This window comes from Eleutherodactylus coqui, chromosome 2 (assembly GCF_035609145.1).
Source record: "Eleutherodactylus coqui strain aEleCoq1 chromosome 2, aEleCoq1.hap1, whole genome shotgun sequence".
NCBI lineage: Eukaryota > Metazoa > Chordata > Amphibia > Anura > Eleutherodactylidae > Eleutherodactylus > Eleutherodactylus coqui.
In genome coordinates, this window is record NC_089838.1 from 337,750,282 (window position 1) to 337,822,370 (window position 72,089).

The window sequence follows — 72,089 nt, forward strand, 5'->3', positions numbered from 1 at the left end:
GGAAAAAGGACTCCAGCTCTTCTTCCAGCTTTCCATCTTGGAGACTTTTTCTCCATCTAAGGGCGCCCACCCACTGGCGATTTTTTTTCCTTTGCGTTTTGCGTTTTTTCTCAAGGGCAATTAGTATTGAATGTACTCCTGTCCACTGGCGTTTTTTTTTTCGGTCCGTTGCAATTTTTAACATAGGAACTGTCAGTTGCATATGTGTCCTTATTTTTCTCTTAATGCACCCATGAATGTCAATGGAAATTAACGGAAAAGGCGCGAAAATGCCGCGAAAAAGCCGCAGAAAACACTGCGTTTTTCACGCACGAAAATCGCAAACGCCAGTGGGTGGGCGCCCTTACTGTACATAAGAAATAATAATGCAGGGTTATTAAAAAAGAGCAAATATGGGGATGTAATTACAAACAAACTACAAAAGACAGGTACAGAATCTGCACACCACTGAAAAGACGAAGGTTCAACATTTTTATGACATACTAGTAAATTCTATTTTCTGCCACACCACATGACTGTTGCTTGTTGTGTACAGTTGGTAATTCAATCCCCAAATCTGCTCCTTCATATTGAATAACCATGGTATTTACCATAATTGAAGGACACTTCCAGACATTTATCTGCAACTCATTTTGTATCCGTGGCTTTTCCTTGCGACTTTGGTAAGAAATAGAAAAGCCAAACAATGGCTGTGTGACCACCTCAGCAATGCTACACCTGCCTAGTAACATGAGTACTTACTTCAGCATATTCCAGGTTGTGTATGGTCTCCATAGGTGCGGTCTCTGTGTTAGCGTAACATAACGTATAATGTTACATTCACCTCTGATCTTATCTTCTTAGACCAGATGTATTACCCGAAAACATTGCGGTATAAAAGAGTGCAGCCAGAAAGTAAGCAGATAGTGCAGAACAGCATATCAAGCAGTTAGGACATTCCCAAATAAGAGCTTTATAGCTTCAATTCTAGAAGCTCCGATAGCTAATAAGTCCAAAGAGAGATCCTCCACCATCCCCTGAGCTCCTGGGTAGTATGTGTCTATGGAGATACAATCTCCTGTGGATTTATATCTATTGTTTTTTAATTAGTAACATCAGATTCCATTTCTGTGCAGCTACCGAAATATGAAAAGCAAAATAAGTCAGTATATATTGCAGGGGTGCACTGCAGAGAGTGGCCTTTAGGGGGCAACTGACAGTCAGTCTGGTGCCTGAGACAAGGGGAAAACACCCACAGGTGTGGTCAGTAAGGAGGATAAAGGTGTTTGTTCCAGCTGCAGTTAGAGGTGAAGTGGGCTGCAAGCTAGACAGGTCCAGTGAGAGGGACCTGGGTTGTGAACCAGACAGGTCCAATGAGAGGGACCTGGGCTGTGGGAGCTCAAAAACGCAGGTGAAAATGCAGACAGCCTCTAGAAGTATGGAGGAATTGCTGAGGCAATTAATACAGGAGAAGGTGCAGCAACAGGAGACCATGGCTTAGCAGCAGAAAGCCCATGTAGAGGCTATGCAAGTGCAGCTGGAGCGAAAGGCAACTCCTAATGAAGCAGTTGGCTGCACTGACAGAGTCAGTCAGAGCTAAAGAGAAAATAGCACCTCCAAGCCAAAGGGAGACTTTTTAAGGAGAATGAGCACCTCGTAAGAGAAACTGAAGCTGATCACAGGGCGTTATGGGGGAAAAAAACCCATAGGTGTGAACAAGGCTTTAAAAAGTTGAAGACACAGTCAGCAAAGAGAAATTCTGAATGGGAAGTTCAGATAAATCAGCTCAAAGAAAAGCTGGAAATGGAGAAAGCTGCTTGCAGCAAAGCAGAGAAGCAAGCGGAGGTATTCAGAAGCATACTGGACTTTAAGAAAGCCCAAGAAGCTCGTCAGGAGCAGGTGCTGACCCAGCTACAGATAAGCAGGGATGAAGAAATAGAACTATATGAAGCTCAGATCCAGAACCTTAAGCAGACTCATGCGCTAGCTAAGAGCGAACTGTCCAAATGGTTAGAGCAAGCAGAAAAGATGAATGAAACCTTGGAAGAGGTCAAACAGTCTGTGGAAGTCAAGTGTACTGAGCTTATCCATAAGCTGAAGGTTCTTTTGCAAGCTAAGCAAGAGTCTGACTGCAAGAGAAATACAGTAGAGATGCAGCTTCAAGAGCTACAAATAAAAGTAACTGAAGGTGACAGTGTGCAGACAGCGTTGTCTGAGCAGCTGAGCATGCTACAGGTGGAGTAGGAAGCTCAGAGTGAAGTGTCCCAGAAGTTACTGAAGAGACGCAGCAGAGGCTTGGTCTCATTGCAGAGCTGAAGACTATGCAAGATGAGAAAAATGTGTTCCTCAAGCAGGTAGAGGAAGATGTAGAAGCTAAGAGAAACTCATCAGAGCAGATTGCAACACTTCAGGCTGAGGTGGTGGATCTGAAAGATAGACTGGAGAAGAGTGCTGTGTGTTTGGGTTCTGTGGAAGAGCAGAAAATAGAAATACAAGGAGAATTAGAAACTACAAGGCAGCAGTGTGAAGAGAAAACAGCCGCCTATGATAAATTTGAGTAGGTTAAAGTAAGTCTACAGCAAGAGTTAGAAGATGTCTTGGGCTGTGGGATCCCAAGACAGATCCAGGGGGAGACCTGGATTGGGAGCAAGAGGTCTGGAGAGAGACGTGGACGCTGAAAGAAACTGTGCATGTGCCTCAGGAAGATTGTGGTGAAGCCTTCCTGAGTTAAAACAGTGAATCCTGAAGACAACTGTATGAAGCTGCCCTGGAGTGGGTGAGAACCACAGTTGGACTGTTTATTGAACCTAATGAAAGAGGACATTTAAGTTGATTTACTTGCATAAAGTGCTGTGCTGTAGCAAGCTGATATTGCTCAGAAGTTGAAAATAAATAGCAATTTGGAGTTTAACCCATTGGTGTCTACCTGTGATGTGAGCGAATGATCCCCGGGTTGCTACAATATATTTGAATGCTATATACATATATGATTGGATGCTATATGCAACAGTTTTTGTTACACAGTTTCAATAAATGAGGCATCTTATATATAAAACGCAAAATCTGTTTGTTTGTATCGTATACAAATCCATAGTTCTGGTCCAATTTGATTGAAATTTTGCATGAACGTTCTTTAGCACCAGGAGACGAATACTGGCATAATTAAAAATTAAAAACAACTTGTTTATTCAATTCTAAGTGTAAAAGTCAATGACCCCCTATGTTATGTACCAAATCTAATTCTCTAACTTCCCAGTGTCATGCTACTTGAAATTTGGCATGACCTTTGTTTAGGAAAATTAAAGGGGTCAAAACTTGATTATTCAATTTTAAGTTAAAAAATATAGCACCGTGCAAAACATGGGTATATAACCTAGTATTGTATAATCTATGGTAAAATAAGATGCTTTGAATGCATCCAAAAAACGGAAACCCATCAAACAAGTTCAACTGATAATAAAGAAAGTAAAAATTACTGCAAGCTATTGAGCTAACGATGGCCAACAACTTACGAATGAGCAGGAAAGAGCCAGGACATCAGTGGCGGCAGAGACTGCAAAACAGCATGAGCTGCAGATTTTAAAAAAAGAGTCAGTGCATCAAGGGCATCAGAAACCACGAAACAACATGAGGCCTGATTTCAAGTATTATAGGAAAGAGCCGCTTCACCACGAGCTACAGAGATCTTAAAACATTATGAGGCCAGAATTACAAAACACAGGGAAAGAGCTAACTTATCACAGGCTGAAGAGACCCCAGAACTGCATCATGCCTAAATTTAAAAAGTCAGTACATAAAGGGTAGCAAGGCTTTCCAATTTGTTTCTGGATGGTTTTCAATCTGATCCTCACAAGGACTGCAATCAGCATTTGAATGTTGTTATTGGACAAATGGACCAAACATGTTTTTACTGCCAAGCTAAGTAATTTAAAATGCAGCCTCCCAAAATGTGCAATAGGAGAGAAAAGCTGGGTGATGACAGGTATATAAGCTAGTTTACAAATAATAAAAGCTACATTTTTTTGGTCTACTATTTATTACTGTCAGAAGCCAGAACTTATTTAGTCTATGACACTGTGTAAGTATCCTGTTAGATAGGCGAACTGCCTCTGGTAATGAGCGCCAATTGATAAATACCATTTCATAGGCATATTTAGATGGGCTGATGATCGATTGGGTGAACAACAGTTTGCATGAATATGCCCTTTTAGATGTGTCCAATGATTGCCCCATGTAAAAAAACCTTAACAGAGGCGTTGTTAGTTTCTTAATAAATATGTGATTTCGGACCAGAGCACATGACCAGACCAACCTCTGTCAAACCTATACATGTTGTATGTCACTAGTATATTGTTACTATCTATACACATCACATATTATGCCATCTTCCAGTTAATGCTCTGATTAACATCAGTGACTAGAGCAATGAAATAAGAACATCTTAAAAATTCCAGTACAGCAGGGACTATAGAGAGGCTACAAACTGGCCCCATATCTGAAAATTCCACAAAACCTCCAAGAGTGCCAAATCGTAAGCTGCTACAGACTGAGCATCCACAGGCTGGCCATTCAATCAAAGCAATACAGACAAAACTACAAGTTCAAGGAGAGCAGACTATGCTCAGAGCGCCATCAGGAGGCCATCAAAGGTGAGGCCCAACTCCTGCTGCAATGCCCCAGATACTCAACTTTAGGAAACTCTAATCTCTTCCCAAATTTCAGCTTCGTAGAGAAGGAAGAGAAATTCCAAATCCTGCTGAGGAAAAGGAAGACACACTGGCCATAGTAGCACAATATGTCAGTGCCTGCCACAGTCTGAAAGGAGAGTGATATGTTATGGACTCCTCTACCTCCGACCTCAGATGACCAGATAACCCTCAATGACTATTCTCTACTTCCTCTGGTAAAACTAATGTTTATTTAGTCCTATCGATGAAGCTTCGTGAATTATCATTTCAATGTTACTGTTTAAATAATGTGGTCAATGGTGGATCCACATTTAAAAGTTGACAAAACAGGCATCATCCTGCATAGAATCATAGAATGGTAGAGTTGGAAGAGACCTCCAGGGTCATCAGATCCAACCCACTGCTCAGTGCAGGATCACTAAATCACCCCAGACAGATATTTGTCCTGCCTCTGTTTGAACACTTCCATTGAAGGAGAACTCACAACCTCATGTGGTAACCTGTTCCACTCATTGATCACCTTCACTGTCAGAATTTTTTTTCTAATATCCAATTTGTGTTTCCTCCCTTGCAGTTTCATCCCATTGCTTCTAGTCTTTCCTTGTGCAAATGAGAATAGGGCTGACCCCTTTGCACGGTCACAACCCTTTAGATAGTTGTAGACAGCTATTAAGTCTCCTCTCAGCCTTCTTTTTTGCAAGCTAAACATTCCCAGAACATTTAACCATTCCTCATAGGACATGATTTGCAGACCGCTCACCATCTTGGTAACTCTTCTCTGAACTTGCTCCAGTTGTCTATGTCTTTTTTAAAGTGGGGTGCCCAGAACTGGACACAATATCCCAGATAAGGTCTGACTAAGGAAGAGTAGAAGGGGATAATTACCTCATGTAATCTAGACTCTATGCTTCTCTTAATACATCCATGAATTGTGTTTCCCTTTTTGGCTGCTGCATCACATTGTTCACTCATGTTCAGTCTATGATCTATTAGTATACCCAAGTCTTTTTCACATGTGCTGCTGCTTAGCCCAATTCCTCCCATTCTGTATGTGCTTTCTTCATTTTTCTTGCCCAGATGTAGGACTTTGCATTTCTCCTGGTTAAATACCATTCTATTAGTCTCTGCCCACTGTGCAAGCTTTTCTAGATCTTTTTACATACTCTCTCTCTCTTTCCTAGTGTTAGCTATCTCTCCTAGCTTTGTGTCATTGGCAAATTTGATCAGTTTTCTATCAACTTCCTCCTCCAGATCATTTATAAAAATGTTGACCAACACTGGACCTAGGACAGAGCCTTGTGGTACCCCACTTGGGGAGTTTTTCTATTTGGATGTGCAGCCATTTATGACCCCTCTTTGAGTACGATCACTCAGCCAGCTGTGAATCCACTTAACAGTTGCCTTGTCAATCCCATATTTGGTCATTTTTTCAATAAGTATGGTATGAGATACTTTGTCAAATGCTTTACTAAAGTCAAGATATACTATATCCACCGCATTTCCTCATCAACCTAATCAGTGATACTATCATAGAATGAAATTAGATTAGACTGGCCTGACTTGGTTGTTACAAATCCATGCTGGCTCTGGTTAATTATTTTGTTTTCATCCAAGTACTTGCATACATGCTGTTTAATAATTTGTTCAAAGATCATTCCCGGTATAGAAGTCAGGCTCACAGGCCTGCAGTTTCCTAGAACCACCTTCTTCCCTTTTTTAAAGATAGGGACAACATTTGTCCTTTTCCAATTTTTTGGGGACTTCTCCTGTTCTCCAGGAATTTTCAAAGATTATGACGAGTAGTTCAGCAATTACTTCTGCTGCTTCTTTTAGTATCCTGGGATGTAATTAATCTGGACACGGAGACTTGAATTCATTTAAGTTAGCTAAGTGTTCCCTCACCATCTCTCTGCTTATAGATAGCCTGCATTCTTTTATCCCCCCAATAGCACAGGGAAGATCAGCTGATGTTCCATCAGATACAAAATTGGAAGTTAAAAGTTCAGCCTTCTCAACATCATTCTTAACTAGAGATGAGCGAGCACCAAAATGCTCGGGTGCTCGTTACTCGAGACGAATTTTTCGCGATGCTCGAGGGTTCGTTTCGAGTAACGAACCCCATTGAAGTCAATGGGCGACTCGAGCATTTTTGTATATCGCCGATGCTCGCTAAGGTTTTCATTTGTGAAAATCGGGGCAATTCAAGAAAATGATGGGAACGACACAGAAACGGATAGGGCAGGCGAGGGGCTACATGTTGGGCTGCATCTCAAGTTCCCAGGTCCCACTATTAAGCCACAATAGCGGCAAGAGTGGCCCCCCCCTCCCAACAATTTTTACTTCTGAAAAGCCCTCATTAGCAATGCATACCTTAGCTAAGCACCACACTACCTCCAACAAAGCACAATCACTGCCTGCATGACACTCCGCTGCCACTTCTCCTGGGTTACATGCTGCCAAACCCCCCCCCCCCCAACGACCCAGTGTCCACAGCGCACACCAAACTGTCCCTGCCCAGCCTTCAGCTGCACTCATGCCACGCCACCCTCATGTCTATTTATAAGTGCGTCTGCCACAGGAAAAGCAGGCATACACTGCAGAGGGTTGGCACGGCTAGGCAGCGACCCTCTTTAAAAGGGGCGGGGTGATAGCCCACAATGCTGTACAGAAGCAATGAGAAATCCAATCCTGTGCCACCTCCATCTGGAGCTGCACACGTGGGCATAGCAATGGGGAACCTATGTGCCACAAACTATTCATTCTGTCAAGGTGTCTGCATGCCCCAGTCAGACCGCGTTTTTTTATATATAGTCACAGGCAGGTACAACTCCGCAATGGGAATTCCGTGTGCACCCACAGCATGGGTGGCTCCCTGGAACCCACCGGCGGTACATAAATATATCCCATTGCAGTGCCCATCACAGCTGATGTAATGTCGTGCTTAATGCAGGTGGGCTTCGGCCCACACTGCATGCCCCAGTCAGACTGGGGTTCTTTAGAAGTGGAAACAGATGCATTTACAACTCCCTGTGGACCCACAGCATGGGTGGGTGCCAGGAAGCCACCGGCGGTACATAACAATATCCCATTGCATTGCCCATCACAGCTGAGGTAGTAATGTCATGTTTAATGCAGGTGGGCTTCGGCCCACACTGCATGCCCCAGTCAGACTGGGGTTCTTTAGAAGTGGAAACAGATGCATTTACAACTCCCTGTGGACCCACAGCATGGGTGGCTCCCTGGAACCCACCGGCGGTACATAAAAATATCCCATTGCATTGCCCATCACAGCTGAGGTAGTATTGTCATGTTTAATGCAGGTGGGCTTCGGCCCACACTGCATTCCCCAGTCAGACTGGGGTTCTTTAGAAGTGGAAACAGATGCATTTACAACTCCCTGTGGACCCACAGCATGGGTGGGTGCCAGGAAGCCACCGGTGGTACATAAATATATCCCATTGCATTGCCCAACACAGCTGAGGTAGTAATGTCATGTTTAATGCAGGTGGGCTTCGGCCCACACTTCATGCCCCAGTCAGACTGGGGTTCTTTAGAAGTGGAAACAGATGCATTTACAACTCCCTGTGGACCCACAGCATGGGTGGCTCCCTGGAACCCACCGGCGGTACATAAATATATCCCATTGCAGTGCCCATCACAGCTGATGTTATGTCAGCTGTAATGCAGGTGGGCTAAAAATTTATTGGATTACACTGTAGGCGAGGGCCCACAAAAATTGGTGTACCAACAGTACTAATGTACCTGAGAAAATTTTCCCATGCCCAACCGAGAGGGCAGGTGAAACCCATTAATGGCTTTGGTTAATGTGGCTTAATTGGTAACTAGGCCTGGAGGCAGCCCAGTTAAAATAAAAATTGGTTGAGGTGAAAGTTTCAACGCTTTAATGAGCATTGAAACGTATAAAAATTGTTTACAAAAATTATATGACTAAGCCTTGTGGGCCTAAGAAAAATTGCACGTTCGGCGTGATTACGTGAGGTTTCACGAGGAGGAGCAGGAGGAGGAGGATGAATATTATACACAGATTGATGAAGCAAAAAGGTCCCCGTTTTGGATGGTGATAGAGAACGATGCTTCCATCCGCAGGTGCAGCCTACGTATTGCTTAGGTATCGCTGCTGTCCGCTGGTGGAGAAGAGAAGTCTGGGGAAATCCAGGCTTTGTTCATCTTGATGAGTGTAAGCCTGTCGGCACTGTCGGTTGACAGGTGGGTACACTTATCCGTGATGATTCCCCGAGCCACACTAAACACACTCTCTGACAAGACGCTAGCCGCAGGACAAGCAAGCACCTCCAGGGCATACAGCGCGAGTTCAGGCCATGTGTCTAGCTTCAACACCCAGTAGTTGTAGGGGGCAGAGGCGTCACCGAGGACGGTGCTGCAATCGGCTACGTACTCCCTCACCATCCTTTTACAGTGCTCCCGCCAACTCAGCCTTGACTGGGGACCGGTGAAACAGTCTTGCTGGGGAGCCATAAGGCTGTCAAAGGCCTTAGAGAGTGTTCCCCTGCCTGCGCTGTACATGCTGCCTGATCTCTGCGCCTCCCCTGCTACCTGGGCCGCGGAAATGCGCCTTCGGCCACTAGCGCTGTCGGATGGGAAGTTTACCATCAGTTTGTCCACCAGCGCCCTGTGGTATAGCATCATTCTCGAACCCCTTTCCTCTTCGGGAATGAGAGTGCAAAGGCTCTCCTTATACCGTGGATCGAGCAGTGTGTACACCCAGTAATCCGTAGTGGCCAGAATGCGTGCAACGCGAGGGTCACGAGAAAGGCATCCTAACATGAAGTCAGCCATGTGTGCCAGAGTACCTGTACGTAACACATGGCTGTCCTCACTCGGAAAATCACTTTCAGGATCCTCCTCCTCCTCCTCCTCTGGCCATACACGCTGAAAGGATGACAGGCAAGCTGCATCTGTACCCTCAGCAGTGGGCCAAGCTGTCTCTTCCCCCTCCTCCTCATGCTCCTCCCCCTCCTTCTCCTCCTCCTCCTCTGGCCATACACGCTGAAAGGATGACAGGCAAGCAGCATCTGTCCCCTCAGCAGTGGGCCAAGCTGTCTCTTCCCCCTCCTCCTCATGCTCCTCCCCCTCCTCCTCAACGCGCTGAGATATAGACATGAGGTTGCTCTGACTATCCAGCGACATACTGTCTTCCCCCGCCTCCGTTTCTGATTCCAAAGCGTCTGCCTTTATGCTTTGCAGGGAACTTCTCAAGAGGCATAGCAGAGGAATAGTGACGCTAATGATTGCAGCATCCCCGCTCACCATCTGGGTAGACTCCTCAAATTTTCCAAGGACCTGGCAGATGGCTGCCAACCAGGCCCACTCTTCTGTAAATAATTGAGGAGGCTGACTCCCACTGCGCCGCGCAAGTTGGAGTTGGTATTCCACTATAGCTCTACGCTGCTCATAGAGTCTGGCCAACATGTGGAGCGTAGAGTTCCACTGTGTGGGCACGTCGCACAGCAGTCGGTGCACTGGCAGATTAAACCGATGTTGCAGGGTCCGCAGGGTGGCAGCGTGCGTGTGGAATTTGCGGAAATGTGCGCAGAGCTGGCGCACCTTTCCGAGCAGGTATGACAAGTGGGGGTAGCTTTTCAGAAAGCGCTGAACCACCAAATTAAAGACATGGGCCAGGCATGGCACGTGCGTGAGGCTGCCGAGCTGCAGAGCCGCCACCAGCTTACGGCCGTTGTCACACACGACCATGCCCGGTTGGAGGCTCAGCGGCGCAAGCCAGCGGTCGGTCTGCTCTGTCAGACCCTGCAGCAGTTCGTGGGCCGTGTGGCTCTTCTCTCCTAAGCTGAGTAGTTTCAGCACGGCCTGCTGACGCTTGCCCACCGCTGTGCTGCCACGCCGCATGACACCGACTGCTGGCGACGTGCTGCTGCTGCTGACACATCTTGATTGCGAGACAGAGGTTGCGTAGGAGGAGGAGGAGGGTGGTTTAGTGGAGGAAGCATACACCCCCGCAGATACCACCACCGAGCTGGGGCACGCAATTCGGGGGGTGGGTAGGACGTGAGCGGTCCCAGGCTCTGACTCTGTCCCAGCCTCCACTAAATTCACCCAATGTGCCGTCAGGGAGATATAGTGGCCCTGCCCAACTGTGCTTGTCCACATGTCTGTTGTTAAGTGGACCTTGGCAGTAACCGCGTTGGTGAGGGCGCGTACAATGTTGCGGGAGACGTGGTCGTGCAGGCCTGGGACGGCACATCGGGAAAAGTAGTGGCGACTGGGAACCGAGTAGCGCGGGGCCGCCGCCGCCATCATGCTTTTGAAAGCCTCCGTTTCCACAAGCCTATACGGCAGCATCTCTAGGCTGATCAATTTTGCAATGTGCACGTTTAACGCTTGAGCGTGCGGGTGCGTGGCGTCGTACTTGCGCTTGCGCTCAAACTGTGGCGCTAGCGACGTCTGGACGCTACGCTGAGAGACATTGCTGGATGGGGCCGAGGACAGCAGAGGTGAGGGTGTGGGTGCAGGCCAGGAGACAGTACTGCCTGTGTCCTCAGAGGGGGGTTGGATCTCAGTGGCAGGTTGGGGCACAGGGGGAGAGGCAGTGGTGCAAACCGGAGGCGGTGAACGGGCATCGTCCCACCTTGTGGGTTGCTTGGCCATCATATGCCTGTGCATGCTGGTGGTGGTGCCTCCCGGGCTGATCTTGGCGCGACAAAGGTTGCACACCACTGTTCGTTGGTCGTCAGGCGTCTCTGTGAAAAACTGCCACACCGTAGAGCACCTTGACTTCTGCAGGGTGGCATGGCGCGAGGGGGCGCTTTGGGAACCAGTTGGTGGATTATTCGGTCTGGCCCTGCCTCTACCCCTGGCCACCGCACTGGCTCGGCCTGTGCCCACACCCTGACTTGGGCCTCCGCGTCCTCGCCCGCGTCCACGTCCTATAGGCCTACCCCTACCCCTCAGCATGGTGTATTAGCAGTAGTGCAGAAACAGAACGCTGTAATTAAATGTGCCGCTTATTGGCCTGTGGTTGGAGGCTGACTTCGTTAACGGAACCCCAGGAAATAATTTGGCGCACGCCTGCTGTAACACTTAGCTGGCTGCGTATTTATTTGGAGAAATACTACCCCCAGCAGACACGGACCCAGAACACTGAGCAGAGTGACAGGCAGGCCAAATAGATTTTTTCCAAATATTTTTTTCTAAAGGACCACTGCGTATATTCAATCTATAATATATGTCTTCTGGCCCTGCCTACACAATTCTATCCCTGGAGTATTACTGCAGGGTGCAATGCTCTGCACGGCCGATATACCAAAAAAAAAAAAATGTGCAACACTGCTAAAAGCAGCCTCCACACTACTGCACACGGTTAGATGTGGCCCTAAAAAGGACCGTTGGGGTTCTTGAAGCCTACACTAACTCCTAACACTCTCCCTACAGCAGCCCCAACACGATACCACTGTCCCTCAGCTATCTCACAACGCATCTGAGGCGAGCCGCGGGAGGGGCCGATTTTTATACTCGGGTGACACCTGATCTCGCCAGCCACTCACTGCAGGGGGTGGTATAGGGCTTGAACGTCGCAGGGGGAAGTTGTAATGCCTTCCCTGTCTTTCAATTGGCCAGAAAAGCGCGCTAACGTCTCAGAGAGGAAAGTGAAAGTAACCCGAACATCGCGTGGTACTCGTTACGAGTAACGAGCATCTCGAACACGCTAATACTCGAACGAGTATCAAGCTCGGACGAGTACGTTCGCTCATCTCTATTCTTAACCAATTCACAATTTTCATCTTGTAAGCATCCAGTAGCATCTTTGACTTTTGTTTTGCTTTTCACATAACCCCCACCCTCTTCCCCGTCCCCAAATCCTTTTTCATCACTCTTGGCCTGGGTTGCAAGCCTCAATTCATTATTAGCTTTAGCTTTTCTGACACTTGCCCTACAGTTTCTGCAGACCACATTATATTCTTCTTTAGATATTCACGCTCTTTACATTTGATAACCATATTTTTCCTCGTTTTTACCATGTGTGCATGTTCTGTGTTTATCCATCCTGGTCTCTTTAAATGCTTCCCATTCTTCCTTCTTTTAGGGATTGTTAACAATTGTGCTTTGAGAAACTCATTTCACAATATTTCCCAGTTTTCTTTGACATTTCTGTCCTTAAGAACATCCAGCCATTGGATTCTTTCTGCCCTCATTCTGAGTTCATTGAAATCTGCCTTTCTGAAATCCAACCTTGAGGTCTGAGTTTTCTCAGGTCTTCTTCCCCTTTTTATCAAGAATTCAAGCATATCATAATCACTGCCTCCTAAGATCCCAGCCACCCTTACTTCCTCAACTATTCCCTCCCTGTTGGTAACAATTAGGTCCAAGAAAGCAGATCCCCTTGTTTTCTTTTGGAAGATAAAGTTATCAGCAAGAGCGGATAAGAATTTGTTGGATCCATTACTTTTACCTGAGAGAGATTCCCAACAAATGTCTGGATCAGTAAAATCCCCCATAATCACTGTCATGCTTTTTTGAGAGCTTGGCTATCTGATGTAGAAAGAGTTCCTCCATATCTTCTGCTTGTCCAGGCAGCCTATAGTAAATGCCCACAATGGTGTCCTTTATGTTGTTCTCTCCTTGTATTCTTACCCAAACAGTTTCTACAGAACTCCCAGCTCTGAAGCTTGAATCTCTGTGAAGATTAATATTTTCCTAACATACAACTAGAGAATGTTGATATCTAAGCAATCACTAGGATATTTGTGTTTGGGATGATATTTGTGTTTGTTGCAACTGCAGTGACTATATCTGGACACAATAAGAAGGGGAGCTCTATGTAAAAGGAGGGGCGTAAGAGGAAAATAAATTACTGTGGATAAATGGAATGGCTTTTAATATATTTTGGTCCAGAACTGACAATTTCCTGATCACTGAAGGGAAGCTGCAGACTGCTGGCTGAGAGCAGTATTGCTGTCCTGCTCTGCACTATGGGGTTTGAGGACCCTACTGAAGGACCTGCGGTAATGTAACTGATGGCAGGGTCTTGTCTACAGGAGAGAGAGCCTGCTGGTTGCTTGGATTCAGGGGGATTTTCTGGAGGCTGAAAGCAAAGGCTGAGAGATGTCCCTGAGCTTCAGTAGAGGAGAGAAAAGCAGAGATTCCCCCCGAGACAAACTAACAAGAAGCTTTACATGCTGGTCATGTAAATATAAAATGTTAACCTTTATTTCTATATCACCAAATAGATTCCACAGCACTTTACAAATCAGAGGGCACGTATAGAGCCAAGTCAGACATTACATCTATATATATAAAGACGAAAGCGCTCACTAACTGACTGACTGACTCACTGACTGACTCACTGACTGACTGACTGACTCACTCACTGACTCACTGACTGACTGACTGACTCACTGACTCACTCACTGACTGACTGACTCGCCCAAAGTTCTCCAACTTCCCAATGTTGTAGAAACATGAAATTTGGCGCAAGCATAGATTATCTCCAAAATAGGAAAAGAAATTGGGTCCCAACTCGATTATTCAATTCTAGCGCAAAAGAATTGGCGTCGAAATTTAACGTAGATAATGTAAATCACTCACTTCCCAATGTCATAGAAACGGGAAATTTGGCACGAGCATTGATTATGTCATAAATAGGAAAAGCTAATGGGTCCCTTCTCGATTATTCAATTCTATGCGCAAAAGAATTAGCGTCCAAATTTTACGTACGGAATCTAATTTTCTCACTTTCCGGTGTCATAGAAACAGGAAATTTGGCACGAGCATTGATTATGTCATAAATAGGAAAAGTTCATAGGTCCCAACTCGATTATTCAAATCTAGCTCAAAAGAATTGGCGTCAAAATTTTACCTGCGGAATGTAATTTTTTCACTTGCCGGTGAAAAGAATTAGTGTCCAAATTTTATGTACGTTATCTAATTCTCTCACTTCCTGATGTCATTTTATATAAAGAAACGTCGCATGGTTACCTCCACGTGGTGTTTCCTGGGTAACGCAGAGAACTATGCAAAATGGTGAACATTAGAGATGAGCGAACACCAAAATGTTCGGGTGTTCGTTATTCGGAACGAACTTCCCGCGATGCTCGAGGGTTCGTTTCGAACAACGAACCCCATTGAAGTCAATGGGCGACCAGAGCATTTTTGTATTTCGCCGATGCTCGCTAAGGTTTTCATGTGTGAAAATCTGGGCAATTCAAGAAAGTGATGGGAATGACACAGAAACGGATAGGGCAGGCGAGGGGCTACATGTTGGGCTGCATCTCAAGTTCACAGGTCCCACTATTAAGCCACAATACCGGCAAGAGTGCCCCCCCCCCCTCCCAACAACTTTTACTTCTGAAAAGCCCTCATTAGCATGGCATACCTTTGCTAAGCACCACACTACCTCCAACAAAGCACAATCACTGCCTGCATGACACTCCACTGACACTTCTCCTGGGTTACATGCTGCCCAACCGCACCCCCTCCCCCCCACAGCGCACACCAAAGTGTCCCTGGGCAGCCTTCAGCTGCCCTCATGCCACACCACACTCATGTCTATTTAGAATTGCGTCTGCCATGACGAGGGACCGCAGGCACACACTGCAGAGGTTGGCACGGCTAGGCAGCGACCCTCTTTAAAAGTGGCGGAGCGATAGCCCACAATGCTGTACAGAAGCAATGAGAAATAGAATCCTGTGCCACCGCCATCAGGAGCTGCACACGTGGGCATAGCAATGGGGAACCTATGTGCCACACACTATTCATTCTGTCAAGGTGTCTGCATGCCCCAGTCAGACCGGGCTTTTTAATTCATAGACACAGGCAGGTACAACTCCCTATTGTGAAGTCCCTGTCGACCCACAGCATGGGTGGCTCCCTGGAACCCACCGGCGGTACACAGAAATATCCCATTGCATTGCCCAACACAGCTGAGGTAGTAATGTCGTGCTTAATGCAGGTGGGCTTCGGCCCACACTGCATGCCCCAGTCTGACTGGGGTTCTTTATAAGTGTACAGATGTAGTAAAAACTCCGTGTGCACCTACAGCATGGGTGGGTGCCAGGAAGCCACCGGCGGTACATAGAAATATCCCATTGCATTGCCCAACACAGCTGAGGTAGTAATGTTGTGCTTAACCCTTTCCAATCCAATTTGTATATGGTTTTCCTAGGGGGCTTACTCTTTTTCTGCCGTTATACAACGGCGCTATATGCTGGCTAAAGCCAGTACTGCATGAGCTGACACGTAGGATAGGCTCCGACAGCAGAGAGGCTGGCAATATACAGTAAGAGAACCCCGACGGACGTCTACCAACAACGGAGCTGTACAGCCTTAAACCCTAATGTCTTCACAGGTCACACAGTGGACTGGAAAGGGTTAATGCAGGTGGGTTTCGGCCCACACTGCATGCCCCAATCAGACTGGGTTTCTTTATAAGTGGAAACAGATGCATTTATAATTCCCTGTGGACCCACAGCATGGGTGGGTGCCAGGAAGCCACCGGCGGTACATAGAAATATCCCATTGCATTGCCCAACACAGCTGAGGTAGTAATGTCGTGCGTAATACAGGTGGGCTTCGGCCCACACTGCATGCCCCAGTCTGACCGGGGTTCTTTACAAGTGGACACATGTAGGTTAAACTCCCTGTGGACCCACTGCCTGGGTGGGTGCCAGGAAGCCACCGGCGGTACATAGAAATATCCCATTGCATTGCCCAACACAGCTGAGGTAGTAATGTCGTGCGTAATACAGGTGGGCTTCGGCCCACACTGCATGCCCCAGTCAGACTGGGGTTCTTTAGAAGTGGACACATGTATTAAAAACTCCGTGTGCACCTACAGCATGGGTGGCTCCCTGGAACCCACCGGCGGTACATAAATATATCCCATTGCAGTGCCCAACACAGCTGAGGTAACGTCAGCTGTAATGCAGGTGGGCTAAAAATTAATTTGATTACACTGTAGGCGAGGGCCCACAAAAATTGCTGTATCAACAGTACTAATGTACATCCCAAAAATTGGCCATGGCCAGCCAAGAGGGCAGGTGAAACCCATTAACCGCTTTGGTTAATGTGGCTTAAGTGGTAACTAGGCCTGGAGGCAGCCCAGTGTAACGAAAAATTGGTTCAAGTTAAAGTTCCAACGCTTTTAAGCGCATTGAAACTTATAAAAATTGTTCAGAAAAATTATTTGAGTGAGCCTTGTGGCCCTAAGAAAAATTGCCCGTTCAGCGTGATTACGTGAGGTTTCAGGAGGAGGAGCAGGAGGAGGAGGAGGAATATTAGACACAGATTGATGAAGCAGAAATGTCCCCGTTTTGGATGGTGAGAGAGAACGTAGCTTCCATCCGCGGGTGCAGCCTACGTATTGCTTACGTATCGCTGCTGTCCGCTGGTGGAGAACAGAAGTCTGGCGAAATCCAGCCTTTGTTCATCTTGATGAGTGTTAGCCTGTCGGCACTGTCGGTTGACAAGCGGCTACGCTTATCTGTGATGATTCCCCCAGCCGCACTAAACACCCTCTCCGACAAGACGCTAGCCGCAGGACAAGCAAGCACCTCCAGGGCATACAGCGCTAGTTCAGGCCACGTGTCCAGCTTCGACACCCAGTAGTTGTAGGGGGCAGAGGCGTCACCAAGGATGGTCGTGCGATCCGCTACGTACTCCCTCACCATCCTTTTGCAGTGCTCCCGCCGACTCAGCCGTGACTGGAGAGCGGTGACACAGTCTTGGTGGGGAGCCATAAAGCTGGCCAGGCCCTTAAAGACTGTTGCACTGCCTGGGATGTACATGCTGCTCGATCTACGCACATCCCCTGCTACCTTGCCCTCGGTACTGCGCCTTCTGCCACTAGCGCTGTCGGCTGGGAATTTTACCATCAGCTTGTCCGCAAGGGTCCTGTGGTATAGCAACACTCTCGAACCCCTTTCCTCTTCGGGAATCAGAGTGGGCAGGTTCTCCTTATACCGTGGATCGAGCAGTGTGTACACCCAGTAATCCGTCGTGGCCAGAATGCGTGCAACGCGAGGGTCACGAGAAAGGCATCCTAACATGAAGTCAGCCATGTGTGCCAGGGTACCTGTACGCAACACATGGCTGTCGTCACTAGGAAGATCACTTTCAGGATCCTCCTCCTCCTCCTCCTCCTCCTCCTCCTCCTCAGGCCATACACGCTGAAAGGATGACAGGCAATCAGCCGGTGTACCGTCAGCAGCGGGCCAAGCTGTCTCTTCCCCCTCCTCCTCCTCCTCCTCATGCTCCTCCTCCTCCTCCTGTACGCGCTGAGAAATAGACAGGAGGGTGCCCTGACTATCCAGCGGCATACTGTCTTCCCCCGCCCCCGTTTCCGAGCGCAAAGCAGCTGCCTTTATGGTTTGCAGGGAATTTCTCAAGATGCATAGCAGAGGAATGGTGACGCTAATGATTGTAGCATCGCCGCTCACCACCTGGGTAGACTCCTCAAAATTACCAAGGACATGGCAGATGTCTGCCAACCAGGCCCACTCTTCTGAACGGAATTGAGGAGGCTGACTCCCACTGCGCCGCCCATGTTGGAGTTGGTATTCGACTATAGCTCTACGTTGTTCATAGAGCCTGGCCAACATGTGGAGCGTAGAGTTCCACCGTGTGGGCACGTCGCACAGCAGTCGGTGCACTGGCAGCTTAAAGTGATGTTGCAGGGTGCGCAGGGTGGCAGCGTCCGTGTGGGACTTGCGAAAATGTGCACAGAGCCGGCGCGCCTTTACGAGCAGGTCTGACAAGCGTGGGTAGCTTTTCAGAAAGCGCTGAACCACCAAATTAAAGACATGGGCCAGGCATGGCACGTGCGTGAGGCTGCCGAGCTGCAGAGCCACCACCAGCTTACGGCCGTTGTCACACACGACCATGCCCGGTTGGAGGCTCAGCGGCGCAAGCCAGCGGTCGGTCTGCTGTGTCAGACCCTGCAGCAGTTCGTGGGCCGTGTGCCTCTTATCGCCTAAGCTGAGTAGTTTCAGCACGGCCTGCTGACGCTTGCCCACCGCTGTGCTGCCACACCGCGCGACACTGACTGCTGGCGACATGCTGCTGCTAACACATCTTGATTGTGAGACAGAGGAGGAGGAGGAGGAGGAGGGTGCTTTAGTGGAGGAAGCATACACCTCCGCAGATACCACCACCGAGCTGGGGCCCGCAATTCTGGGGGTGGGTAGGACGTGAGCGGTCCCAGGCTCTGACTCTGTCCCAGCCTCCACTAAATTCACCCAATGTGCCGTCAGGGAGATGTAGTGGCCCTGCCCGCCTGTGCTTGTCCACGTGTCCGTAGTTAAGTGGACCGTGGCAGTAACCGCGTTGGTGAGAGGCGCGTACAATGTTGCGGGAGACGTGGTCGTGCAGGGCTGGGACGGCACATCGGGAAAAGTAGTGGCGACTGGGAACTGAGTAGCGCGGGGCCGCCGCCTCCATGATACTTTTGAAGGACTCCGTTTCCACAACCCTATACGGCAGCATCTCAAGGCTGATGAATTTTGCTATGCGGACGGTTAACGTTTGAGCGTGCGGGTGCGTGGCGGCGTACTTGCGCTTGCGCTCCAACAGTGGCGCAAGCGACGGCTGGACGGTGCGCTGAACTACACTGCTGGATGGGGCCGAGGACAGCGGAGGTGAGGGTGTGGGTGCAGGCCAGGAGACGGTAGTGCCTGTGTCCTGAGAGGGGGGTTGCATCTCAGTGGCAGGTTGGGGCACAGGGGGAGAGGCAGGGGTGCAAACCGGAGGCGCTGAACGGCCTTCGTCCAACCTTGCGGGGTGCTTGGCCATCATATGTCTGCGCATGGTGGTGGTGGTGAGGCTGTTGGTGTTGGCTCCCCGGCTGAGCTTTGCGCGACAAAGGTTGCACACCACTGTTCGTCGGTCGTCAGGCGTCTCTGTGAAAAACTGCCAGACCTTAGAGCACCTCGGCCTCTGCAGGGTGGCATGGCGCGAGGGGGCGCTTTGGGAAACACTTGGTGGATTATTCGGTCTGGCCCTGCCTCTACCCCTGGCCACCGCACTGCCTCTTGCAACCTGCCCTGCTGATGCCCTTGACTCCCCCTCTGAAGACCTGTCCTCCTGAGTAAGCGTTGCACACCAGGTGGGGTCAGTCACCTCATCGTCCTGCTGCTCTTCCTCCGAATCCTCTGTGCGCTGCTCCCTCGGACTTACTGCCCTTACTACTACCTCACTGCAAGACAACTGTGTCTGATCGTCATCGTCCTCCTCACCCACAGAAAGTTGTTGAGACAGTTGGCGGAAGTCCCCAGCCTCTTCCCCCGGACCCCGGGAACTTTCGAATGGTTGGGCATCAGTGACGATAAACTCCTCTGGTGGGAGAGGAACCGCTGCTGCCCAATCTAAGCAGGGGCCCGAGAACAGTTCCTGGGAGTGCTCCCGCTCCTGAGCAGGTGTTATTGTAGTGGAGTGAGGAGGCTGGGAGGAAGGAGTAGCAGCAGACAGAGGATTCGGATTGGCAGCAGTGGACGGCGCAGAACTGCGGGTAGACGATAGGTTGCTCGAAGCACTTTCTGCCATCCAGGACAGGACCTGCTCACACTGCTCATTTTCTAATAACCGTCTCCCGCGTGGACCCATTAATTGGGCGATGAATGTGGGGACGCCAGAAACGTGGCTCTCTCCTAATCGCGCAGCAGTCGGCTGCGACACACCTGGATCAGGAGCTTGGCCTGTGCCCACACCCTGACTTGGCCCTCCGCGTCCTCGGCCGCGTCCACGTCCTCTAGGCCTACCCCTACCCCTCAGCATGCTGTATTACCAGTGATTTGATTTCACAGGCAGGAAATAAATTGGCGCAAGACTGCAGGCCAAATATAATTTTTTCCCTTTTTTGAAAACGAAAGGCCCCACTGCCTCTAGTGAATGAATAATCTAAGTTTAATAACTGTGCTGTGTCCCTGCTAATGTGTCACAGAACGTGAGGGTAGCAGAGTTATTAACTGTGGCAGAGCAGGTATTTTTTTTCCCAATTAAGGAAAGCAAATGGCGAAGCCAGGAGTAAAACGTAGCTGGGTGCGTATGATTTTTAAAGGTGTCACACGCAGCCGACACGTGTCCACCGCCCTTAGGACGGACAGAGGCCGGACAAATAGAATTATTTTCTGTTTTTTGGCACCAAAAGGCAGCACTGCGTATATTCTATGAACATGAGAAGTTTAATAACTGTGCTGTGTCCCTGCTAATGTGTCACAGAACGTGAGGGTAGCAGAGTTATTAACTGTGGCAGAGCAGGTATTTTTTTCCCCAATTAAGGAAAGCAAATGGCGAAGCCAGGAGTAAAACGTAGCTGGGTGCGTATGATTTTTAAAGGTGTCACACGCAGCCGACACGTGTCCACCGCCCTTAGGACGGACAGAGGCCGGACAAATAGAATTATTTTCCGTTTTTTGGCACCAAAAGGCAGCACTGCGTATATTCTATGAACATGAGAAGTTTAATAACTGTGCTGTTTTCCTGCTAATGTGTCACAGAACGTGAGGGTAGCAGAGTTATTAACTGTGGCAGAGCAGGTATTTTTTTTCCCAATTAAGGAAAGCAAATGGCGAAGCCAGGAGTAAAACGTAGCTGGGTGCGTATGATTTTTAAAGGTGTCACACGCAGCCGACACGTGTCCACCGCCCTTAGGACGGACAGAGGCAGGACAAATAGAATTATTTTCACTTGTTTTACAAGCAAAAGGCAGCACTGCGTATATTCTATGAATAATAACTGTGTTGTCGCCCTGCCTATACAATTCTTTCCCTGCAGTATCAATGGAGGGTGCAATGCTCTGCAGAAGCGATTTTGAGAAGCAAAAAAAAATGCAGCACAGCTAACAGCAGCCTGGACAGTACTGCACACGGATAAATATGGCCCTAGAAAGGACCGTTGAGGTTCTTGAAGGCTACACTCACTCCTAACACTCTCCCTGCCTATGCAGCACTTCTGTCCCTAATGCCAGGTGCAACGGTCTGCAGAGGCGATTTTGAGAAAAAAAAAATTGCCACTGCTAACAGCAGCCAACACACAGCTATCAGTGGCCCTAATAAGGACCTTTGGGGGGTCTTGAAGCCTACACTAACTACCAATTCTTTCCCTACAGCAGCTCCGGTACAAACAGCACTGTCCCTCATCTAACTCACAAGGCATGTGTGGCGAGCCGCGGGAGGGGCCGACTTTTATGTTTGGGTGACACCTGATCTTCCCAGCCACTCACAGCAGGGGGGTGGTATAGGGCTTGAACGTCACAGGGGGAAGTTGTAATGCCTTCCCTGTCTTTCAATTGGCCAGAAAAGCGCGCTAACGTCTCAGGGAAGGAAGTGAAAATAACCAGAACACCGCATGGTGTTCGTTACGAATAACGAACATCCCGAACACCCTAATATTCGCACGAATATCAAGCTCGGAAGAACACGTTCGCTCATCTCTAGTGAACATATGTTTTTCCTCAGTATCTCTAAAGTAACCACGACTTCATAAGATTTTCCGTGTGAACACCAGATAAACACCAGTACCAAATTAACTCGGGCGAAGCCGGGTATAGCAGCTAGTATATATATAAAGCTGAAAGCCCTCACTGACTCACTCACTGACTGACTGACTCGCCAAAAGTTCTCCAACTTCCCGATGTCGTAGAAACATGAAATTTGGCACAAGCATAGATTATCTTCAAAATAGGAGAAGTAATTGGGTCCCAACTCGATTATTCAATTCTAGCGCAAAAGAATTGGCGTCGAAATTTTACGTATATAATCTAAATCTGTCACTTCCCAATGTCATAGAAACGGGAAATTTGGCACGAGCATTGATTATGACATAAATAGGAAAAGCTAATGGGTCCCAGCTCGATTATTCAATTCTATGCGCTAAAGAATTGGCGTCAAAATTTTACGTACGGAATCTAATTCTCTCACTTCCCGGTGTTATAGAAACTCGAAATTTGGCAGGAGCATTGATTATGTCATAAATAGGAAAAGCTAATGGGTCCCAACTCGATTATTCAATTCTATGCGCAAAAGAATTAGCGTCCAAATTTTACGTACGGAATCTAATTTTCTCACATTCCGGTGTCATAGAAACAGGAAATTTGGCACGAGCATTGATTATGTCATAAATAGGAAAAGTTCATAGGTCCCAACTCGATTATTCAAATCTGGCGCAAAATAATTGGCGTCGAAATTTTACGTGCGGAATGTAATTTTTTCACTTGCCGGTGTCATAGAAACGGGAAATTTGGCACGAGACTTGATTATGTCATAAATAGGAAAAGCTAATGGGTCCTAACTTGATTATTCAATTCTATGCGCAAAAGAATTAGCGTACAAATTTTACGTACGGAATCTAATTTTCTCACTTTCCGGTGTCATAGAAACGTGAAATTTGGCACGAGCATTGATTATGTCATAAATAGGAAAAGCTAATGGGTCCCAACTCGATTATTCAATTCTAGCGCAAAAGACTTGGCGTCGAAATTATACGTGCGGAATGTAATTTCTTCACTTTCCGGTGTCATAGAAACGGGAAATTTGGCAGGAGCATTGATTATTTCATAAATAGGAAAAGCTAATGGGTCCCAACTCGATTATTTAATTCTATGCGCAAAAGAATTAGCGTCCAAATTTTACGTGTGGAATGTAATTTTCTCACTTTCCGGTGTCATAGAAACAGGAAATTTAGCACGAGCATTAATTATGTCATAAATAGGAAAAGCTAATGGGTCCCAACTCGATTATTCAATTCTAGCGCAAAAGAATTGGCGTCAAAATTTTACGTGCGGAATGTAATTTTTTCACTTTCCGGTGTCATAGAAACGGGAAATTTGGCACGAGCATTGATTATGTCATAAATAGGAAACGCTTATGGGTCCCAACTCGATTATTTAATTCTATGTGCAAAAGAATTAGCATCCAAATTTTACGTGTGGAATGTAATTTTCTCACTTTTCGGTGTCATAGAAACGGGAAATTTGGCACGAGCATTGATTATGTCATAAATAGGGAGAGCTAATGGGTCCCAACTCGATTATTCAATTCTAAGCGCAAAAGAATTAGTGTCCAAATTTTATGTACGTAATCAAATTCTCTCACTTCCTGAAGTCATTTTATATAAAGGAAACGTTGCATGGTTGCCCCCCCGTGGAATTTCCCGGGTAACGCAGAGAACTATGCAAAATGGTGAACATATGTTTTTCCTCAGTATCTCTAAAGTAACCACGACTTCATAAGATTTTCCGTGTGAACACCAGATAAACACCAGTACCAAATTAACTCGGGCGAAGCCGGGTATATCAGCTAGTACAGTATAAAACCAAACTGAGTTGAAAAATGTGGGTAAGGGCCTTGCCCAGAAGAGCTTACACTCTATGTGATAATAGTGGTGACACATAAGTTACAAATGCTTGCTCTGTAGAATGTCTTATATAAGTTGGTTAGTGAAAGTTAGTTGCATAAAGGTGCATAAGCCGGTCACAGAGCAGTATTTATATACAGTGTGTAGCCATAGGGGTCGCAGAGGTCAGTTGCAATCCTAAGCCAGGGGGTCCACAGACCCCCCTCACCACTCTCATGTTTTCTTAAGAGACCCTGTTCTCTCTAAGGTGCTACCTGCGGGGTTGGGCAGGGTAAGATGGCAATTCCAAGTGGGGCTCTACTCGCAGAGTCAGGTAGGGTAAGATAGTGTTTTGTCATGACGCCAGTCCGTATACAGGTAGGGACCCCTCCCGGACAAAAAAAAATAATTATAAAAATGGGAGAAATAAATCAAAATGGGGTAGTAGTCCTTTTCCCTGATTGTATAGTGTGGTACCTCAGTGCAGATGTTGGATTGGTGGTTTTGAGTCAGGAGTCTGGTTTGAAGGTGTAACCAGATGAATATTTTATTGGAGGGAGAGTTCTTACATAAGGGCACAGAATACAAATTATCTTACTTTTGTTAAAGATACAGACATGAATCTATTTTACTTCTCTTCAGAATGACTATCGACACTGAATTGGCTTTTCTGACTTTGTCTGAACGTGAATTTAGGTAACTCTTTATTTCCTTGACTTTACTTTCTGACATCTGTAACTTAGTCTTTGGCCCAGCTTTTTTCTCTCTTTCAATGGTGCTCATCGTTCACTGCTGTATTCCTATAACTCCTTGTTCTCTTTCTTTCACTATGACATGGGAGGGATGTTAGTACTCACACTTTTCTCTCCCCACCACACAGGCTCTTCTGTTTTTGCTTCTACGCTCTTTCCTCTCTTCTCCTCCTCAACTTCACTCAATTCTCTCTCTCTCTAGCTCCACCCTCTCTCTCCTTTATACTATAACACTAGCCCAGCCCGGAGAGGGGAAACATTACCCAATCTAAGACCCTCTATTTTCCTGCTACCTGACAACCACTCCCCTGTGCTGTTAGTAGGTGACATAAAACCCTAAGGAAATGGGAAAACTGTCAGTGATAACTTTATCAGTAGTGAAAGTAAAACACAAACATAACGATGTCGCAAACAATCATAACCATGATAACATAACCACAGAAGTGCTGTGATACCTAACTCTGGGGTACTACTCGATCAGCGTGAACACTGATCATGACTAATGCCTCTTTTAGTTCTGACAGTGGTTCCGAATGCCCCGCCCATGATGCAATGGTGACATTCAATTGCCTATGAGGCCTGTACCATGACTTGAACAAATGCCTGTTGAATTGCTGTATAACGTAATACTATGGAATACATTATACTGCATGAACAATCAAACCATCTCAAGTTTAAGTCCCTAGTGGGCACTAAAAAAAATACAAAATGGGTATTCTGTTTTATAAAAGTAGTACAAAAATATATAAAATTGGTATCGTCATAATTGTACTGACCCCTCAGAATACATTGTTGTTATTTTTGCTGCAATGTGTACACTGTAAAAACAAAACCCGCCCAAAGATGGCAGGATTGATTTTTTTTTTGTCCATTTACTCCTCTTTTTGGGTACAAATAATGTATTGTATAACCTTTTTTTTTGGTGGAGCATTAACAGAGCTCTATAAGGGCTTGTGCTTTGCAGGATGAGCTCTAATCTGCATTTATCACATTTTTAGGGACATACAACATTTTGATCAATTTTTTCTTCAATTAACAAAATCTACAATTCTGACTTTCTTTTCATGGCATTCATTGTGCGGTATAAATAATATGTTCAATTATTTCTGCAGGTCAGTATGAATATGTTGATACCAAACTTAGGGCTACCACCCACTTGCGTTTTTTTAACGCGATTGTCAATGGGACTTTCTAATGTTAAAAACGAATCGCACAAAAATCCCAAGCCCAACCTTGCTATGCCTTTTTAACATTAAAAAGTCCCATCGACAATCACTTTTAAAAAATGCTGCGATATCGCAGCGTTAAAAAAACGCAAGTGGGTGGTAGCCCTTAGGGTGCCCACCCACTAGCGTTTTTTTACTGCGAAATTCGCAGCATTTTTTTTTTTCTGCAGGGGTCTTTGGGCTATGGGACATGCAAAGCTAAAATCGCGATTGCGCAAAATCGCGATTTTTACATTACAAGTCCCATAGACCCCCTGCAGAAAAAAAAAACCTGCGAATTTCGCAGTGAAAAAAAACGCCAGTGGGTGGGCGCCCTTATACAGATTTTTTTCATTATTTTTTTCATTTTTTTAACCTTCTTTTAAAAAATTCTCTTTTTTAATTGCTGTATTCAAACCCCCCTAACATTTTTCTTTTTTCATCAGTGGTGCTGTGTGTTTTTTTGTTTTATTGTGTTAATGGTACCATTTGTTGATCCATACAACTTTTTGATCGCATTCCATTCAGTTTTTTGTAACTGTAGTGGCGCGGAGTTAACAAGGCCCCTCCATAATGTACGAATGCATTTGTCTTGTGCCTATGTGTTGTCAGTGTCTTTCATGTTGCATGAATGTAATTTGTATTGTACTTCTACAACACTGAAGGGGTTAACTGTCAGGTACGTGAGATGTCTGGAAAATGCTTCATACATGTGAATGCAAGGTGTTTGCAAGAGGTCTTCTGTTCTGGTCATGCAAGTGAGAGGAGTGTTTGTGGAGCTGTAAGTGAGCCACACAGACACCATCAGTTATGTGTGAGCCGGAATAGAAGAGGCTGAAAGGTATCCTCAGCCTTCTCTGGACCGCCTTTACCCATAAGATGCCAGTGGTGCCCTGAGCCACTGATGAATGGAGAGAGTGGAGTGCCTGCCAAATGTGAGTGTTGACCGGTAGAGAGCTATTGAGAGTAAAAGGACTTTGTACCGAGAACAGAACCGCACAGATAACTGGGACTGTAGATTCTTCTGTCAACCTGTGATTTCCTCCCATTTGCACCACTTCGTGATTTCTGCACCATTTTCCTGCTGGCGTGAGTTCTTACTTGTAGAAAAGTATTTACAGTCCAATCACAAGTAAAAGAGCACTGCGGACCGTTCCCGTCTTTCCTGTTTAAGAGTTCCCTGTGAATGCGGACCATTTATTTCATCATCCGGATTCACCACAGAGGAAGGAACAGTTGTATCACCCGTGACAAAATACTGTTAAAGGTAAACCACGCATGGGTTACCCCCTTTGCAAGAGCACCCCTTTGTAACTTGGATGATTCTCGTGCTACCCTCAGGGTGGGAGAAGGTAGAGCCCTGTGACAAGACCCAAACTCTACCCAGCTGGCTCCTAGGCTGTGAGCCCGCTCCTTGCACGCTGTGCCACATTTTTTGTATTCCTATTTCACACTTGCAGCTTGAGAAATAAATTAATTAATTGGATCATTATGAATGCGGCAATACCAAATTTGGGGTGTTTTGTTTTGTGTTTTTCTTTTTACATTCTAAAGGGGAAGAGGTGACTTTTTGGCTGTATTTTTTACCAATTGTTTTTTTACCACAGACTGCAAGTCCTATTCTTGTGCGAGACTCACACAAAAATAGGTTGGAGTCCAGTAAAAAAATAGCCCATATACACTAACCAATTGATAACAACGTGTTCTCTGCATCTTGTAATGCATAGGGCTCGAGCGTTATTCTTGGCTGTGTAAGCAGGGTCTTAGCAGCATTTGTTATGTTATTAGCTGGTTAGACGTTCCTTAGTGTGTGGATGGATAACACTACTGCGCTTGCATGGGTATTTGCACATGCAAAATCTACTCACGCGAAACACAGAAAATAAAACCCATTGATTTAAATGCGTTTGTCCCCATGAGCGCGTTTTGCAGAAGTAATTCATGTGTGGAAAAAGTCGGACCTGGTCTATCTTCCTGCGTTTTGTTCAGCAAAAACCCCAATAGAAGTCTATGGGAGGTGCACAGGGGGAAGCGTGAAACACTGGGCAAAACATGGGCAAAAGAACACATCAGGTTAATTAGACTTTTATTCCACGTTAAGCGTGTATCGCGTACATGTGTGAACTGGCCCTGTGTGCACAAATAGTACAGGACTATGTGCAGACTGTGCAAATCTACCTCTTCAAACATCGTTAATGCACAAACACGCTCCTGTGAGTGTTTTTTATGTATGCCTATTTGAGATGAGCAAACCTACTCAGCCACGCCCCTTTTTCGCCCGAGCGCCGCGATTTTCGAGTACTTCCGTACTCGGGCGAAAAGATTCGGGGGGCGCCGTGGGTGAGTGGGGGGTTGCAGCGGGGAGTGGGGGGGAGAGGGAGGGAGGGCTCCCTCCTGTTCCCCGCTGCTACCCCCCTGCTCCACCATGCCTCCCCCTGCCCCCCGGCGCCCCCCGAATCTTTTCACCCGAGTACGGAAGTACTTGAAAATCGCGGTGCTCGATCGAGCATCCCTAATGCCTATGTGAACCTGCCCTAACAGCAGAAACTTTTTTCAAATTCATAACTTGCGCTAATTGTTGAAGATGCTTCACAGCAGATTTTACTCTTTTCAATGTAATCAATGAAATCTGCAACAAAATCAATAACATAGAAAGAGAACTATCAAATAGACGAAAAAAATCACAGAAAGCAGCCAAATGCTTCCTAATATACTGATACAAGAGGGTCGGCATATACACCACCAATCCCTCAATATGCAGACGCCAGACTGCTAAAGAGAGGAGCAAACGGGTGCAATTAGATTTAGAAAATATGTCTGAGGGCTCCTACAGACAACCACCTGCACAAATACCATCACCGCAACTGGGAGTATTGCCAGCATAAACGCAGTAAAAGTCTTCTTTAGTGTGGCTCTTCAGACTCCGCGCTACTGCTTTTGTAAAAAAAAAAACATATTGGTGCTTTGTAATTTTTAGGCGATGCATTTTTAACATTAGAAAGTCCCGTTGACAATTGCGTCGCGATATCACGTGAAACAAACGCTCAAGAAAAACGCAAGTGTGCCCGAGCCCTTAGGTGCCTCTACACAGGCGTTTGCATTTTTGGGTGGGCAAAAAACGCAGCAATAGGGCAAATGTGTGTCTGCTTTGTAAAGTGCATCGTTGTGCCTTTTTTTTTACCCAAATCGAACAAATGATGGCTTCATATGGAAGCATAAGTGCATAAAAAGCCAAAAAAAGCTGAAAGATAGAACATGCCACGATTTTTTGCTATCACAACATCGCAACAGAGATCCCAGATGTAAATGAAATCATTGATAGACTTTGGTTTCATAAATCTGCTTTTTTACTCATTCTCACATAGAGGAAAAAACTCGGCGTTTTAGCACCTGCAACCTTAGGCTTCTTTCACATGGGTGACAGCGATATCACCGTGAGTTTGGGCCTTGTCATGGTGGCACTACCGTCTCCCACCAAGAGGGCAACTAGGGACACGTCCAAGGGGCCAAGAGCACGCTATTAAAGGGGGTTAACCTTGAGCGGTTTACCTTGGTTGCTTTGTCACAGGTGACGCCACCTTTCCATACTCCGCGGCGACCTCTTGTTGTCAGAATAAAAGTCCTCATGCATGGTTAGAGTTTATAGGCAGAACTGGGAACAGAATATACTGGAATATAACTTGTAATACAGTCCAACACAGTCCACAATTTACATCTACTGGCAGGGTACTCAGTGTAGGTGAACACATGGTGTGACAGGGAGGAAACACGGGAAGATAAAGTGAGTTGCACAGGCCAAGTTATCTGTGTTTCTCTGTTCCCGGAAACCATCTGACAAACACTCACTGACTCTCTTCCATATTCAGCCCTGCACAGACTGAAGGTGTCTGTGTGTAGGCCAGCTCCTCTCCAAGTCTATCTCAAAAATCTCTAACTCATGCACCTTGCAACCGCATGCATAAAACAAGGTCACGTGACATACAAATAGATACTTTTCCAGACATAACCCAGACTATAACCCATTCAGTGCTGCAGCTATGCAATACACATTATATTCACTCACATGGAACACATTGACAATATACAAAAACACAGGATTACATAAATCATTCAGAAACATCCGGAAGCTTCCACACATCAACTTCAGTACACTACACTACAAAGTCACGTCACTTTGTAACACTCTTTTGTTGGGATTTTCAGATGGGGGCGAGTGCCTTGAGATATAACCCATACCCCAAAAATATGCCCTATTTGCCTTAAAAAAAAACAAAAAACATCACCTACCAGGTGCTATCCACTCAGGCGCACTTCTTCTCCGCAGTTTCAGCTGCGTACTTCCTTGTAGTTTTCAGGCAGCGCTTTCATGTGAGAGGTCCAAAACCCCGCCTCCAGGAAGTGCTGACTTTGATTGCCTCTCAAGCGCTGTCGCTCATCCAATCACTGCAGCGCTCGATGAGCTAATCACAGCTATGGCAAAAAAAGGCCTTTCCACTACTTCATGTGCAAATACACCTCGGTGTGGCGGATGTATTTGCGCAAAAGTTCATCTGTCAAAGCCCTTAGGGATTGTTCCTTCAGTACATCACTATTATTTTACTACATCATATACATTATGTTTGGAGCAAAGAATAATGTAGTACACTGCACTGTTCTATACTCCAAAAATAATGGAAACTAAATGAAATCTTGTAAAATGGTCACCAAAGTTGTGTCTGTTTCACAAATTACTGTATTTGGCTCCTTTAACGAAATCCCAGTTTTTATGCATGCAAACACGTGTGGAAACATGCTCATGTGAGTCCAACTGTTGGGTTGTGCTCCTAGGACCTGTGGTTCTGTGGGTTTCCGGGAGCATGCTTTCATGGGTGTGGGATGTTTGGGTTGGCTGGGTGTGGAGTTCTGCATGGGGATGTGGGTCCCGCTGGCTTGATGGTACCAGTTTCCTCATTTCCCTCCCGGAGTCCTTGTGTTTGCAATTATGCATGTTTTTTTGTGGGTTTGGGCAGCAACGTGTTTTGCGTGTCTGTGCGGGTGGCCAGACGTGGTCTGATCAGTCCTTTTCAGAGTGTATTGGTGTGAGCAGCGATGTGTTCTATATGTCTGTGCAGGTGGCTGGACATGTGGTGTGAACAGCCTTGATCCATGTGGAATACATTCTCTTGTGTGTTGGTGTGTACTGTGTCCTGTTCTGCTTGGATTGTTTTTCATTTATGGCTAGCAAAGTACTTAGGTTCCAGGGTGCGGTCGTCCCTATTAGGATGATCACCCCGTTCGCAGGCAGAACTCATGAGGGACTTACAAGTCACCGAAAACCATTGTTGAGTGCTCGTCGGCTCAAGCATATTGGCCAAAATATGACCCAATACCACGTGTCATAACAATTTCATCTATTTATGCATGCAGGTATGTTAGGCAAGTATTTGTTCGGTGTTTATCAGTCATTGTGCCATGTCTGCTCGTGAGTCCCGTTCGCAGTTCACCTTGTGTTGGTGTTTAGCGTGTGTGCAGTTGCGTGAGTATTTCAGGGTTATGGTTCAAGCGTGTCCTATTTGGACGTGACAACAACCTTAGGACTTAAAACAGACAAATGTGTTTTTCTCCTATTATGAGACGAGACAAAAAGGAATCACTAATTTCATTTGATTTCAGTGGTTTCATTTTTACTATCGGGATTCTTGCCTGTTAATTGTACAGGCGAGAAAAGATAGTACTTGCCCTATCTTTCCTGCATGTAGTATTAACTGCATGCGGGAAAGATAGGACAGGATCTATCTCCCTGCTATATTTTTTCAAACTCCTGCGCTATGGCACGGTATTTGAACACTCGTCAAAAACCTTGTTAATGTGCAACTATGCTCGATGCCGGTGAGCATAGCTGCACATACAGACACCCGAAGCTGCCTTTAGGGTACCTCCTGCGTAGCAGAAAAATACATACCAAAACTGCAACAAAAACCCTGGCAAAATCTGCACTATTGTGGTACATTTTGACTTGGTTTTTGCTGCAGATCTGAAGATATTTCATTTAAAACATTTAAAGAAATTAAGTCTGTTGCAGATCCACAGCAAACTTTGCACCAATGTTGTGGATTTTCCTTCACAGTATAGGCAATTTAAAACTCAATTTTTTTCAAAATATTAAAATCTAGGGCTTAGGACTAGAGACGAGCGAGCGTACTAGGATAAGCACTACTCGCTCGAGTAATTGGCTTTATCCGAGTATCGCTGTGCTCGGGGCTAAAGATTCTGGTGCCGCTGCGGCTGACAGGTGAGTCGCAGCGGGGAGCAGGGGAGAGCGGGCGGGAGAGAAGGAGAGAAAGATCTTACCTCCGTTCCTCCCCGCTCTCCCCTGCAGCTCCCCGCTCCGTGCCGGCACCTGAATCTTTAGCCCCGAGCACAGCGGTACTCGGATAAAGCCAATTTCTCGAGCGAGTAGTGCTTATCCGAGTACGCTCGCTCATCTCTACTTAGGACTGACACAAAAGTAACACCAGCAGTCCACCATCAGGGCGGCTGGCTTTGCTATTCATTTTTTATTTTCATGTCTATGGCTTTGTAGGCAGGATTATTGCACCCTAATCAGTTTCTTCTGCCCTTGCTAGGGGTTTAGCCAGTGAGACAGGCCATTTACTCTAGATTTTAGTAGGAGTTAGACACTTCTTTTTGCATATTAGATATATTCTAGTCAGCCTCCTTCTAATTTTGAACCTCGGTAACAAGCATCTGCAGGTGTTAGTTGTGAACAATTTTCTATTTGATAGCAGTAACTTGGTTTCTGATAAACTCAATACTCCAGGGGAATGTGTCGAACCAAAAGAAACATATTTTATCATTAGGAATTTTCTGAACCATTCGAAATTTAAAACGAACTTGAACTTTCTGGTCCAATAGGTATATTTGCACCATTGAATTTTGTTTACACTCCAACGAGGTAGTTATGGACTGAATAGCAGATGGCGACATCTCTCCATAGTTAAGTCATCTTTTTCGTGTAACTTGAGAATCCTGTACCTAAATCCTTAGGTTGGATCAGCCACATTTCCCCCAAATTATTTCTTTTTGTGGGTGAACTGGCCACTAATCAGTTAAGTGGGATCTCATTATACACTATAAGGTCAAGGTCCTTGCATCCTGCAAGTGTTAGACTGGTTGCAGGCTTTTTCTGTACCATTACTGTCACCTGCATTGTGGCTTTGATCATCCCCATCCCATATATCGTTTTGGCTATCCTATTGATTAGGAATCTTCAGTTTTTATGCTGTAATTATTTTATGTTTGTCCATTAATTGCGGTTCCACTGGGATCCTCATCACTTGATTTCTGGTCAAGTGACTTGGGATATCCGTGTTACTTTTGTTAGTCCTAAGCCCTAGAGTTTAATGTTTTGAATAAAATTGAGTTATAAGTTGTCTATACTGTAAAGGGCTTTATGTTTCTAATAGACCTCTGCCTCTTTAAGTGCTCAATGGTGTGGATTTTAATGTGATTTGTGATGCAGACTTTGGTGCGGATTTTCCACTGTGCAAAATCCACAACATTTACACTATATGTGAAGGCATCCTTATGCACATAGGTACAATCTTAAACATACCAACGTACATAGTGGCCCTTTTACATACATATATTCATTTTTTTTTTCACGTGCACATATACATACTCACCACCTATCCGCAGCCTCCCAAAGCCCCCTGATATTGAAGAGGGATCCAGATATCAGTAGGGGTAGCAGTACAAGAGGCAAGACTGCTCCACTCTCTGCTCCCAGGCAGGCTTTCTATGCAGGGTGCTATGTGACATGAGTGCTGTATTGTGATTGGTGGAGCAGCAGACTAACTGTTGTGCCACCAATCAATGAGGCTCATCGATTCAGCAGACACATAATGCAGGGAGAAGGAGCTTACTGTTCTGCCTTAGATTTGTGCTACTTACCCCCTCTGAGAGTGGAGAACAGTGGCAGTAGTATGTGCTGGGTTACTGCCTTGTGTGGCACAGAGTGTTAAGGCAGCAGAAATGCAGTCCTAAGCTCTTGCTCATGACCTAAAGTTTGTGAGTTGAGTCATCGCATGGTTCAGGTAGCCGGCTTAAGGTTGACTCAGCCTTCCATCCTTTCGAGGTCAGAAAAATGAGTACCCATAAATTACCTGAAAGTGCTGCCATGAGTGCTGGTGTAATTGACATTTATGCTTGTATGTTCGCACCTGTTCAGTAGGTGAGGGCATCAGAGATCTTCACCAGGCCTTAAGCCACAGACCACTAATGGCTTATTATATTGTGCCTGGATGGGGTGGCCAGAAACTAGTCAATGGCTTTATGTGGTAGCAGGTAACAATGTCAAAATTCTTAGTTTTCTACAATCTTGCATACTACTGCTTTGTGGTGGCAAGAAAGTAGTGGGATGGAGTTGTTTTCAGTGGACATAGAGATCTAATAGCAGAGATGGATGCAGATTCTGCAGGTTAGCCATGGGCTGTTTGGTAACAAGCCAGCATAGCACTTATTCAGGTCACAAACTCATCCAAACTAAATAATTTTAAGTTTCTGAAAAGCTTCCTTAAAGTCTTTGTTCCTCAGAGTGTATATAATTGGATTAAGCAGTGGGGTCAAAACAGTGTAACTTAAAGACAAGACCTTACTCAGAATCAGTGATTGTCCTCTAGTAGGAAACATATAGACAATGATTAATGTCCCATAAAGTATGGAAACTACAATGAGGTGGGAGCTGCAGGTAGAGAAGGCTTTATGTCTACCAACATTGGATGGGATCTTCAGAATGGTGATGACAATGTACACATAGGACGTCACAATTATTATAAAAGGACACAATCCATTTAAAACACCAACTACAAGAATCTGTTTATGAATTATGGATGTATCCGAGCAGGAGAGCTGCATAATTGGTTCCAGGTCACAGTAGAAATGGTCAATAACATGCGGCCCACAAAAATACAAATTACTCATAAAAATCACATACATAAACATCACCATAAAGCCAAACAACCAAATGGTTTTCACAAACATAACACAGCACTTCTGATTCATGATAGTGCTATAACGAAGGGGGTTACAGATGGCTAAATACCGGTCATAAGACATCACTGAGAGTAGAAGACATTCTGATGAATTCGACATGACAAAGAAAGAAAACTGGATGATGCAACTAATGAGGGTCATAGTAATTCCTCCATACAGTATAGTGCAGAGAAGAATGGGGACAATATCCGTAGTCACCAGAATGTCACATAATGAGAGCTGGGTAATGAAGAAGTACATGGGAGTCTGAAGAGTTTTGCTCAATAGAAACAAGACAATGATCAGAAGGTTTCCTGTAATAGTCCCACAGAAAATAATAACCAGTATTGAGAAGAATGGGATTTGGAAGTTTTCAAGATTTGAGAATCCCAGAAGATCAACGGAGGTGATATTATTTACAAGTATCACCTAGAGAAAAAAATACCATAATTTGATTATCAATTATGCAAAAAGGCAATAAAACTAGTAAAATAAAAATGTTCTAAGATAATGAAGACAAATAACCACATAACATTGTCATACATTTTATCTATTATTGATGTAATTCCCAGATATTTATCTCCTACTACTTTCCTTCAGAAAAGCCAGAGCTCCTAAACTGATGAAGGTTTTGCTATTTTGATTCTCATTTTAAAGGGGTTTCTGGGACTCAAAAATAAAGTTAAAAGGGCTTGAAGTGAATAAAAATTGAATGCTCACCTATACGGGTCACTCTCTGTCCAGTGCTACAGCCCTGCTGCCCACCGCATGGAACCTGGAAGAAGCAGCGGGCAGTTATGTGCCGTTAATTGTGCACATGATCCCTCAGCCAGTCCCAGGCTTCAGCGGTGATTCTTCCATGGCTGCTGTAGCCTGTGAGTGGCTGAGCGGTCATATGCACAATTAACGGCACATGACTGCCTGCCACTTTTTCGAAGCTTCTTGCAGCGGGCACCGAGGCTGTAGTGCTGGACAGGGAGCTGTTGGGATTGGTGAGTACTACATTCTTATTCATTTCAACCCCTTTTAACTTCATTTTAATCCCAGAAACACCTTTTATATTGATATTAACCTTTTGATTTCTTAACTTTTTATCGTTTTTGATATCTACTGAATGTAATATTTTATCGACATGAAAATAAGAAAATGCTGTGAAAGATAATCAGTCACCCCCCCCCCCTCCTTGTCTCACTGAGCTATTTGAGCTGCTATTTTACAGTAGTTATTTATCTAAACATATGAACAGACCGCGGCTTCTTGTCGCAGCATCCCCATATCTGTGCAGGTATACTCCTTATGAAACAATGTTGTTATTGTTTAAGTGGTCTTATTAGAATAAACAGAGCCAGCATGAATCCTTATATGACCATGTTATATAACTATATTAGTAAGTAGAGGGGTCCTGGCAGTACGGCAGACATTTACGAATATCTCTAACTACAGTCCTTTCATAGCGGCTTTTATAGATTGCATTATACCTGATGAGACCACAGAGGTCTACAACCATCCCATGAGCTCCAATTAAATATTCTTCTGCTGAGATACAATTCTTAGGATTTTTTTTTTTTTTTTTGTAATGCATATTTTAGTTCCTATTACGTCAACTAAAATAACTGTTAAAGGGCCAGTGCAGTGATTTATTTCACTCATCCATTATGCAGCTATCCCCCCCGTATGTATAAGATGGCTAGTGTTACCTTACTGAATTCATCTAGGAGCATACTGCGTATTTTGATACCACAGTTTTTGATTGAATCTAAGCAAAGCAGAAAGAAAAAAAAATATTATTTTCATTTTTTTGGTAATAGTTAGAGATGATTGAGCATGGTCGTTTGAGCATTGGCATACTCAAAAGTACTTGTTACTTGAACGAGCACCACGCGGTGTTCGCGAAAATTTCACCCTCTCCTCCCCACATCTTTAGCGGCTTTTTTAGCCAATGAACATGCAGGGAAAGCTTTTTGCACCTCCTGCTATGACGTGCCAACCCTGTGCACGTCTATAGCAGTGATTGGTTGGCCGGATCAGGGGACCTAGGATCATAAAAACTCAGGTCACCTGATGCTCGCCTCACACGGAGGCTGGATTAGCTGAGGGACAGAGCTGCTGTGAAGGAGGGAGAATGTTAGTGTAGGTTAGAAAGAGCGTTTAGGCAGGGATCCATCTGCAAAGAACCCAACAGTCCTTTTTAGGACTACAACTCCACTTTTGAGCATCATCAGTTTGGCTGCCTGGGACCAGTAGTGCGCACAAAGCATTTACAAGCATCCCAGCTGTATAGTGCATACTGTTACCGGTTCTATACAGTATACTGCTACTGGTGTACGAAGACTAGATAGGAACTAACAAAACTCCTCTAATTTTTTATTTTTTTATTTGTTTTTAGCTGAAAGCATTTGCATAATAGGCCTTAGTGTGTGTCCTGTCGATCCACACTATAAAACAAGACTGTACTCATTTTACACTGTCTATTTTTGGCTTAAAGCGTGCGTAAAATACCCTTAGTCTGTGTCTTCTGGATCTGCACTATATAACAAGACTGTACTCATTTTACATTGTCTATGTTTGGCTTAAAGCATATGCAAAATACCCTTAGTCTGTGTCCTCCCAATCCGCACTATATAACAAGACTGTACACATTTTACACTGTCTATTTTTGGCTTAAAGCGTATGTAAAATACTATGCTAAGCATTAAGGCCGACGCTAGCGTCTCCCGTCCTGCGTCCACCCCTTCACCTGCACCTGCCTCCCCCAATGTGTCCCAGCGCAGCATTCAGCTGTCCATAACACAAGCATTAGAGTGCAAGCGCAAATATGCAGCCACCCACCCGCATGCACAATCGCTAAACGTGCTCCAGACTGCTGAGCCTGGAGATGCTGTCATATAGGCTGGTAGAAACTGAGGCTTTCCACAACCTCACGGCAGCGGCCATCCCTCGCTACTCGGTTCCCAGTGGCCACTATTTTTCCCGCTCTGCTGTCCCCATCCTACACCAACCATGTAATGGAATATCAACCATGCCCTCACCAACGCAGTTACTGGGAAGGTCCACTTAACCACCGACACATGGACAAGTGCTGGCAGGCAGGGACACTACATCTCCCTGACGGCACATTGGATTATCTTGGTGGAGGCTTGGTCTGAGTCTGACCCTGGGTCCGCTCATGTGCTACCCACACCGAGGATTGCGAGTCCTATCTTGATCATGGTTTCTCCGGCTTATTATGCCACCTGCTCCAACCAACCCCACCTCCTCTTCCTCCACCTCTCAATTACCATCTGTGAGGACATCGCCTTCAGTTGGTAGCTCGAAGCGCTACAGCACTGCCGCGTGGAAGCGCCAACAGGCCATGCTGTAACTCCTGAGCTTAGGTGACAAGAGGCACACCGCCCAAGAGCTGTTACAGGGTTTGACGGAGCAGACCGACCTATGCCTTTCGCCGCTGAGCCTCCAACCAGGCATGGTTGTGTGTGATAATTGGCGTAACCTGGTGGCGGCTCTGCAGCTTGGCAGACTAACACACGTGCCGTGCCTGACCCACGTGCGTGTTTAATCTGGTGGTTCAGCGCTTTCTTAAAAACTACCCCAATTTGTCTGAGCTACTCAACAAGGTGCTTTGCATGTGCACACATTTCAGAAAGTCCACCCCAGTTGCTGCCACCCTCAGGAAACTGCAACAGAGCTTCCAGCTGCCAGTTCACTGACTGTTGTGCGACGTGCCCATATGCTGGAATTCAACTTTGCACATGTTGGCCAGGGTTTACGAGCTGTGTAGAGCAATTGTTTAATATATCAGCTGCAACATGCATGTCGGAGTGGTAGTCAGCCTCCGCACTTTTTCAGAGAGGAGTGTACATGGATGTCTGACATCTGTCACGTGTTAGGAAACTTTAAGGAGTCAACACAAATGGTGCCGTTATCAACATAACCATCCCGCTGCTTTGCCTGCTGAGAAGATCCCTGCTAAGCATTAAGGCCGACGCCTTGTGGATAAAACAGGAGATGGGGGATGACAATACGTCGCTTGATAGCCAGACCACCCTCAGGTCTGTTTCTCAGCGCGTATTGGAGGAGGAGGAGGGGGAAGAGACTGCTGCCCACATTGCAGAGGGTACCCATGCTACTTCCTTCACATCTGTTCAGTGTGTATGGGCTGAAAAGGAGGGAGAGAAGAATGAGACTGAGAGTCATCCTCCTAGTGAGGACAGCGATGTGTTGCATACTGAGACTCTGGCACACATGGCTGACTTCATGCTATGCTGCCTTTCCCATGACCCTTCGCATTACACACATTCTGGCCAACACGGATTACTGGGTATACACCCTTCTCGACCCACGATATAAGGAGAACCTTTCCACTCTCATTCTCGAAGAGGAAATGAGTACAAGAGTGATCCAATACCACAAGGCCCTGGTGGAAAAGCTGATACTAAACTTCCCTTCTAACAACGCTAGCGGTAGAGGACGTAGTTCAGTTGGCCAACTAGCAGGGGAGACGAGGGGAACAGGCAGCATGTTCAACGCAGGCAGGGGAACACTGTCCAAGGTCTTTGTCAGTTTTTTGGCACCCCAGCAAGACTGTGTCACCACACCCCACTCTAGGCTGAGTGGGAGGGAACAGTGTAAAAAGTTAGTGAGGATGTACATAGCCAACCGTACCAACGTCCTCCATGATCCAGGTTCTCGCCCCTAATTTTGAAAAGGTTCGCCACTAGAGTTCAGGAAACGTGCTGGTTCCAGCTTCATACGCCCACAGAGTCCAAAAATGTATCCCTCGCAGAGTCCAGCTATCTAACACCGAGACAGAATGAATTGTCCTGGTTGGGCCACCTTGATTTTTTCATAGTACATGGTGTCTTTCCCTGGGGCATTGGCTAAAAAGCCCCTCGGGGAGAAGCAGGGGCTTGGACAGGTGGTAGCTTGCCTGTCGGTGGACCGCCACCTGGATCCCATTAAGCAAGTATAAGGCATATGTTAAAAAATATTTCAGTGGTTCTCTGGTACACAAATCTTTCAGGGGTACGCCTATACCCTTGGTAAACAAATCTTTCAGGGGTTCAACTTTACTCTGGGTACAAAAAAATCTTTTGTTTTAGAATGGGTAGTTGAATTGTGGAGATGTGTAGAAGTACTGGCATCTGAGTCCCAGTTATGCTTATGTTTGTGGCTCATAAATCTTGTGACGGAGATGGCACGGGATTGGAATTATCTACGTACGTTAATTTATCAGCAATTTTCATCAGCATTGTGGGCTATCGCCCACAATTTCAGAGAGGGTCGCTGCCAAGCCCTGCCAACCCTCTGCAGTGTGTGCCTCATCTAATATGCACTTATAAATAGACATGACGGTGGTGTGGCTATCAAGCGACTGTGTGGCATGTGGACAGCTGGATGCTCCTCTGGGAAAAATTTCAGTACGCTGTGGATGCAGGCTCGTGCCTGTGTCCTGGGGTGGGGGATTGGACAGCAATACCAGCATGTAACACAGGAGAAGAGGCAGTGGTGTCACCCGCAGGCAGTGATTGGCCTTTGTTGCATCCTGTGTGGTGCTTAGCTAAGCTGTGCCAGCGCATGTGCCTTACTGATTATGGTCTGGCCAAACTAAATTGTTAGGGGGGTGACCATCGGGCTCTTGCCCCCAATTTGGCTTAATAGTGCGACCTGGGAGCCTCAGATGCATCCATGCACGATATCCCTTCCATATTCATTTCTGTGGTGTTTCCATCACTTTCTGATGTTTCAGGTGAATCACACAACCTCCCCTATGCAGAGCATGGGCTACCTTGGAAAATGCTTGAGTCTCCCATTGACTCAACGAGCTATCGAACATTGTGAAAAGTTTGATTCGAGTAACGAGCACCGGATCAGTTTGGTGCCCACTCATCTCTAGTAATAGTGCACTTTTAAAAACAGTACTTTTGTACCACACATATGAATGAAGGCTTGCAGCCCAAAATGGATACCCCTGTTTGTCCTGTGTTCAGATTTGTACCCATTGTATTCCCAATCTGTTTAATTGACACATGGCTCAGCCTGTAAGGCTTCCAGGGCACAACTGAATAAATTCCAGGCCCCATTGCTAACTTGTAGAGCTACCTGCTGTATCATGATGCCAAAACAATAAAATACCCCCGTAAAATGACCCTATTTTGAAATCTAAACCCCTTAGACCAATTATCTAGGTGTGTACTGAGCATTCTGACCCCACAGTTCTTTGCAAAAATTATTATAAAATAGGTGAAAAATAAATAAATCTTCATTTTTTGCACAAACATGTCAATTTTAATGACAATTGTCTTTGTTACAGGTAGAGAAAATTGGGGAGATGTGCCCCAAATCACTGTGGCCCCCAATGAAAGCTCCAAGCTGTTAACTACCTCTGATAGTTGATAACAGGGAGTTGTTCCACTTCCCGACAGCTTTATTGTACAGGGCCGACGTGTTTTCATGGCCCTGTAGAATAAAGTCCAGACACCAAGGACATGAAAACATATAAGGGTGAACACTAAGAGGTTAAAGTGCGATTAGCTGTTGAAATTGATTTAAGAAAAAATGTTGCATTTACACTTTTTGATCTTAGATTTAGGATTTGCAAAAACAAATACTCTTGTTCTGTGATGAAGGGTTGAGCCAAGAAGAAATGTATTGCACATGGTTGGTGATTTTCTCAGCATTCATAGCGAAAGTAAAAACTAATGGCTGCTACCAGCAGTAAACGTGGGTGTAGTTTCTCCCCCAAGGAAAAACCTATCAGGGTATCAGTTAGCCAAGTCCACCATCTTGGATTTTGGCTGCTAATTAGAGATAAGCGAGCATACTCGTCCGAGCTTGATGCTCGTTCGAGTATTAGGGTACTCGAGATGCTCGTTACTCGAGACGAGCACCACACGGTACTCGAATCAATTCTATTTCCTTTCCTGCATGTTTAGCGCCATTTTCTGGCCAATAGAAATGCAGGGAAGGCATTACAACTTCCTCCTGTGATGTTCCAGCCCTATCCCACCCCCCTGCAGTGAGTGGCTGGTGAGATCAAGTGACCGCCGAGTACTTAAAGCGGTCCCGTGCGGCTCGCCTCAGACACACACTGGCAGAGATCAGGGAGAGTGCTGCTGCTGCTATAGGGAAAGTGTTAGTGTAGGTTCCTATCTTCAAGAACCCCAACGGTCCTTCTTAGGGCCACATCTGACCGTGTGCTTTACTGTTGTGGCTGCTGGGAGCAGTTATGCACCAAAATTAATTTTTTTTCATCTCGGGCTGTGCAGGCCATTACAGCTATAGCGTTCTCAGTCTGCAGTCAATTATACAGAGTATAGGGGCAGTGCTGGTGAGACAGGGACAGTGGTAGTGTAGAATCCTGTCTACAAGAACCCCAACGGTCCTTCTTAGGGCTACCTGTGACCGTGTGCATTTTACTGCATGGCTGCTGGGAGTTGTAGTGCCTTACTATTACGCAGCTAGGCCTGTTTGCAGCCTTCCGTATAATTTTTTCCGGACTGCAGTTTGCGTTACATTACCGCTGTCAGCCTCCAACTGCAGGCCAATAATTCCATAATTTTTTACACCGGTTTGTGTCTGCCGTCAACTTCACGCACAGCGTACGGCGACAGCCGCTGATAGAGGGAAAGTCATATACACGCTATATAGCCTGTATTCTTTTTCAAAAAATTTTTAAATAAAAGCTCCTTCTTATGGCTACCTCTGACTGTCTGAAATTTACTGGGTGTCTGGTGGGAGTTGTAGTGCATCACTATTGCATGGCTAGGCCTGTTTGCAGCCTTCCGTATTCTTTGTTTCTGCCTGGAGTTAGCGTTACAATACCGCTGTCAGCCTCCAACTGTAGGCAAATAATTCCATAATTATTTACACCGCTCTGTGCCTGCCGTTAACTTCACGCACAGCGTACGGCGACAGCCACTGATAGAGGGAAAGTCATATACACACTATATAGCCTGTATTCTTTTTCAAAAAAATGTTAATAAAAGCTCCTTCTTATGGCTACCTCTGACCGTCTGAAATTTACTGGGTGTCTGGTGGAAGTTGTAGTGCATCACTATTGCACAGCTAGGCCTGTTTGCAGCCTTCCGTATTCTTTGTTTCTGTCTGGAGCTAGCATTACAATACCGCTGTCAGCCTCCAACTGTACACAAACAATTCTATAATTATTTACACCGCTCTGTGTCTGCCGTCAACTTCACGCACAGCGTACAGCCACAGCCACTGATAGAGGAAAAGCGATATACACACTATATAGCCTGTATTCTTTTCCCCAAAAAATTAAAACAAAGCTCCTTCTTACGGCTACCTCTGACCGTCTGAAATTTACTGGGTGTCTGGTGGGAGTTGCAGTGCATAAGTATTGCACAGCTAGGCCTGTCTGCAGCCTTCCGTTTCTGCCTGGAGTTAGCATTACAATACCACTGTCAGTCTCCAACTGTACGCCAATAATTCCATAATTTCTTACACCGGTCTGTGTCTGCCGTGAAGTTCACGCACCGCTCTGTGTCTGCTCTATTTGTAATCCACCATGCTGAGGGGTAGGGGTAGAGGACGTGGACGCGCGCGAGGATGCGGAGGTCCAAGTGAGGGTGCGGGCGCAGGCCGAATTCCTGGTCCAGGTGAATCGCAGCCAGCTGCTGCGGGATTAAGAGAGATGCAAGTTTCTGGGGTCCCCAGCTTCATATCACAATTTTTGGGTCCACGCGGTAGACCTTTATTACAAACAGAGCAGTGTGAGCAGGTCCTGTCGTGGATGGCAGAAATTGCATCCAGCAATGTATCCACCACCCAGTCTTCTACGTCGTCCACTGCTGCAACTCTGAATCCTCTGGCTGCTGCTCCTCCTTCCTCCCAGCCTCCTCACTCCATGAAAATGACATATTCAGATGAGCAGACAGACTCCCAGGAACTATTCTCGGGCCCCTGCCTTGATTGGGAAAAAATGGTTTCTCTCTCACCTGAGGAGTTTGTCGTGACCGATGCGCAACCTCTTGAAAATTCCCGGGGTCCGGGTGATGAGGCTGGGGACTTCTGGCAACTGTCTCAAGAGCTTTCAGTGAGTGAGGAGGACGATGATGATGAGACACAGTTGTCTATCAGTGAGGTAGTAGTAAGGGCAGTAAGTCCGAGGGAGGAGAGCACAGAGGATTCGAAGGAAGAGCTGCTGGACGATGAGGTGACTGACCCCACCTGGTTTGCTAAGCCAACTGAGGACAGGTCTTCAGAGGGGTAGGCAAGTGCAGCAGTAGGACAGGTTGGAAGAGGCAGTGGGGTGGCCAGGGGTAGAGGGGGCACCCCCTCGCGCCAAGCCACCCTGCAGAGGCCTAGGTGTTCAAAGGTTTGGATGTTTTTCAGTGAGAGCGCGGATGACCGACGAACAGTGGTGTGCAATCTGTCTCGCGCCAAGATCAGCCGGGGAGCCACCACTACCAGCCTCACCATCACCAGCATGGGCAAGCATATGATCGCCAAGAACCCCGAAAGGTGGGACGAAGGCCGTTCACCGTCTCCGGGTTGCACCACTGCCTCTCCCCCTGTGCCCCAACCTGCCACTCAGATCCAACCCCCCTCTCAGGACACAGTCACGAGCGCCTCCCGGACTGCAGCTACACCCTCATCTCCGCTGTCCTCGACCTCATCCAGCAATGTCTCTCAGTGCAGCATCCAGCTGTCGCTAGCGCAAGCGTTGAAGTGCAAGCGCAAATACGCCACCACGCACCCGCACGCTCAAGCTTTAAACGTGCACATTGCCAAATTGATCAGCCTGGAGATGCTGCCATACAGGCTTGTGGAAATGGAGGCTTTCAAAATCATGATGGCGGCGGCGGTCCCACGCTATTCGTTTCCCAGTCGCCACTATTTTTCCGAGTGTGCCATCCCAGCCCTACACCAGCACGTCTCCCGCAACATCGTACGCGCCCTCACCAGCGCGGTTACTGAGAAGGTCCACTTAAACACGGACACGTGGACAAGTACTGGCGAGCAGGGCCACTATATTTCCCTGACGGCACATTGGGTGAATTTGGTGGAGGCTGGGACCAAGTCAGAGCCTGGGACCACACACGTCCTACCCACACCCAGAATAGCGGGTCATTCCTCGGTTCTGGTATCTGCGGCGGTCTATGCCACCTCCTCTAAACCCTCCCCCTCCTCCTTCTCCTACGCAACCTCTACCTCTTAATTAAGAAATGTGAGTAGCACGTCGCCAGCAGTCGGTGTGGCGCGGCGCAGCAGCACAGCGGTTGGCAAGTGTTAGCAGGCCGTGCTGAACCTCCTCAGCCTAGGTGACAGGAGGCACATGGCCCCTGAACTGTTGCAGGGTCTGACAGAGCAGACCGACCTCTGGCTTTCGCCGCTGAGCCTCCAACCGGGCATACGTGTGTGACAACGACCGTAACCTGGTCGCGGCTCTGCAGCTCGGCAACCTCACACACGTGCCATGCCTGGCCCACGTCTTCAATTTGGTGGTTCAGCGGTTTCTGAAAAACTACTCACGCTTGCCAGACCTCCTCGGCAAGGTGCGCTGGGTCTGCTCACATTTCTGCAAGTCCACCACGGACGCTGCCACCCTGGGGACCCTGCAATATCGGTTTAATCTGCCAGATCACTGGCTGCTGTGCGACGTGCCCACACGGTGAAATTCTACGCTGCACATGTTGGCCAGGCTGTATGAGCAGCGTAGAGCAGTAGTGGAATACCAACGTACTGGGAGTCAGCCTCCTCAATTCTTTACCGAGGAGCGGGCCTGAATGGCAGATATCTGCCAGGTTCTTGGAAACTTTGAGGAGTGTACCCAGATGGTGAGCGGGGATGCTGCAATCATTAGCGTCACCATTCATCTGCTTTGCCTGCTGAGAAGTTCGCTGCAAAGCATAAAAGCTGACACTTTGCGGTCGGAACAGGAGACAGGCTAAGAGAGTATGTCGCTTGATCATCAGAGCACCCTCATGTCTATATCTCAGTACGTTTTTGAGGAGGAGGAGGAGTGGGAGGAGGGGGAAGAGACAGCTGGGCCCACTGTAGAGGGTACCCATGCTGCTTGCCTCTCATCTGTTCAGCGTGCATGGCCTGTGGAGGAGGAGGCGGAGCAGGAGGATCCTGAAAGTGATCTTCCTAGTGAGGACAGCGATGTGTTGCGTACTGGTACCCTGGCACACATGGCTGACTTCATGTTAGGCTGCCTTTCTCGTGACCCTCGCGTTAGACGCACTCTGGCCACTACGGATTACTGGGTGTACACCCTGCTCGACCCACGGTATAAGGAGAACCTTTCCACTCTTATTCCCGAAGAGAAAAGGGGTTCGAGAGTGATGCATTAGCACAGGGCCCTGGTGGACAAACTGATGGTAAACTTCCCATCCGACAGCGGTTGTGGCAGAAGGTGCAGTTCCGAGGGCCAAGTAGCAGGGTAGGTGCGGAGATCAGGCAGCATGTTCAGCACAGGCAGGGGAACACTCTCCAAGGCATTTGCCAGCTTTATGGTTCCCCAGCAAGACTGCGTCACCACTCCCCCGTCAAGGCTGAGTCGGAGGGAGCACTGTAAAAAGATGGTGAGGGAGTACGTAGCCGATCTTACCACTGTCCTCCGTGATGCCTCTGCTCAATACAACTACTGGGTGTCAAAGCTGGACACGTGGCATGAACTTGCGCTGCATGCCCTGGAGGTGCTTGCTTACCCTGCCGCTAGCGTCTTGTCAGAGAGGGTGTTTAGTACAGCTGGGGGAATCATCACGGATAAGCGTACCCGCCTGACAACTGCCAGTGCCGACATGCTTAGACTCATAAAGATGAACAAAGCCTGGATTTCCCCAGACTTCTCTTCTCCACCTGGGAGAGCAGCGAAACCTAAAGAATCTTTTCACTGCAACCGCAGATGCAAGCATTCTTCTCTATCACAGGAAAAAAAGGGACATTTACCTTTGTCAATCTGTGTATGATATTATTCCTCCTCCTCCTGCTACTCATGTCAACATGTCATCACGCTGAACTGCCAATTTTCCTACGGCCCAAAAGGCTGTTCTAACAATTTTTTAACAATTTTTAAAAGTTTCAAAAGCATTGACACTTTAACATGAACCAATTTCTTTTTTTTAACAGGGCTGCCTCCAGGCTCTGTTGCAAATTAAGCAACAGCGAGCTGTATCTTTCAATAAATATTTATGGGTTTCACCTCCCCTCTCGGTTAAGCAATGTTTCAGGGCTGCATATGTACTTTTGCAACACTAATTTTTCAGACCCTCATCTATACTCTTATCTAACTAATTTTTCCGGCCTTCGCCTACACTCATGATACCCGAATGTTTCAGGGGTTCGCCTATACTCTTTCGACAGAAATGTTACTGGGGTCTGCCTATACTGCTGCTACATAAATGTTACAGTGGTCTGCGTATACTTCTGCTACAAAAATGTTACTGGGCTCTGCCTATACTTTCGCCACGTTAATGTTACAGGGGTCTGCCTATACTGCTGCTACACAAATGTTACCAGGGTCTGCCTATACTGCTGCTACATAAATGTTACTGGGGTCTGCCTATACTGTTACTACAGAAATGTTACTGGGCTCTGTCTATACTGTTACTACTGAAATGTTACTAATACTGGGCTCTGCCTATACTGCTGCTACTTAAATGTTACAGGGGTCTGCCTATATTGCTGCTACTGAAATGTTACAGAGGTCTGCCTATACTGCTGCAACACAAATGTTACAGGGGTCTGCCTATACTGTTACTACAGAAATGTTACCGGGGTCTGTCTATACTCTTACTACTGAAATGTTACTAATACTGGGCTCTGCCTATACTGCTGCTACATAAATGTTACTGGGGTCTGACTATACTGTTACTACAGAAATGTTACTGGGGTATACTGTTACTACAGGAATGTTACTAATACTGGGCCCTGCCTATACTGCTGCTACTTAAGTGTTACCGGGGTCTGCCTATACTTCTGCTACTGAAATGTTATGGGGGTCTGCCTATACTGCTGCTACATAAATGTTACAGGGGTCTGTTTATACTTTTACTACAGAAATGTTACTTGCGGTCTGTCTATACTGTTACTTCAGAAATGTTACTGGGGTGTGCCTATACTTCTGCTACAGAAATGATACAGGGGTCTGCCTATACTGCTGCTACATAAATGTTACAGGGGTCTGCCTATACTGCTGCTACAGAAATCTTACAGGGGTCTGCCAATGCTGTTGCTTCATAAATGTTACTAGGGGGTCTGCGTATACTTCTGCTACTAAAATGTTACTGAGGTGTGCCTATACTTCTGCCACGTAAATGTTACAGGGGTCTGCCTATACTTCTGCTACAGAAATGTTACAGGGGTCTGCCTATACTTCTGCTAATGAAATGTTACTGGGGTCTCCGTAGACTTCTGCAAAATAACTGTTACTGGGGTCAGCTTATACATTTGCTACAGGAATATTACAGGGGTCTGTGTATACTATGTGTGCACTACGTCTTCCCATAGCGGTGTTCTACGTACAAGGCCCCCAAAAAAACCCAGACTGAATAGGGCATGGATTGTAGGCCGAGTCCAACATGTATTTTCTTTCACGTTACCACAGCTATCCGGGGCACTGCAATGGGATTTCTTTATGTACCTTCTCTGGGTTCCTGGCACCCACCCATGCTGTGGGTGCACACAGACTTCCCATAGCGGAGTTGTACCTGCCTGGCATTTTAAAAAAACCCAGACTGACTAGGGCATGGAGTGTGGGCCGAAGCCAATATGTATTTTCTCTTGCGTTACCACAGCTATCTGGGGCACTGCAATGGGGTTTATTTATGTACCATATGTGGGTTCCTGGCACCCACCCATGCTGTGAATGCACACAGACTTCCCATAGCGGTGTTGTACCTGCCTGGCACTTAAAAAAAAAACCAGACTGACTAGGGCATGGAGTGTTGGCCGAAGCCAATATGTAGTTTATCTCGCGTTACCACAGCTATCTGGGGCACTACAATGGGATTTCTTTATGTACCTTCTCTCGGTTCCTGGCACCCACCCATGCTGTGGGTGCACACAGACTTCCCATAGCGGAGTTGTACCTGCCTGGCACTTAAAAAAAAACCCAGACTGACTAGGTCGTGGACTGTGGGCCGAAGCCAACATGTATTTTCTCTCACGTTACCACAGCTATCCGGGGCACTGCAATGGGATTTATTTATGTACCGTCTGTGGGTTCCTGGGACCCACCCGTGCTGTGGGTGCACACAGACTTCCCATAGCGGAGTTGTACCTGCCTGGCACTTTAAAAAAAAAGATCAGGCTGACTAAGGCATGGAGTGTGGGTCGAAGCCAATATGTATTTTCTCTCACGTTACTACAGTTATCCGGGGCACTGCAATGGGATTTCTTTATGTACCTTCTCTGGGTTCCTGGGACCCACCAATGCTGTGGGTGCACACAGACTTCCCATGGCGCTGTTGTACCTGCCTGGCACAAAAAAAAACCCCAGACTGACTAGGGCATGGATTCTGGGCCGAGGCCAACATGTATTTTCTCTCGCGTTACCACAGCTATCCGGGGCACTACAATGGGATTTCTTTATGTACCTTCTCTGGGTTCCTGGGACCCACCCATGCTGTGGGTGCACACAGACTTCCCATAGTGGAGTTGTACCTGCCTGGCACTTAAAAAAAACCAAAAACAGTCTGACTAGGGCATGGAGTGTGGGCCGAAGCCAATATGTATTTTCTCTCACGTTACTACAGTTATCCGGGGCACTGAGATGGGATTTCTTTATGTACCTTCTCTCGGTTCCTAGGACCCACCCATGCTGTGGGTGCACATCGACTTCCCATGGTGCTGTTGTACCTGCCTGGCACAAAAAAAAACAACCTAGACTGACTAAGGCATGGACTCTGGGCCGAGGCCAACATGTATTTTCTCTCGCGTTACCACAGCTATCCGGGGCACTGCAATGGGTTTACTTTATGTACCTTCTCTGGGTTCCTGGGACCCACCCATGCTGTGGCTGCACACAGACTTCCCATAGCGGTGTTGTACCTGCCTGGCACTATAAAAAAAAACCAGACTGACTAGGGCATGGAGTGTGGGCCGAAGCCAACATGTGTTTTCTCTCACGTTACCACAGCTATCCGGGGCACTGCAATGGGATTTCTTTATGTACCTTCTCCGGGTTCCTGGCACCTACCCATGCTGTGGGTGCACACAGACTTCCCATAGCGGAGCTGTACCTGCCTGGCATTTTTAAAAAAAACAGACTGACTAGGGCATGGAATGTGGGCCGAAGCCAATATGTATTTTCTCTCGCGTTACCACAGCTATCTGGGGCACTGCAATGGGGTTTATTTATGTACCATATGTGCGTTCCTGGGACCCACCCATGCTGTGGGTGCACACAGACTTCCCATAGCGGTGTTGTACCTGCCTGGCACTTAAAAAAAAACCCAGACTGACTAGGGCATGGAGTGTGGGCCGAAGCCAATATGTATTTTCTCTCGCGTTACCACAGCTATCTGGGGCACTACAATGGGATTTCTTTATGTACCTTCTCTCGGTTCCTGGGACCCACCCATGCTGTGGGTGCACACAGACTTCCCATAGCGATGTTGTACCTGCCTGGCACCATAAAAAAAAAAAAAACAGACTGTCTAGGCCATGGATTGTGGGCCGAAGCCAACATGTATTTTCTCTCACGTTACCACAGCTATCCGGGGCACTGCATTGGGACAAACAAAAGGAGCGATTCAGCGCTAATGAGATGTTCACAGCTATGCTAGCATCGGAGTCCACTCTATGCCCGCGATTGCTGAGGGTTTGTGCAGAGGCCTATGTCCTCGGCGCAGTGAAAGTCTGCCATGTTTGTGCACTCTGATTTCTTTATGTGTACTGTCTTTAAGTTCCATTGACCGACCCATGCTGTGGGTGCACACAGACTTCCCATAGAGGTGTTTTACCTGTCTGTCCCCAAAACACTGACAGACTTGGGTAGGGTGCAGATGGTTTACCCCTTGCGTTGTCGATGAGCTATCCGACACCCAAACAGAATGAGTAGTGTGTGGACACATAGATTCCCCATTGCTATGTCACTCGCAGCACCTTGGGCCACACAAGGTGTTTGCTGGGACAGAGGCAGACCCAGGGCCTGCTCACATACTGCTGCATTGTGGAGATGTGTAGAAGTTCTGGGCTGGCAGCTGAATCCCCTTTATGACCACGTTTGCAGATCCTGACGGAGGTGGCACAGGATTGGAATGAAGATCGAATGTCAATTTCTCATTGATTCTCAACAGCATCGTGGGCTATCGCCCCCCCTTTAAAGAGCGTCGTTACCTGGCCCTGCCAACCCTCTGCAGTGTGTGCCTCCAGTTCCTCCTCATCGCAGACACATTTATAAATAGACATGAGGGTGGTGTGGCTATGAAGTGAGCGTTTGGCATGAGGGCTGCTGAAGGCTGCGCATGGACACTTTTGACATATAGAAGTTTAGGGAGTTTCATTATTTTGTAAGTTGCTATTTTGCTTAGCCAGGACAAGTATTGTAGCTTATATGAGTTTAATTCTTGTTGTAAGGCAGTCAGTAGTGGGTTAAAATTCTTTTCTAATAAAGGTTTTAGGGGAGGGGTCAGAGTAATGCCCAAAGGCCCATTTACACGGAGCGATGACTGGAAAAAAAATCGCTAATTGACAATCGTTTTAGCGATAATCGGTGCGTGTAAATGGGCCCACATCATCCGCTTTTCGGGCACTGTTAGGTAATCGTTAAATTCAAGCTAACCTAAAAATCGTCCTTCAGTTTTATCAGTAGTTCTCCACGGGGTGTGCTGATAACATTGTTTCCCAATGGAGAACAAAGGATTTGAGCCCAGATAATAGCCTCAGGCTAACAGAATGAGTAGTGTGTGGAAACATAGATTCCCCATTGCTATGTCACTCGCAGGTGTCAGAACCAGCAATTCTCGGGGCCGCCGTGCCAGCACCACCAGTCTTGCCACCTGGGTTACAGGAGTGCGGCGTAGGGGAGCCCTGATTCTAGTGATCTCCCCGGGCCCCTGTAAAACTGGTCACCGCCGGGTTGCTAGGGAGGCAGCAGGTGCTTCTCGAGTTACCTGACTACCAAGCAGGCTTCCCTGGTAACGGTCTGTTCTGTAGGCTGGGGGCGTGTCCCCAGCACCTCCTGATTGCTCTGCTGCTGTCAGGCTACCCGCCCCAATCAGCTGCTATGGCGGGAGCTCTGACAGCATTTAAAAGTGTGTGTTTTCCTTCCAGCCCTTGCCAGTGTTAGTTTGGTTCTCCAGCTGCACCCGCGTTATTTCTGACTGCTCTTTTGTGACCCCGACTTTCCTGACCTCTGCTTTTGGACCTTTACTACGTTTTGCCTGACCCCTCTGTACTGCGTACCCTCCTGTTGCCGACCCGGATTGACTGACCACTCTACCGTTTGTTTGTCTTCAGTGTCTGTCTTCCCGTGTCCCGCTTCCCTAGTGAGGGTAGGGACCGCCGCCCAGTTGTCGCCCTGGGGGTTAGCCCAGGGGGGCAAGTAGGCAGGGACAGGGGTTGCGGGATATCTCAGTGACCCCCATATCCCGGGCACTGTCCTGACAGCAGCACCTTGGGCAACACAAGGTGTTTGCTGGGACAGAGGCTGACCCAGGGCCCGCTCACATACTTCCCACACAGAGTATTGCTGCATTGTGGAGATGTGTAGAAGTGCTGGGCTGTCACCTGAGCCCCCTTTATGACCACGTTTGCAGCTCCTGTCGGAGGTGGCACAGGATTGGAATGAAGCTCGAACGTCAATTTCTCATCGATTCTCAACAGCATTGTAGGCTATCGCCCCCCCCCCCCTTTAAAGAGGGTCCCTACCTGGCCCTGCCAACCCTCTGCAGTGTGTGCCTCCGGTTCCTCCTCATCGCTGACGCACTTATAAATAGACATGAGGGTGGTGTGGCTGTGAGGCCAGCGTGTGGCATGAGGGCAGCTGAAGGCTGCGCAGGGGTACTTTTGTGTGTGCTGCGGATGCAGGGTCGTGCGGGGGGGTTGGGCAGCATGTAACCCAGGAGAAGAGGCAGCGGTGTGTCCCGCAGGCAGTGATTGTGCTTGGTTCGAGGTAGTGTGGTGCTTAGCTAAGGTGAGCCTTGCTAATGAGGGTTTGTCCGAAGTAAAAATTGTTGGGGGGGGCCCACTCTTGCCGCTATTGTGGCTTAATAGTGAGTCCTGGGAGCCTGAGATTCAGCCCTGTATGCTGCCCCTCCCTTGCCCTATCTGTTTCTGTTGTGTTTCCATCACTTTCGTAGGTTTTCCAGATTTTCACCAATGAAAACCTTAGCAGAGCACCCGTCATATACAAAAATGCTCGAGTCGCCCATTGACTTCAATGGGGTTCGTTACTTGAAACGAACTCTCGAGCATCGCGGAAAGTTAGACTCGAGCAACGAGCACCCAAGCATTTTGGTGCTCGCTCATCTCTAGTACCTACTGACTAAGAGGTTCAGAGGAGAATGAAGTACAGCAAAAATCTGTCCACGTATACAGTTGACAACTAGTGATGTTGTACTTTTAAAGATTGAATGCACACATAGAATTGAGTGTACTGGATATGGATCTAATTCTCGATTCCAAAAAATTCCCTGGGAGACTACAGTTCCAATATTAGGTGTGATATATTAATCCAAGACCTAGCCACGCATTCCAGGTGACTTTATTCTGTCCTTTAGCGATTATTGACAGTTCATCATGAACCAATGTACTATAAAATTCAGCATGGGACAAAATTCACACAGCAAAGATTAGCTGAATAGAAGTCTGAACCACTAGACTTTGAGTATGAAACAGCATCTGTCAAGATGGCTTCTATATTCAATCTACTGTATATACTCAGTAATTTAGCCGACCCGAGTATAAGCCGAGTCAAGACATTTTACCACAAAAAACTGGTAAAACTTATTGACTCGAGTATAAGCCTAGCTATACTCAACTGTATACTAGGTAAAAAAAATACATGCAATACTCACCTCCCAGCCGGCATCTGTGTCCCCGGCGTGATGGTCTTACTGGCAGTGCGGCAAGCTGCTTGAGAATTCTCCCCGCTGTCATCTCCCTTCTTGGCTTGGAGTTCCCCACGCCGTCAGCACTGTGTAAATAAGTGCTGTGATTGGATCGAGCTCCAGCTGATCACAACTGGTGCTTGATTAACCAATCACAGCAATTAAGTGATGTCATTCACTGAATGGCTGTGAATGATCAAGCGTCGGCTGTGATCAGCTGGCGCTCAATCGAATCACAGCGCTTACTTACACAGCGCTGATGGCGGGTGGAATTCCATGCCAAGCATGAAGATGACAACAAGGAGAATTCTCAAGCAGCTTGCCGCACTGCCAGTAAGACCATCACGCCGGGGACACAGATGCCGGCTGGGAGGTGAGTATTGCGTCTTCTTTTGTTTGTTTGTTTTTTTTACCTCACTCAAGTATAAGCCAAGGGGGGCTTTTTCAGCATAAAAAAATGTGCAAAAAAACTTGTACTCGAGTATATGCAGTATTTTTTTATTGCATTATATATTTTTTGACAGGGTGAAGGCTGGCATCATGTCGGATCTATATATATTCATCCAGTATACTACCTATTACTGAGAAATAAGCTAGCTTTGTTAAGGCTCAACTTGAAACTTTACATAAACCCAATGAAGGAATTTATAATCATGCTCCAATTTCAAAGCCTTAGGCCGGCTTCACACGAGCGTGACGGGCTCCGCTGCAAAATATTCCGCAGTGAAGCCCGTCACAGCGCCCCCCAGAGACCCCATACTTACCAGCGGAAGATAGCGTGAAGACGCTTCCCCGCCCACCGCGTCGCGTCATGTGACACGCCCCCCAATCCTTTTTCCAGTTTATATGAATCTTTTTGCTCGTATCATAACTGCCAGTCAGGCAATCATAAATTCCTTCTATCTGGGATTTGCTTGTTAATGTATCTGTCTTTAAGGGCTATTTAAAGTATTTAGATTTTTTGTAAACATGTCAACTGTAAAAAGGATCTAATCTGGAAATAATGTAGGATTTCTGCCTCTGGTAAGTTAAATCTTTTCTTGCTAATGTCAAATGAAGCTACATTCATGCCTTTCAAAATGTATTTTAAATGCGTGACTCCCTTTTGTTTCCATACTTTTAAGGACATGTCTTTGATAAACAAATCTTATGTTTCTACTAGCTGATAAACCCGGCTTCGCCCGAGTTAATTTGGTACTGGTGTTTATCTGGTGTTCACACGGAAAATCTTATGAAGTTGTGGTTACTTTAGAGATACTGGAAAAACATATGTTCACCATTTTGCATAGTTCTCTGCGTTACCCAGGAAACACCACGGGGAGGTAACCATGCAACGTTTCCTTTATATAAAATGACATCAGGAAGTGAGAGAATTAGATTACGTACATAAAATTTGGACACAAATTCTTTTGCACTTAGAATTAAATAATCGAGTTGGGACCCATTAACTTTTCCTATTTATGACATAATCAATGCCCGTGCCAAATTTCACGTTTCTATGACATCGGGAAGTGAGAGAATTAGATTTTGTACATAAAATGTGGACGCTAATTCTTTTGCGCTTAGAATTGAATAATCGAGTCGGGACCCATTAACTTTTCCTATTTATGACATAATCAATGCCCGTGCCAAATTGCACGTTTCTATGACATCGGGAAGTGAGAGAATTAGATTCCGTACGTAAAATTTGGACGCTAATTCTTTTGCGCATAGAATTGAATAATCGAGTTGAAACCCATTAGCTTTTCCTGTTTATGACATAATCAATGCTCGTGCCACATTTCACGTTTCTATGACACCGGAAAGTCAGAAAATTACATTCCGTACGTAAAATTTGGATGCTAATTCTTTGGCGCATAGAATTGAAAAATCGAGTTGGGACCCATTAGCTTTTCCTATTTATGACATAATCAATGCTTGTGCCAAATTCCACGTTTCTATGACACCGGAAAGTGAGAAAAATACATTCTGTACGTAAATTTTGGATGCTAATTCTTTGCGCATAGAATTGAATAATCGAGTTAGGACACATTAGTTTTTCCTATTTATGACCTAATCAATGCTTGTGCCAAATTTCACGTTTCTATGACACCAGAAAGTGAGAAAATTACATTCCGTGTGTAAAATTTGGACGCTAATTCTTTTGCGCAAAGAATTGAATAATCGAGTTGGGACCCATTAGCTTTTCCTATTTGTGACACAATCAATGCTCGTGCTAAATTTCACGTTTCTATGACACCGGAAAGTGAGAAAATGACATTCCGTACGTAAAATTTGGGTTTCGAGTAACGAACCCCATTGAAGTCAATGGGCAACTCAAGCATTTTTGTATATCAGCCATGCTCCGCTAAGGCTTTCATTGGGGAAAACTGCAAAACCCAAGAAAGTGATGGAAACGACACAGAAACGGATCGGGCAGGCGAGCGGCAACATGCTGGGCTGCCTCTCAGGTTCCCAGGTCCCACTATTCAGCCACAATAGTGGCAAGAGTGAGCCCCCCCCTCCCTAACAATTTTTAGTTCAGACAAACCCTCATTAGCAAGGCACACCTTAGCTAAGCACCACACTACCTCCAACTAAGCACAAGCACTGCCTGCCTCTTCTCCTGGGTTACATGCTGCCCAACCCCCCCACATGACCCAGTCTCTACAGCGCACACCAAAGTGTCCCTGTGCAGCCTTCAGCTGCCCTCATGCCACACGCTGGCCTCACAGCCACACCATCCTCATGTCTATTTATAAGAGCGTCAGCCATGAGGAGGAACCGGAGGCACACACTGCAGAGGGTTGGCAGGGCCAGGCAGCGACCCTCTTTAAAAGGGGCAGGGCAATAGCCCACAATGCTGTATAGAAGCAATGAGACATCCAATCCTGTGCCACCTCCGTCAGGAGCTGCAAACGTGGGTATAGCAATGGGGAATCCATGTGCCACACAATATTCATTCTGTCAAGGTGTCACATAGCTCAATCCACCCTGCAAGGCGAAAGCCATCAGCGCTCTGCCCTCTACCCAAGTCAGTCAGTGTCTTTGTGCCAGACAGGTCAAACACCGCGATGGGAACTAAGTTTGCACCAACAGCATAGGTGGGTCCTAGGATGCCCAAGACATGAACAAAAAATTGATCTGAGCGGCCAAACATGGCAGACTTGCACCGCACCCACGTCATAGGCCTCGGCCCACAGCTTCAGCAATCCAAGGCAGGAAGTGGACTTTCACTGCACCCAGGACATAGGCTTTTGCACAAACCCTCAGCAATCACGGGCCTACAGCGGACTCCTATGCTAGCGTAGCTGTGCACGTCTCATTAGCGCTGTATTGCTCCTGTAGTTTGTCCCAATGCAGTGCCACGGATAGTAGAGCTAACGTCAGATTAAATACAGGTGGGCTTCGGCCCACACTGCATGCCCCAGTCTGACCGGGGTTTTTTATAAATAGTCACAGGCAGGTACAACTCCGCAATGGGAATTCTGTGTGCACCCACAGCATGGATGGCTCCCTGGAACCCACCGGCGGTACATTAATATATCCTATTGCAGTGCCCTGGACAGCAGAGCTAACGTCAGATGAAATGCAGGTGGGCTTCGGCCCACACTGCATGCCCCAGTCAGACTGGGGTTCTTTATAAGTAGACACATGCAGTTACAACTCCGTGTGGACCGACAGCATGGGTGGGTCCCAGGAAGCCACCGGCGGTACATAAATAAATCCCATTGCATTGCCCAGCATAGCTGAGGTAACGTCAGATTAAATGCAGGTGGGCTTCGGCCGACACTGCATGCCCCAACCTGACCGGGTTTTTAATTCTTAGACACATGCAGGTACACATCCCCTATGTAAAGTCCCTGTGGATCCACAGCATGGGTGGTTCCCTGGAACCCACCGACGGTACATAAATATATCCCATTGCAGTGTCCAGCACAGCTGAGGTAACGTCAGATTAGATGCAGGTGGGCCTCGGCCCACACTGCATGCCCCAGTCAGACTGGGGTTCTTTATAAGTAGACACATGCAGTTACAACTCCGTGTGGACCGACAGCATGGGTGGGTCCCAGGAAGCCACCGGCGGTACATAAATATATCCCATTGCAGTGCCCTGGACAGCAGAGCCAGCGTCAGATTAAATGCAAGTGGGCTTTGGCCAAGAATGTTTTCATTGTTGGAGGAGGAGGACGGGAACGTTTTTGAGGCAGTACGTGTCCTGTACCCGTGGCCGTAGTTATATGTACCTTCCCAGTGACCGCATCGCTGAAAAGTTGTCACGCCTGTGGAACCTAGTAGCGTGGCCTTGCCACCATCATGTCTTTGGGAAGCCTCCATTTCCACTACCCTGTAACATTGCAGTAGCAGCAGTATAGGCAGAGCCGAGAATTAGTAAAATTTTAGCGGTAAGAGTATGCACAAACCCCTGCAAAATATCATTGGCAGCAGTGAGGACAGACCTCACTAACATTTCATTTGCAGCAGTATACACAGACCCCAGTAACATTTCAGTAGTATCAGTATAGAGAGACCCCAGTAACAGTAAAATAGAAGCAGTATGGGCAAAGCAGCAGATTCACATTTCCCTGGCAGCAGTGTAGGGAGAGCATAGTTTTGGTACGATTTCAGTAGTTTCAGTGTAGACAGACCCCAGTAACAGTAACGTAGAAGCAGTAGGGACAAAGCAGCAGATTCACATTTCCCTGGCAGCAGTGTAGGGAGAGCATAGTATTGGTAACATTTAAGTAGTAGTAGTATAGACAGGCCCCAGTAACATTAACGTAGAAGCAGTATGGGCAAAGCCCACTATTAGTTACATTTCTGATATAGCAGTATAGACCTGCCCCAGTAACATTTCCGTTGAAGCATTATGGGCAGAGCCCAGTATTAGTAAAATTACAGTAGTAACAGTATACACCAACCAAGGTAACATTTCAGGAGCAGAAGTATCGGCAGACCGAAGTAACATTTCTGTTGCTGAAGTATAGTCAGACCCCTGTAGCGTTACTGTGGCAGAAGTATAGGTAGGCAGAACAGAGTTACATTTCTGTAGCAAAAGTGTAGGCCAACCCCAGACACAGTGGTGTAGCATGAGTGCAGGCGAAGCCCATAAAAATTACTTGGATTAAATTGTAGGCGAGGGCCCGAAAAATTGGTGTACCGACAGTACAAAATGTACCCCAGAAAAATTGCCCATGCCCAACCCAGAGAGCAGGTAAAACCCATTAATCGCTTAGCGTACTGTGGCTTAAATTTTAACTAGGCCTGGAGGCAGCCCACTCTAAAGAACATTTGGTTCAGGTGGAAGTTTCAATGCTTTAATGAAAATTGAAACAGATAAATATTAATTAGAAAAGCTATATGAGCCTTTTGGCCCACAGAAAAATTGCCCATTCACGGTGATTACAAGAGCTTTCAGGAGGAGGAGGACGAATAGCATACACAGATTGACAAAGTTCTTTAGGTAGCGCTGCTGTCCGCTGGTGGAGAAGAGAAGTCTGGGGAAATCCAGGCTTTGTTCATCTTTATGAGTGTAAGCCTGTCAGCGCTGTCAGTTGACAGGCGGGTACGCTTGTCCGTGATGATTCCCCCAGCTGCACTAAACACCCTCTCTGACAAAACGCTAGCCGCAGGGCACGCCAACACCTCCAGGGCATGCAGCGCGAGTTTGGGCCACGAGTCTGGCTTTGACACCCAGTAGTTGTACGGAGCAGAGGCGTCACGGAGGACGGTGGTACGATCGGCTGCATACTCCCTCACCATCTTCTTACAGTGCTCCCTCCGACTCAGCCTGGATGGGGGAGGTGAGAGACAGTCTTGCTGGGGAGCCATAAAGCTGGCAAAGGCCTTGGAGAGTGTTCCCCTGCCTGCGCTGAACATGCTGCCTGATCTCCGCGCCTCCCCTTCTACGTGGCCCTCGGAACTGCGCCTTCTGCCACTAGCGCTGTCAGATGGAAAGTTTACCATCAGTTTGTCCACCAGGGCCCTGTGGTATAGCATCACTCTCGAACCCCTTACCTCTTCGGGAATGAGAGTGGAAAGGTTCTCCTTATACTGTGGGTCAAGCAGTGTGTACACCCAGTAATCCGTAGTGGCCAGAATGCGTCTAACACGAGGGTCACAAGAAAGGCAGGCTAACATAAAGTCAGCCATGTGTGCCAGGGTACCTGTACGCAACATATGGCTGTCCTCACTAGGAAGATCACTTTGAGTGTCCTCCTCCTCCTCCTCAGGCCATACACGCTGAATGGATGAGAGGCAAGCTGCTGGGCACCCTGGGCAGTAGGCCCAGCTGTCTCTTCCTCCTCAGGCTCCTCCCCCTCCTCCTCCTCCTCCACGCGCTGAGATACAGACATGAGGGTGCTCTGACTATCCAGCGACATATTGTCTTCCCCCGCCTCCATTTCCGCCCACAAAGCATCAGCTTTTATGCTTTGCAGGGAACTTCTCAACAGGCATAGCAGGGGAATGGTGACGCTAATGATTGCAGCATCGCCGTTCACCATCAGGGTGGACTCCTCAAAGTTTCCAAGGACCTGGCAGATATCTGCCAACCAGGCCCAATCCTCTGTAAAGAATTGAGGAGGCTGACTCCCACTTCGCCGCCCATGTTGGAGTTGGTATTCCACTATAGCTCTACGCTGCTCATACAGCCGGGACAATATGTGAAGCGTAGAGTTCCACCTTGTGGGCACGTCGCAAAGCAGTCGATGCACTGGCAGATTAAACCAATGTTGCAGGGTGCGCAGGGTGGCAGCGTCCGTGTTGGACTAGCGGAAATGTGCGCTGACCCAGTGCACCTTGCCGAGGAGGTCTGACAAGTGTGGGTAGCCTTTCAGAAACCGCTGAACCACCAAATTAAAGACATGGGCCAGGCATGGCACATGCGTGAGGCTGCAGAGCCGCCACAAGGTTACAGCCGTTGTCACACACGACCATGCCCGGTTGGAGGCTCAGTGGCGAAAGCCAGCGGTCGGTCTGCTCTGTCAGACCGTGCAACAGTTTGTGGGCCGTGTGCCTCTTCTCTCCTAAGCTGAGTAGTTTCAGCACGGCCTGCTGATGCTTGCCCACCGCTGTGCTGCCGCGCCGCGCGACACCGGATGCTGGTGACAAGCCTTGATTGCGAGGTAGAGGTTGCGTTGGAGGAGGAGGAAGGTTTAGTGGAGGTGGCATACACCTCCGCAGATACCAGCACCGATCTGGGGCCCGCAATTCTGGGGGTGGGTAGTACATGAGTGGTCCCAGGCTCTGACTCGGTCCCAGCCTCCACTAAATTCATCCAATGTGCCATCAGGGAGATATAGTGGCCCTGCCCGCCTGTGCTTGTCCACGTGTCCGTTGTAAAGTGGACCTTGGCAGTAACGAGTTGGTGAGGGCGCGTACGGTGTTGCGTGAGCCGTGGTCGTGCAGGGCTGGGACGGCACACCGTGAAAAATAGTGGCGACTGGGGACAGAGTAGTGTGGGGCTGCCACCGCCATCATGTTTTTGAGTGCCTCAGTTTCCACCAGCCTGTAGGGGAGCATCTCCAGGCTGATCAATTTGGCTATGTGAACATTTAAAGCCTGAGCGTGCGGGTGCGTGGCGGCGTATTTGCGCTTTCGCTCCAACGATTCTCTTAGCGACAGCGGGATGCTGCGTTGAGAGACATTGCTGGATGGGGCCGAGGACAGCAGAGGTGAGGGTGTGGGTCCACGCCAGGAGACGGTCGTGCCTGTCTCCTGAGAGGGGGGTTGGATCTCAGTGGCAGGTTGGGGCTCAGGGGGAGAGGCAGTAGTGCAAGCTGGAGGCTGTGAACGGCCTTCGTCCCACCTTGTGGGGTGCTTGGCCATCATATGCCTGCGCATGCTGGTGGTGGTGGCTCCCTGGCTGATCTTGGCGCATCAAAGGTTGCACACCACTGTTCGCCGGTCGTCCGGCGTCTCTGTGAAAAACTGCCACACCTTAGAGCACCTTGGCCTCTGCACGGTGGCTTGGCACGAGGGGGTCCCTGCAATACAGCCGGCTCCATTGAAAGCAATGGGCTGCCGGCGAGCGCGAGATGAATTTTCAGGAAGGGCTTACGAATATAACATCGTTCTGCCGGGACAAGGTGAGTGTATTTTTTTTTTACTTTTTACACATTTCTGGATGAATTTCAGGGAAGGGCTTATATTTTTAAGCCCTTCCCGAAAATTCATTACGCGCTCGCCGGCAGCCCATTGCTTTCAATGGAGCCGGCTGTATTGCCGACTCCATTGAATTCAATGGTCAGTGCTCGTTTAATCGAGACGAGTACCGCGTGGTGCTCGTCTCAAGTAACGAGCATCTCGATCACCCTAATACTCGAACGAGCATCAAGCTCGGACGAATATGCTCGCTCATCTCTACTGTTAATTGTACAGGCGAGAAAAGATAGTACTTTTCCTATCTTTCCTGCATGTAGTATTAACTGCATGTGGGAAACATAGGGCAGGATCTATCTCCCTGCTATATTTTTTCAAACTCCTGCACTATGGCACGGTGTTTGAACACTCGTCAAAAACCTTGTTAATGTGCAACTATGCCCGATGCTGGCGAGCATAGCTGCACATACAGACACCCGAAGCTGCCTTAAGGGTACCTCCTGTGTAGCAGAAAAATGCATACTGAAACTGCAACAAAAACCCTGGCAAAATCTGCACTATTGTGGTACATTTTGACTTGGTTTTTGCTGCAGATCTGAAGATATTTTACCTTAACATTTAAAGAAATTAAGCCTGTTGCAGATCCACAGCAAACTTTGCACCAATGTTGTGGATTTTCCTTCACAGTATAGACAATTTAAAACTCAATTTTTTTCAAAATATTAAAATCTAGAGCTTAGGACTGACACAAAAGTAACACCAGCAGTCCACCATCAGGGCGGCTGGCTTTGCTATTCATTTTTTTATTTTCATGTCTATGGCTTTGTAGGCAGGATTATTGCACCCTAATCAGTTTCTTTTGCCCTTGCTAGGGGTTTAGCCAGTGAGACAGGCCATTTACTCTAGATTTTAGTAGGAGTTAGACACTTCTTTTTGCATATTAGATATATTCTAGTCAGCCTCCTTCTAATTTTGAACCTTGGTAACAAGCATCTGCAGGTGTTAGTTTTGAGCAATTTTCTATTTGATAGCAGTAACTTGGTTTCTGATAAACTCGATACTCCAGGGGAATGCGTTGAACCAAAAGAAACATATTTTATCATTAGGAATTTTCTGAACCATTCGAAATTTAAAACAAACAAACTTTCTGGTCCAATAGGTATATTTGCACCACTGAATTTTGTTTACACTCCAGCGAGATAGTTATGGACTGAATAGCAGATGGTGACATCTCTCCATAGTTAAGTCATCTTTTTGTGTTACTTGAGAATCCTGTACCTAAATCCTTAGGTTGGATCAGCCACATTTCCCCCAAATTATTTCTTTTTGTGGGTGAACTGGCCACTAATCAGTTACGTGGGATCTCATTATACACTATAAGGTCAAGGTCCTTGCATCCTGCAAGTGTTAGACTGGTTGCAGGCTTTTTCTGTACCATTACTGTCACATGCATTGTGGCTTTGATCATCCCCATCCCATATATCGTTTTGGCTATCCTATTGATTAGGAATCTTCAGTTTTTATGCTGCAATTATTTTATGTTTGTCCATTAATTGCGGTTCCACTGGGATCCTCATCACTTGATTTCTGGTCAAGTGACTTGGATATCCGTGTTACTTTTGTTAGTCCTAAGCCCTAGAGTTTAATGTTTTGAATAAAATTGAGTTATAACTTGTCTGTACTGTAAAGGGCTTTATGTTTCTAATAGACCTCTGCCTCTTTAAGTGCTCAATGGTGTGGATTTTAATGTGATTTGTGATGCAGATTTTGGTGCAGATTTTACACTGTATGTGAAGGCATCGTTATGCACATAGGCACAGTCTTAAACATACCAATGTACATAGTGGCCCTTTTACATACATATATACATAATTGTTTTTCACAAGCACGTATACATACTCACTACCTGTCCGCAGCCTTCTAAATGCCTCTGATATTGAAGAGGAATCCAGATATCAGTAGGAGCAGCAGTACAAGAGACAAGATTCTGCTCCACTTTCTGGTCCCAGGCAGGCTTCCTATGCAGGGTGCTATGTGACATGAGTGCTGTATTGTGATTGGTGGAGCAGCAGACTAACTGTTGTGCCACCAATCAATGAGGCTCATTGATCCAGCAGACAGATAATGCAAGGAGAAGGAGCTTACTGTTCTGCCTCAGATTTGTGCTCCTTACCCCCTCTGGGAGTGGAGAACAGAGGCAGTAGTATGTGCTGGGTTACTGCCTCATGTGGCGCGTGTGTTAAAGCAGCAGAAATGCAGTCCTAAGCTCTTGCTCATAACCTGAAGTTTGCGAGTTGAATCATTGCATGGTTCAGGTAGCCAGCTCCAGGTTGAATCAGCCTTCCATCCTTTCGAGGTCAGAAAAATGAGTACCCATAAATTACCTGAAAGCGCTGCCATGAGTGCTGGTGTAATTGACAGTTATGCTTGTATGTTCGCACCTGTTCAGTAGGTGAGGGCATCAGAGATCTTCACCTGGGCTTAAGCCACAGACCACTAATGGCTTATTATATTGTCCCTGGATGGGGTGGCCAGAAACTAGTCAATGGCTTCATGTGGTAGCAGGTAGCAATGTTGAAACTCTTAGTTTTCTACAATCTTGCATACTACTGCTTTGTGGTGGCAAGAAAGTAGTGGAGTGGAGTGGAGTGCAGATTCTTCAGGTTAGCCATGAGCTGTTTGGTAACAAGCCAGCATAGCACTTCTTTAGGTTACAAACTCTTCAATGTCATCCAAACTAAATAATTTTAAGTTTCTGAAAAGCTTCCTTAAAGTCTTTGTTCCTCAGAGTGTATATAATAGGATTAAGCAGTGGGGTCACCACAGTGTAACTTAAAGACAAGACCTTACTCAGGATCAGTGATTGTCCTCTCGTTGGAAACATATAGACAATGATTAATGTCCCATAAAGTATGGAAACTACAATGAGGTGGGAGCTACAGGTGGAGAAGGCTTTATGTCTACCAACATTGGATGGGATCTTCAGAATGGTGATGACAATGTACACATAGGACGTCACAATTATTATAAAAGGACAGAATCCATTTAAAACACCAATTACAAGAATATGTTTATGAATTATGGATGTATCAGAGCAGGAGAGCTGCATTATTGGTTCAAAGTCACAGTAGAAATGGTCAATAACATGCGGCCCACAAAAATACAAATTACGCATAAAAATCACATAGATAAACATCCCCATAAAGCCAAACAACCAAATGGTTTTCACAAACATAATACAACATTTCTGATTCATGATAGTGCTATAACGAAGGGGGTTACAGATGGCCAGATAACGGTCATAAGACATCACTGAGAGTAGAAGACATTCTGATGACTCCGACATGACAAAGAAAGAAAACTGGATGATGCAACTAATGAGGGTCATAGTAATACCTCCATACAGTATAGTGCAGAGAAGAATGGGGACAATATCCGTAGTCACCAGAATGTCACATAATGAGAGCTGGGTAATGAAGAAGTACATGGGAGTCTGAAGAGTTTTGCTCAATAGAAATGAGACAATGATCAGAAGGTTTCCTGTAATAGTCCCGCAGAAAATAATAACCAGTATTGAGAAGAATGGGATTTGGAAGTTTTCAAGATTTGAGAATCCCAGAAGATCAACGGAGGTGATATTATTTACAAGTATCACCTAGAGAAAAAAATACCATAATTTGATTATCAATTATGCAATAAGGCAATAAAACTAGTAAAATAAAAATGTTCTAAGATAATAAAGAAAAATAACCACATAACATTGTCATACATTTTATCTATTATTGATGTAATTCCCCCTATTTATCTCCTACTCCTTTCCTTCAGAAAAGCCAGAGCTCCTAAACTGATGAAGGTTTTGCTATTTAGATTCTCATTTTAAAGGGGTTTCTGGGACTCAAAAATAAAGTTAAAAGGACTTGAAGTGAATAAAAATTGAATGCTCACCTATACGGGTCACTCTCTGTCCAGTGCTGCAGCCCTGCTGCCCACCGCGTGGAACCTGGAAGAAGCAGCGGGCAGTTATGTGCCGTTAATTGTGCACATGATCCCTCAGCCAGTCCCAGGATTCAGCGGTGATTCTTCCATGGCTGCTGTAGCCTGTGAGTGGCTGAGCGGTCATATCCACAATTAACGGCACATGACCGCCTGACGCTTTTTCGAAGCTTCTTGCAGCGGGCACCGAGGCTGTAGTGCTGGACAGGGAGCTGTTGGGATTGGTGAGTACTACATTCTTATTCATTTCAACCCCTTTTAACTTCATTTTAATCCCAGAAAACACCTTTTATATTGATATTAACCGTTCGGGTTATTAACTATTTATCGTTTTTGATATCTACTGAAAGTAATATTTTATCAACATTAAAATAAGAAAATGCTGTGAAAGATAATCAGTACCCCCCCCCCCCACACACACTCACACACTCACCCTCACCCCCCCCCCCCCCTTGTCTCACTGAGCTATTTGAGCTGCTATTTTACAGTAGTTATTTATCTAAACATATGAACGGACCGCGGCTTCTTCTCGCAGCATCCCCATATCTGTGCAGGTATACTCCTTATGAAACAATGTTGTTATTGTTTAAGTGGTCTTATTAGAATAAACAGAGCCAGCATGAATCCTTATATGACCATGTTATATAACTATATTAGTAAGTAGAGGGGTCCTGGCAGTACGGCAGACATTTAGGAATATCTCTAACTACAGTCCTTTCGTAGCGGCTTTTATAGATTGCATTATACCTGATGAGACCACAGAGGTCTACAACCATCCCATGAGCTCCAATTAAATATTCTTCTGCTGAGATACAATTCTTAGGATTTTTTTTTTTTTTTTTTGTAATGCATATTTTAGTTCCTATTACGTCAACTAAAATAACTGTTAAAGGGCCAGTGCAGTGATTTATTTAACTCATCCATTATGCAGCTATCCCCCCCGTATGTATAAGATGGCTAGTGTTACCTTACTGAATTCATCTAGGAGCATACTGCGTATTTTGATACCACAGTTTTTGATTGAATCTAAGCAAAGCAGAAAGAAAAAAAAATATTATTTTCATTTTTTTGGAAATAGTTAGAGATTAGAGATGAGCAAACGTACTCGTCCGAGCTTGATACTCGTTCGAGTATTAGCGTGTTCGAGATGCTCGTTATTCTTGACGAGCACCACGCGATGTTCGAGTTACTTTCACTTTCATCTCTGAGACGTTAGCGTGCTTTTCTGGCCAATAGAAAGACAGGGAAGGCATTACAACTTCCCCCTGCGACGTTCAAGCCCTATACCACCCCCCTGCAGTGAGTGGCTGGCGAGATCAGGTGTCACCCGAGTATATAAATTGGCCCCTCCCGCGGCTCGCCACAGATGCATTCTGACAGAGATCAGGGACAGTGCTGCTGGTGCCGGAGCTGCTATAAGGAGAGCGTTAGGAGTTATTTTAGGCTTCAAGAACCCCAACGGTCCTTCTTAGGGCCACATCTGACCATGTGCAGTACTGCTGAGGCTGCTTTTAGCAGTGTTGCACAATTTTTTTTTTAGATATCGGCCGTGCAGAGCATTGCGTTCTCAGTCTGCAGTCATTGTACAGAGTATAGGGCCAGTACTGGTGAGGCAGGGAAAGAGATATTCAGGCTATATACGCAGTGGGCTTTTTCTAAAAAATTGATCGCCGTCATCCCGCCAGAGGGAAACAGTATACATAATATTATACGCTGCCTACAGTATCTATCTGCTGGGGGTTGTAGTCCTAATTAATACGCAGCTAAGCGTTACAGCCGGCTTGCGCAAAATTGTTTCCTGATCTGCGGTCTCTGTTACATCAGTGCCGTCATCCCGCCAGAGGGAAACAGTATACATAATATTATACGCTGCCTACAGTATCTGTCTGCTGTATCAGCTCAGCATTTTAAAAAAATAGAAGCAAAATACTTAAGGCCTACTACTGGCCTTTGGCGACTTCACTGCTTCTGCGCTGTGAATTCCACTAGCTCAGTCATACGAACCTACGTCTCACTACAGGCGTGCGCAAAATTGTTTCCTGGCTCTGCTGTGCGTTCCGTAAGGGAAGTCAGCCTCCAACCACAGGCCAATAAGCAGCACATTTAATTACAGCGTTCTGTTTCTGCACTACTGGTAATACAGCATGCTGAGGGGTAGGGGTAGGCCTAGAGGACGTGCACGCGGGCGAGGACGCGGAGGCCCAAGTCAGGGTGTGGGCACAAGCCGAGCCAGTGCGGTGGCCAGGGGTAGAGGCAGGGCCAGACCGAATAATCCACCAACTGTTTCCCAAAGCGCCCCCTCGTGCCATGCCACCCTGCAGAGGCCGAGGTGCTCAAAGTTCTGGCAGTTTTTCACTGAGAGTGCAGATGACCGACGAACAGTGGTGTGCAACCTTTGTCGCGCCAAGATCAGCCGGGGAGCCACCACCACCAGCCTCACCACCACCAGCATGCGCAGGCATATGATGGTCAAGCACCCCACAAGGTGGGACGAAGGCCGTTCACCGCCTCCGGTTTGCACTGCTGCCTCTCCCCCTGTGCCCCAACCTGCCACTGAGATCCAACCCCCCTCTCAGGACACAGGCACTACCGTCTCCTGGCCTGCACCCACACCCTCACCTCCGCTGTGCTCGGCCCCATCCACCAATGTCTCTCAGCGCACCGTCCGCCGCCACGCACCCGCACGCTCAAGCGTTAAACGTGCACATAGCCAAATTTATCAGCCTGGAGATGCTGCCGTATAGGGTTGTGGAAACGGAGGCTTTCAAAGGTATGATGGCGGCAGCGGCCCCACGCTACTCAGTTCCCAGTCGCCACTACTTTTCCCGATGTGCCGTCCCAGCCCTGCACAACCACGTCTCCCGCAACATTGTACGCGCCCTCACCAACGCAGTTACTGCCAAGGTCCACTTAACAACTGACACGTGGACAAGCACAGGCGGGCAGGGCCACTATATCTCCCTGACGGCACATTGGGTGAATTTATTGGAGGCTGGGACAGAGTCAGAGCCTGGGACCGCTCACGTCCTACCCACCCCCAGAATTGCGGGCCACAGCTCTGTGGTGGTATCTGCGGAGGTGTATGCTTCCTCCACTCAACCACCCTCCTCCTCCTCCTCCTCCTCCTACGCAACCTCTGTCTCGCAATCAAGATGTGTCAGCAGCAGCACGTCACCAGCAGTCGGTGTCGCGCGTCGTGGCAGCACAGCGGTGGGCAAGCGTCAGCAGGCCGTGCTGAAACTACTCAGCTTAGGAGAGAAGAGGCACACGGCCCACGAACTGCTGCAGGGTCTGACAGAGCAGACCAACCGCTGGCTTGCGCCGCTGAGCCTCCAACCGGGCATGGTCGTGTGTGACAACGGCCGTAACCTGGTGGCGGCTCTGCAGCTCGGCAGCCTCACGCACGTGCCATGCCTAGCCCACGTCTTTAATTTGGTGGTTCAGCACTTTCTGAAAAGCTACACACGCTTGTGAGACCTGCTCGGAAAGGTGCGCCGGCTCTGCGCACATTTCCGCAAGTCCAACACGGACGCTGCCACCCTGCGGACCCTGCAACATCGGTTTCATCTGCCAGTGCACCGACTGCTGTGCAACGTGCCCACACGGTGGAACTCTACGCTCCACATGTTGGCCAGGCTCTATGAGCAGCGTAGAGCTATAGTGGAATACCAACTCCAACATGGGCGGCGCAGTGGGAGTCAGCCTCCTCAATTCTTTACAGAAGAGTGGGCCTGGTTGGCAGACATCTGCCAGGTCCTTGGAAACTTTGAGGAGTCTACCCAGAGGGTGAGCGGCGATGCTGCAATCATTAGCGTCACCATTCCTCTGCTATGCCTCTTGAGAAGTTCCCTGCAAAGCATAAAGGCAGACGCTTTGCGATCAGAAACAGAGGCGGGGGAAGACAGTATGTCGCTGGATAGTCAGAGCACCCTCCTGTCTATATCTCAGCGCGTTGAGGAGGAGGAGGAGCATGAGGAGGATGAGGAGGAGGGGGAAGAGACAGCTTTGCCCACTGCTGAGGGTACCCATGCTGCTTGCCTGTCATCCTTTCAGCGTGTATGGCCTGAGGAGGAGGAGGCGGAGTAGGAGGAGGAGGAGGAGGAGGAGGAGGAGGATCCTGAAAGTGATCTTCCTAGTGAAGACAGCCATGTGTTGCATACAGGTACCCTGGCACACATGGCTGACTTCATGTTAGGATGCCTTTCTCGTGACCCTCGCGTTGCACGCATTCTGGCCACTACGGATTACTGGGTGTACACACTGCTCGACCCACGGTATAAGGAGAACCTTTCCACTCTCATTCCCGAAGAGGAAAGGGGTTCGAGAGTGTTGCTATACCACAGGACCCTGGCGGACAAGCTGATGGTAAAATTCCCATCCGACAGCGCTAGTGGCAGAAGGCGCAGTTCCGAGGGCCAGGTAGCAGGGGAGGCGCAGAGATCAGGCAGCATGTACAGCACAGGCAGGGGAACACTCTCTAAGGCCTTTGACAGCTTTCTGGCTCCCCAGCAAGACTGTGTCACCGCTCGCCAGTCAAGGCTGAGTCGGCGGGAGCACTGTAAAAGGATGGTGAGGGAGTACATAGCCGATCGCACAACCGTCCTCCGTGATGCCTCTGCCCCCTACAACTACTGGGTTTCGAAGCTGGACACGTGGCCGGAACTCGCACTGTATGCCCTGGAGGTGCTTGCTTGTCCTGCGGCTAGCCTCTTGTCAGAGAGGGTGTTTAGTGCGGCTGGGGGAATCATCACAGATAAGCGTACCCGCCTGTCAACCGACAGTGCCGACAGGCTTACACTCATCAAGATGAACAAAGCCTGGATTTTCACAGACTTCTCTTCTTTCTCTTCTCCACCAGCGGACAGCAGCGATACCTAAACAATACGTAGGCTGCACCCGTGGATGGAAGCATGGTTCTCTATCACCATCAAAAACGTGGACCTTTTAGCTTCATCAATCTGTGTATAATATTCATCCTCCTGCTCCTCCTCCTGAAACCTGACGTAATCACGCCGAACGGGCAATTTTTCTTAGGCCCACAAGGCTCAGTCATATAATTTTTGTAAACAATTTTTATACTTTTCAATGCTCATTAAAGCGTTGAAACTTTCACCTGAACCAATTTTTATTTTAACTGGGCTGCCTCCAGGCCTAGTTACAAATTAAGTCACATTAACCAAAGCGATTAATGGGTTTCACCTGCCCTCTTGGTTGGGCATGGGCAATTTTTCTGAGGAACATTAGTACTGTTGGTACACCAATTTTTTGGGGCCCTCGCCTACAGTGTAAGCCAATTAATTTTTTGCCCACCTGCATTAAAGCTGACGTTACATCAGCTGTGCTGGGCACTGCAATGGGATATATTTATGTACCGCCGGTGGGTTCCAGGGAGCCACCCATGCTGTGGGTCCACAGGGAGTTGTAACTGCATGTGTCTACTTCTAAAGAACCCCAGTCTGACTGGGGCATGCAGTGTGGGCCGAAGCCCACCTGCATTTAACATGACATTACCTCAGCTGTCATGGACAATGCAATGGGATATATTTATGTAACGCCAGTGGCTTCCTGGCACCCACCCATGCTGTGGGTCCACAGGGAGTTGGAACTGCATGTGTCCACTTCTAAAGAACCCCAGTCTGACTGGGGCATGCAGTGTGGGCCGAAGCCCACCTGCATTAAACATGACATTACCTCAGCTGTGATGGGCAATGCAATGGGATATATTTATGTACCGCCGGTGGCTTCCTGGCACCCACCCATGCTTTCGGTCCACACGGAGTTGTAACTGCATATGTCCACTTCTAAAGAACCCCAGTCTGACTGGGTCATGCAGTGTGGGCCGAAGCCCACCTGCATTTAATCGGACGTTACCTCAGCTGTGATGGGCACTGCAGTGGGATACATTCATGTACAGCCGGTGGGTTCCAGGGAGCCACCCATGCTGTGGGTGCACACGGAATTCCCATTGCGGAGTTGTACCTGCCTGTGACTATTTATAAAAAACCGCGCCTGTGACTATTTATAAAAAACCGCAGT

At 47.1% G+C, this 72,089-nt stretch overlaps 2 protein-coding genes across 2 annotated transcripts in view; both read right to left on the reverse strand.

Moving 5' to 3' along the window:
• LOC136610436 (olfactory receptor 5V1-like) overlaps positions 1 to 774 on the reverse strand; it is a 4,133-nt gene extending 3,359 nt beyond the window's left edge. The window contains exon 1 of the mRNA XM_066589665.1: positions 742 to 774. Coding sequence (XP_066445762.1) covers positions 742 to 774 — 33 coding nt within the window. The remainder of the gene's footprint in view (positions 1 to 741) is intronic.
• A 33,693-nt stretch (positions 775 to 34,467) lies between these two features.
• Positions 34,468 to 36,677, reverse strand: LOC136610437 (olfactory receptor 11L1-like). Its single transcript, XM_066589666.1, has 2 exons — positions 36,654 to 36,677; positions 34,468 to 35,385 (listed from the first exon to the last, which is right to left on the reverse strand). Exons 1-2 carry the CDS (start codon positions 36,675 to 36,677, stop codon positions 34,468 to 34,470), a joined length of 942 nt encoding a protein of 313 aa, XP_066445763.1.
• Positions 36,678 to 72,089: the final 35,412 nt, after the last annotated feature.

Coding starts and splice junctions, on each gene's coding strand:
- LOC136610437 (XM_066589666.1), bottom strand. CDS start 36,677: ATGCTCCTAGATGAATTCAGTAAG. Junction 35,386..36,653: donor TCCTAGATGAATTCAGTAAG/GTAACACTAGCC, acceptor TTTTTTCTCTAG/GTGATACTTGTAAATAATAT.